Consider the following 72,089-nt stretch of genomic DNA (forward strand, 5'->3'; position numbering starts at 1 on the left):
GAATGTCAATGATGCTGAAAGATGCAATGGATCACTGATATCAAAGACTGATCCCAAAAGGTACCAAATGAACATGATGGAGTAAGATCGTACTACACTCCAAACTCAGGTGCCAACATATAGAATGTCGCCATGAATGACTGCAACATATAAGGTGGAGTGGTATCAACTAGCAGCAACAGGAGCAACTGTCACGTGAACCAATGAATGCTGATGCAACCTGAGGTCTTCACCGACCGCCATGGTACATTTCTACACCATGGGAATAAATGATTTGAAGTTGACCATGTGAGAAATCATTTGATTACCGGTCATTGATGTATACCGTTAACAAATGCAAGACTACTCACCGATAATGATAATGAGCATCAAGGTACCCAGTACAATCTAACAAGTGTGAATAAATGAGCTGGAGTCAAACACCTGTAAGAATCTATCAATCAGGAGATGATGATGGTTTTCCACTGTTGATAGTGAAGGATCTGCCCCTAATGACTGCAAACCCCAAGGTACTACCAAATGGACTCTAGGCCTTTGCCCGAGAGCAATGAGTCGTTGTTGACGGGGACAGATCCGCTAGAAGGAAGGCATTAAGGCATCCTTCATCAATCTAGCGCGAGTGTAACCCGTAGGCCAATAATGTGGAAGGAATCAGACGAAAAAGATGTAGTAACCCGACCAAAGCACGTTTCCGGTGTACACAAGATGTGGCTAGCGCACGACAGAAACCCTCTAAACCAACCAATAATGAAAGCTGACACAGAGGTGAGGTATCCACCAATAGGGTCAAATGGAAACCAAGGTATTGCATGAATCCCAATGTGTGATAATGTAAGATGATGTCAACACAAGGGAAGCCACTCAGTCAAAGACCCATGATACTGATCGATGATGAGTGCAAGGTGACCTATCAATAATGTAAATAGGGCCAGGGTGTGGCTCTAGGTCTGCCCTCAGAGCAAGATGTCGTCATCGATAAGGACAAGACCCGCCAGCAAGAAGTCAATGGGGACCTTCTCAAACTGGCACGAGTAAAGGACCAATATAACTGATGTGATGATAGAAAAGACACTGACAACCAGTGATGGCCGACTGAAAAATGAGTCAAGAGACACCGCAGAGAGGCCAACTCAGGCTAACTTCCCTTGAACAAAAGCATGACTCAATGTGACTATGTGGCAGCATATGATGGCTTTGTATAAGCTTGTTGTGCAGGAGGCACAAACGAACCCTCCATATGATTGGAAGATATAACCAATCGGGGGAGAACTGACTCAATAACAAGGCTAAGGCGTACCTAAGCCAAACTAAATCCCACCCAAATGGAGGAGACTTTGTTTTGAGTGCTTTGTTCAAGGGCGACACAACTCACTCTAGCTACCAACAATAAATAGAAATCTTGTCCCGTTCCCGCTCTTTTTAGAATATATAATTTTTTTGTCTTTTTCTTTAAGCTGGAAAAAGAATAAAAGAATGCTATAATACAATGGAAAGAACGAATGTTGGTGAAACAAATGATCTAGTTCCCGGGATTGGAACATTCCTATGTTCAATGCAGGGAGGCGAAACTAGTCAAAGACACTCAAAAGTGTGTTCCTTCCATGGATCAAGGTGTGTCAAGTTGCAGAAGGCAAGGGCATGCAAGTTTGATTTCACAGTAGTCATGGTCAAAAGTTGGCTTAAACACGAGTCCAAGTGAAGCGGGCTCAAGGCCAAAAGCTGCAAATGGTCAAAATGCAATGCACTAGTACAACTTAACACAAAGGAGCCTCTAGGGTATAGGGCCAGAACAAAGCGAAGAAGCAAAGAGGAATGAGTCTTCATCACATAAGTCATGGCAAGACTACAGAGAACTCCTGAGCCTGCTCAAATCAGAGCAACATGGGCAACAAATGTCAGTGAGGTGCTAACTACAATGCCCATGAAAAGGATGGCTCTACCATCATGTCATGATTAAAAAATCGGCGAGTGAAGATGGTTTATTGACCATAACACAATGGGATCGACCCTATGGTAGATGTATCGACAAATGGAGGCTAGTATGCATAATGTAGCGGAAAAATGGCTTTCCTAACCTATATGCCAGTGAGAAAATGATACCTTCCATGACGGGTCAGCAGTCATGGAACCGTCTCGAAACTATCGAAAAAGAATCCAAAATGACCTGAAAATCAAACCATTCTCGACATTCGGAGCTCCCAAGTTAAGAGTTACATGAGACCAAATAAAATCAAGTTTTGAAAAAAAAAATCATTTTCAATGCCTATAAAATAGTTTTTGGACTCACCATTTCCACCATTTCAGTTTGAGAGCAAAAGATTGGAGCAAAAGAATAAAACTTTTCATACGCCAGATTCAACTGTTCAGATCCTTCGAAAATCACCAGGTAACCTCTATACTTGACTTGCATTCAATTGTGACTAGTTTTAGAATTTTTAATTTAAGTTTTACCATTGGATTTTTTGCCAAAATTTCTCTGCGGCGTATACGCGGGTTGAGTATATGAAACCCGCGTACACACGGGCCCTACACACGACTGTGTGTAAAGGGACTCGCGTATACACCGCGAACATTTCAAACAAAAAAACTAACGGCTCAAAATCATTTTTTCTTCAGGATGCCATTTACTTGGCGAGAAAGAGAGCATACCTTAGTGGATGATGAGGTCATGAATGATCCCAATGCTTTGGATGCCTTGTGGGGATGTGGTTTGCTAAAATTCTTTAAATTGCCAAATATGAAAGCAAACACACGGTTGCTTGAGATGCTCCTTCACTATTGGAGTATCGAGGATGATGCATTTATGATTGACCATATAACACTCAGGATGGAAGTGGAAGACATTTATTTCATCACAGGTCTTTCCCGGAGGGGAGAGATAGTACATTCCAAGGGCAGGACATGAAGCAGTCTCTCGATCGAGGACTACGTACATATATACAGCCCGGGACATCCAAAAAAGGTTGGAAGTCAGATTCCAATCAAACATGTGGCAAGTTTATCGCTGAGGATAATCATGTTCACTATAGCTAGAGTGAATGAATCAACATCTCTGCACCAGGCATCACGCCCAGCCATGAGCTTGGCGGTAGGTTGTCTCACTACCATACTTGATTGGTGTACTCCTCTTCTGACTAGCCTGAAAATCCATCTTACTTCCATCAAGAGAGCGCAGACAAAATAATTTGGATACGGGCCCATCTTTTGCTCTTTCTTCTTTGAGAGAGTCCCAGCACTTCATCCTAGAGTGCCAGTTTCAATCAACACCCCATGAGATCCACAGATGGGTGGGCTGACTTGATGAAACGTCTAGGAGGTGGGGACATCCCATGTACTGCATTTCATGATGACTTCTTCTCCTAGTGGGAGCAGCAGATCATTGCCATAGATGACTACCCTTATGCTGGGTTGGATTTCCGAGGAGATCCGGATCTAGAATTACCACCGACCGCAGCATGGGGTGACATAGGTAAGTGATTTTTGATTTTATGATTTTTTTTGTTTTTGTTTTTTTTTTTTATTTTCAAATATAATAATGAATTTTGAAAAATATTTTTGATAGGATTAAAATGATTAATATGATGATCATGTTCCAGATACTGGGCCGATATGACCAGATGGGTTCCCGCAGCATGGACGGTGCGGCCGAAGCGCCGAAGAGGCGGCAACTGATACAGAGTGGCTTCTCACACAGTTCAGCGACACTTGGTGAGACTAACTCACTGAGTACCGAGGGCAGCCGTAGAGGACCTCCCTGAGGATATACAATGTCATGTGGTTGGCATGCCACGTGACTAGGTCCGCACTTTTAGGCATGTAGCCAATGCGATACCTACCTACTTAGCCGCTCATCCCGAGCCAGGGCATTAGATATACCGGACATGATTATGGGAATTTGAGTCCCAATTTCTGTATATTATTTTTGGACAGACTTATATACACTCGAGATGTTTTACGATATATATATACAGTTCAACTTTTTGATATTTGATTTTATTGTGATGAATGATTGATGTGCCAGTCTAATGCTTGATTAGCGATAGAATCAGCTAACCAATTATGAGATCTTGGAATGTGAAGATAATTAATATAAGTAAATGATCTTTGCAACAACCTCACCCTTAAATACTAGCGATATAAATATGGATCCCTTAGCTGATAAATGTTATTTAAAAGTGACACTATCAATTGTGAATCAAGATAAACTACCAACGAGTTGATTCCATGAGAAATTGCCTCGGATAGTAAATTAATGACGACAGTATACTCAGCCATATTGTTTGAAGCGGGACTAATGCATACTCCCCTTGACACCATCAATTGACCAGTTGGATAGTAGAGTACCCAAGCTACGGAAGCGAGGTTCCGAGTGTGCCGACTAGCACCATCGGCGAATCCAAAATAGACCAAGTCATCCATCAACACCTGCCATAGCAGACCAAAAGTGTCGATATCAACAAACTCTCGATGAGATATGTACAAATATACAAAATGTACAAAGAAGCCATTGCCTAGTTGCTAAGAAAAACACTTCTTAAGGTAGAGCCCGTCAGGGTGCTCCACCCACTTGCTTCTAGGGATGTTTGTCAGTACAATTATCGAACCAATCGATATACTTCCTTTGGTGAATAACTCTGTTGGAGCCAAGGGAACCGTAAAAACATCGCTAGTGAAATTGGAGAACCTATATTCGACTTCATGCAAGGAAGGATGAAAACGTGAATGAAGATGTAGATCTTCCAAAGGTCGATCTGCAACCATCATTGCTTCGAATATCGCTTCGTTAGTTGGAAAAACAATATCTAAGCAATCCCACGCAGAAGTGGAATCAAGGGTCTGAATATGAGCCACATCACCATCTAACTCTTTCTCTGAGGAAGGAGTAGGATGATCATCTGCAGGGTCATTAATAGATTCACATCTAAGCTCTACTATAGACGTAGAAGATTCTATTTCACCCACCTTGCCGTCATCCGATGTGGTCACAGATGAAGATAAGGGTCTAGGATCCGAAAAATAACGAGCTTGAACAAACTCTTTTCGTAAAGGGTCCCTAGAGGATGAAATTGTATCTATTCTTGCCGTAGGAGGAAGATCAAACGTACCCATCAGTGAAGAGTATATCCCGACTCCTAGATTCTTAGTAGGTGGACGGGGGTTATCCACTAATGGAACAGTAGAGTCTGAAGTTGCTCGAGGATCAACTAAAGGATAATCCAATTGATCAACCTTAACAATTTACCCTTCATGAGGAAAGCAAATGACACGAAACAGAGTCGAAACAATGGCGTCCATTTCGTATACCCAGTTCCTTCCTAAGAGGAGATTGTAATCTAGGTTAGCATCAATGACTTCTACTTCGATATCAATGACCTTCCCTCCAACACATATAGGGAAGGTCAGGATAATCTCATATGGCTTATGAGAATGACCATCAAACGCTGTCAAGAGGGTAGGTAAAGGAACAATCGACGGTGATCTAACGGCCTTCTAGCATGACATAGACATGACACATGTGGAAGCTCCCTCATCTATAAGATTTGAGCTCGCGCCAGCAAGCATTTGCTGCCCCTGGGGAAAAGGGTTGGTTAACACAGCTTGAGAACTAGAAGTCCCTTGCTACCCTAACAAGCACTGAGCATATTGAATCTTTGCGCAGAGATGAGTTAAATGGTCTCCACTGCATAACTTGCACGGAAACTTGACTTTCTTTTTAGACTCATTTCCACCACCACCAGCATTACTGCCAGGATTTTTTGCGTCAGCCTTCCCATCTTGACTCTTTTCCTACCTCGTCCTTTCTTCTTCCCATTAGAATTTTGATTTCCTTTGGGGTTGGTAGATTGGACGACATTAACTGAAGAAGGTTGGGAAGACGAAGTGTTAGACGATGTGACCTGGTTGTTAGAAGCAGTTTGCAAAGACAATTGTTGCAGTTGACTCAACAGGTTCACCGCATTTGTGTCTATCGATCCAACGATACCATCGATATGGGGACCTAGCTTCGGCTTGGCTATATCAACCTTAGTCCTGGAAGCATTATGCAAGATTTTTTGTAGAATCCCAGATTGAGAATAAATCAACTCTAATTGTTGGGCCCTAAAAATAGCTTGCTCCTCAGAATAGACCCCGAACAGGGAGACATCCTTAGAGATTTCCGGTTGTAAAGATTTCAAAAACCATTCAAGATGGTATTTAGGGGGAATTTCAGCTTTAATGAGCCTCTTTCTCCGTCTCCATTCCTGAATGTGGTCAGAAATGTGAGTTTTCGTTTCCTGACGGTAATTGGCCAGAAGTTCAGTTCCAGCATCATAACGGACGGGCAACTAGAAATGATTTAAGAAAATATTAGCTAAGTCGGCAAAATATGTAAAGCTGACCCCAAGATCTGACAAGTAGGAAAGGGGGTATCTCTCTTCCTTATCTTCACGAACCCTCGTGCTTAACTCCTAGATCTGGAGCTTTCCTGGTCTTCCTAACGCTATTGGATTGTCACTCACTATTCAGACTCCTATGTTTGACAGTTTAAATGGCCTTGGAGAGTTTTCTCTCCACTCACCTAATCCAAGGCCCTAAAATCCTAAAACTTGTTGGTGTATCTAACTTGATAATAAAAAAGTTTTAGTGTATTTTAATTAGCGCTTGATTTTAGAATAGGCTGTTCTTTAAGTCAAGGGATTTGCAGAAATAAAACTTGTGGTGTTTTGACGCAAAAGAAATTAATAAAAACAAAACTACATGCATATGCACTTGTTTTTGTTTTTCAATGAAAGAAATTTCTATTGGGTTCAGAGGAACTTCAAAGAAAACAACAAATTTTTCTTTTCTTTTCTTTAACTCAAACTTCACACTCACAAAAATTAACAAATCTACGAATGCTTAAAAATATGTGCAAATTTATCCTAATGAAACAAGTACATGCTGATGCAAAACTCAAAACTACTCCTAAATGAAGAAATGAAAGTTACTTGTTTATCAATTTTTAATTTTCCACTTAAAATGTTTAGATGGAATATGAGTTGTTAATGCTCATTTTCCTCTCTACACTAAAAACAATTTTCAAGACAAACAAAACAATGCACTTTCATTCACTAAAAGAAACTAAATCAAAAACAAAGTTCAAGAAAGAAAAACCAAGTTTTTCAAGAAGTTTTCTTCAAAAGAAAAAAAGAAACAAAAACGTCTTTTCAAAAGTGCTCTCAACAAAACTGAAACTTTATGATTGAAGAATAGGCAACAAACACTTTTGCAAGTTGACAACACAAAAGGGATGAAAACTCAACAAAAAAAAAATGTGTTTAAAGATGCTCTTAACAATCAAAAGCAGCAATGAAAGCTTTGGCAACAAAGACCAAAAGATCAAAAAGACAATTTTCAAGAAAGTGTCAATCAACAACTTTCATGAAACAAGAAAAGTAGATGGTAACAAAAAAGTAGTTTTGTCAAGCAAACAAAAAGGTCACCAAAACAAGATTTGACACAAATATTGAGATCAATCTTCCTGCCCTGATGAATCAGAGCAGCCAAGATTCCCAATAAGAAATCTTGCGTGTTTAAACCAAAAAAGATGATGCTTGCAAAAAAAAAAAACAAGACCAACACTTCTCGCAATCAGAGAGAATTTGAAATCAGATACTTGCTATAAAAATAAAGACTGACACTGAAAAGTAACTGTTCAGGATTGAATCAGACCAGCAGATAGACCTTTAGAAACAAAAGGATTTGAAAAATATTGAAAATTTTAAGATATACGCGACTGTACTGATGTACAGCTACGTGTATAGATGACTGTGCCTAAGGAAACATGCGTATACGCGGGTTCACTTAAGGAAACATGCATATATACGCCTCTGTAAACAGGAAAAATAGCGTATATAATAGACTTCAAGAAAAACAAAAAAAAATAGACTGAAGAAACTGATCAAACTTTCAATGGAGGTTCCTACAGGAATAGACTACTTAGTGACAGCAAGCAAACAGACAGCTGAGCCCTGATTGGCTTGAACAAACCCAAACTAGGAACAACAATAGTGTTGTCCCCAGTGGAGTCGCCAATTTTGTTAAGGGAAATGTTCCCCTAGGGTCTTGGGTTGGTACCCTAGCAAATCGGGGGTTATTTACACAAAGAAATACACATTCCACACAGCCATGATGCTAATATAAACAAACGATAGGAAGAATGGGTGCAGCTTAGGTCCTTCGTTTGAGAAGATCCAATTAGGGTTCAGACCCTCTTTGAGTTCCTTTGAGTCCTTCAACCTGCAAAACCACCAATTCCAGAAAGTACAGTAGTATATGGACCAAGCATCATAAAGAAATCATCTTCATTGCATATTGAAAGGTAGTTAGTTATATAATTAAAAACAACCATTCACATGTGAATCATAACATTGATATCATAAACATGAAGAAATTTTATATCAGGAACAAGACAAGTGTTTCTTTTATTATAAATAACTAAAGTAGAGAAAGGAATAATTGCACCTGATTCCTCCTTTCGTAGGCTCCAAGTGGAACCGTCCTCCGGATTCGTCCAGTCTCAAGCCTTTAACAAACTCCTTCCATGACTTACTCCATGACATCTCAAATGGTAGATAGACATCAACACACAAGGAAACAAGGGTTTCCTGCAAATGGGGGAAGTGCAGGAAGCAATATGGACTTCAGACCTGGTACAGGGATTATCTTAGCAGAGTGATCTTTCTCTCTATTCTCTCCTCCTTTAGGCCTTCCCATGGAAGGATTTTATACTTCTCCCAAGGTAGTTGTTTAGTTGGGAATTCGTTGGGAACAGTTGGGCCACGGGCACTAATAGGTAATCAGTAAGTAAAACCCACGATCTCCACCTAAAATTAAGGAGTTTAATTTTTTTAAGTGTTTTAATACATATACGTAGGTTGGGTATACACAGACCCGCATATACACGTGTTTAGCTCAGGGCAATGTCACGTATAGGGAATAAAACATTGTTTTTTTTTTAATTTTGGACCAGGTCTGGAAGGATGGGTTGCCCTAGGCCATGAGTGTAGCATCACAAACATCAAAAGTGATATTTGGAGCTATAACACGTAGGCTTTACTCTAGCATTCCATACCCTCTTTTCTTCGCAAGAGGAAGCAAGTCGTGGGCTAACATTGTTATCGGGAAATCTAGTGTCTATACAGAGCTGCTAGTCCCACTAAGGTTGGTAGCTACCTTAGAAATAAACAAACTAAAACCACTTTTGTTTTCCTTTATGAGAAGTAGATAAGAGGGGAAAGAAGGAGACCAACCTCTGTCTTGTGCTTGGTTCCTTGCTTGATTCCTCTCCCTTCTGATAGATATTCGCCACTCGCTTCCTCGTCTACCCAGCTTCAAAGAGCACCTGTAGAATCAAAGCAGCATAACACTATCCAAGTAGATCTACTATCATAAACAATATAGGACCAGATATATATTGACCACACAAATGCATATATCATCAATCATACAAGAATGTGGAGGAAAACTTGAATAGCTTTATTAATAATCAAGAATAGCAAAGAGGATTACAACCAATTGTTCTGACCCAGCATCATCCTCTCAGAAAGAAAGCCCTTTTTCACCTCATGAAAAGCTTAGATCACCCAACACTATGATGTTACACCAAGAAACCAACAGCACTTCCTTACAAGATACAAAATTCCAACCTCTGGATCTCTGGGATGAGGGATCCATATATAGATGTTTGCAAGGGGGGTGAGTCAGATTTTTAGATTTGATTAGTGTCCTCTCTCTGATAGTTCTTGATTCCACTTGGAGATTGATGATCTCTTACTCATCCCTGGGCGAATGCAGAGAGGCAAGTGTCATAGCAGAAGTTTCTGGAAGATTCCATGATCCTCCACCTTGCAGATTGACCCTGTCATTTGTCCACTCTCGCCCATCGCACCCCATAGAAGGGCTTTTCAGTATGCATCGCACCTCCCGTGTGCATTTAGGTGGGATGCAGCGCACTTTGACCATGGAGCAGGTGAGATGGTCCAGTTTTCACCAGTTCTGAGTAGTTTTTCATGGAGAACTTCTGGGAGATGATGTAATCAACTGACCTTGTTCTTTAGGGGTTGGAACAACACTTTTAGGGACTTAGGAGCCCTTGGTTTATGGACATTTATGATTGGGGTTGCAGTGCCCAAAAATATCTATAACAGTTGCCCCCTAAAGCATGAGGTTGTTTCGATGTCGGGTGAAATGCTTTATCATGGTGATTCGAAGTTTTATCGAGCTGAAAGGCGACCTGTAATAAGATACAATACAATACATTATCTTCATAATATTTTCATGATCTAGCTGAGTCGGGCATTCCCATGCTCAACTTTATAAATTCATTTTCATGTACATAATACAGACAATCGTCTGAGTGCAGACTGATGATTCTGGTAGAGCATCATCCCTTGGATTGGATGATTATCTGTGCAGTAATGATGTGCATTTGATGTCTTTATTCTCCTGAATATATATCGCAGCCCGGATGGATGAAACTAGATTTGGGGTCTTCAATCTTGTTTGATCTTCACTCAAAGTACAAGTCAATCCATGTGAGAGATGTTCTGGAGTCGAACATGGAAAGACATCGCCTGATTACCAGCCAATGATGTAAGCTGTTAACAGGCGCGAGAGGAATCACGGATAATGATGATGACCCTCAAGGTTATAGTACAATTCACGTGGTGTGAATAAAGGGACTTGGTGTCGAACACCACGCAAAATCTTTCGGTCGAAGGCCATTGATGTAAACCTATCGCCAGAAGTGAGAAACTTGCCATTGAGGCATGCAAGCTTCAAAGTACTGAAAGGGTTGTTCCTAGATCAACTTCCTAGATAATGAGCTGATGTCGACAAGAAGCGATCCATCATAAGAGGACCTTAGTGAATCCCCCATCAATGACACGGAATAGAGCAAATGATTTTAATGGAGGTGAAAACGATCCGATGATATAAGGTTCAGGGTGGCGGTCATGAAAGGATGGAGCGTAAATGTATTGCAGTGGATGAGACACACGTGAATTCTCTGAGCGACTTCTCTTGAACATATCGGCGACACTAACATGATGGATTGGTAGCGTTACCCCAAATATGGATGGTGTGATGGACCCATGGTGATATGACCAGTGAACGGAACAACCCAACCCGACTTGGATGCGGAGTGAAAGTGTCATGTTCAAGAGTGACTTGCTACCAATAAAGTTTCTTCAAGTTTTCTTCCCAAATTTTCCCCAGTCATTGCTGACCAGTACCTCTTTATTTTTGTCAAGCTTGAGTAGGATAACATATGCTTGTTCTATAATTTTCCCTTCGGGCAAACCCATCGCTATGTTTTAACGAGCCTAGCGATAGTGAAACTCGTTCTTGTCTGTATGGACAAGTTTGTCGCTATTCGGTTTTAACGAGTTTAACGACAAAGATAACTCGGTCCTTTTCAATTTTAGAGAGTCTAAAAAGGGACGTAAAGAAAACTCCAATACTCCTTTTTCATCATATAATCCCTTGAGTCCGAAAAATTATAAAACAATACAAAAGGGATGAATTTTCGGTACTTTTAACGAGCCGAACAAAACAAGCGCTCGATCTTTTTGTGTAATAATCCCTCAAGTCCAGAAAGATTAAAATCTAGAGGGATAGCACTTCCGATCACTTTACCAAGCTGGAGAGGTCAATTTCTTGGCAATCTTTTCATATTTTACGAGTCAGTTGAAAAGAGCTTAAAGGAGACTCATTTTTTGAGGAACGAGTGATAAATTCGGGTAGCAGCTGATTCCAGGTAAGGTTTGGAATTTTCCAATCATGGCAGTGTCATAAGGATGGCTAATAGGATCACTCTTCACAGTTGTTCCTAAAAAAGGGTAAACAATCAAATGGAGGTTAATGATCAGCCAATACAGAGTGGAGGTGATGATGAGAACACGACCAAGGTTTCAAAGGCTAATGATAATACATTCACGATGGTTATTTACCGAAAATTGGTTCATTTTTTAATGAGCTCAAAACTCTGGGGGAACGTTTGCTCATTGCTTATGTTAATTTTTTAACGAGCTTGAATTCCGCGTTAAAACTGCTCGAGGAACAACCTTTGAAGGAAGAAAGTTGTCAACACTACTCATGATAAGTTTGCATGCCCCCAGCATAATAATGCAAATCGAGGTGCATGCCCCCCAAGCTTCATTGCATTCATCTCGGTGGTTGGAATGAAGGTTTACCTTTGAGATCTTCGAAACACTCGAATTTGATTTTATCAGATCATAATCAAAGACTTGATTTGGAAAGGGAGTCGTTTCATTTTTTAATGAGGTTGACACAGTAAAAGAACTATCCTCATGACTCCTTGTTTCATTTTTTAACGAGGTCGACATGAGATAAGAACTGTCCTCAGAATCCACCGTATTTACAGTATTTGATAGAAAGTCAAAAACTGAAGGATGATTAAGGTTGCTGGAATAATCTTCGTGGTAATCCAAAAGATGGGAGTGATGGTGGCAATCTTCCCATGGTGCCTCTCCTTTCATCATTGATTGAATGATTCCTTCGTCTGTAGAATGTACATGCGACCAAGGATCTGAAGAGGTGCCATATTCCTTACACCTATCTATCCAAACACTCGATGAGCGTTGATTTGGGTTTGTCCCCCAGGCCAAGAAAATTGATTGCTACAATATTTCTAAAATGGTGATGATCCATGCTGACAAAATGTTTAGGAATCTTCCGAATCCATTAGATATAGAAGATTTCATATTGCAGGTTTCCACTGTGGCCACTTCTGCTAGATTACTCGGAGGCGGTAGGGAAAAAGTACCCATTAAGGCAGGGTCTTTTAGGAGGCCTACTCCAATATTTTGAAGCGAATGATTGCTTCCATGGATCATTGGAATGCTTCCCGTAACTTGTGAACTATTGGTGAGAAACGTTTGTTGGTCGATGATTGTAATTCCTCCTTGGAAGGGAAATGCAATCTTCCTGAAGTAGGTCGACACAACTGCAGCCATGGCATATATCGAGGGCCTTCCTAGTAGGATGTTGTAATCGAGGTTTCCGTCGATTAATTCAACATCAATTTCTATTGTTTTGCCCCCCAGTTCAACTTGCAAGTTACTTAAAATCCCATATGGAGTGTATGATCGTCCATCAAATGCTTTTAACATCGTTGACGATCGCGACAAGGGTGGTGAGCCTAAATTTTTCCAGCAACTCATCGACATAATACATGTAGATGCCCCCTCATCAATAATTGTTCGATGAACAGTTTTGTTGAGGGCTTTCACCTGAATAAGGAAAGCTAGTTGAGCTGGTAACTGAGGGTCATATCCTTTATGATCAAAGGCCACAAGATTGGAATCCATTGGGTCAATCCCACCTATTGCTGATAATAAAGCTTGATTTTTGGAGGGGCAATTTTTTGGTACCTCAAGTGTCGACATAGCGGATGGCGATTGGGCCAAGTCCCCTACTATATTATAATGCTGTGCTACTCTGGCACAAGGATTAAATGTCGATTTTTGTACTACTCCCTTTGGCGGCTTTATCGTTAGCTCAAGAATGATGGGCGGCACAACTTTTGTCGAAGTTGTTGTCGAACTACTAGGTTGATCTTTATCCTTGTTGTTCGACCGCTGTGGATTCTCGTAATATTTATTCCTTGTCGATATCAAAGCATCATTTTGGTGCTTCGAAACGGACAACATAAGTACTTGGGATTGGGAAGCATTGTCACTAGCAACCATATTTGTTCCTGGATTCGGAAACGGATCAGTTAATACTGCCAAGGTTTTTGTATTCTTGAAGAATTTTCTAAGCTCAGCTTTATATGGACAATCTAATGTCCAATGATCCTCATCGCATATAAAACATGGATGATTTGGTTTCCTATTTCCAGAAGGGTTTACAAAAGACTTTTCAGGAGATGACTCCTCCTGTTTCTTCTTCTTCCCTTTCTTTCTCTTCTTGCCCCTTGCTTGCTTTAGTTGTTTACCCTTGTTAGTCGACACCTCCGAGGCGAGAAGTTTTTCATTTGCATTTTGATAAGAAATATTACGGGCTTTCTTAGATGTAGCCTTTGTAGATTTCATGCTTGTCGTACCTATCATGCCATCGCCAGCATGAGAGTCTTTGTTTGATTTAGGAGGAGGAGGAACGGAGAATTCCGGTCTAGGAGCATCAGGGATTTTATCGTAGAGCATGCCATACTGAGTATATATCAAGTTTAAATATTGCGCACGAGCAATAACTTGCTCTTCAGTGACGACTCCTCCTTTTGCCACATCTTCCGTAATAGAAGGTAATAAAGACTTAATAAACCATTCAGCTAAAAGCTGATTAGGAACATACGTTTTTACCATTCTACGACGACGTCACCACTCATGAATATGATCGGATATGTGAGTGGCCGTCGTTTGTTTGAAATTGGTAAGGAGTTCTGTTCCCGTTTCGTACCTTATGGGTAACTGAAAATGGGTTAAAAAGGTTGTGGCTAGGGTACTGAAGTTAACAAACGAAGCTCTAGGTAGTTCGATATACCATTTTTCTGTCGGACCAGTTAATGTTCTCTGAAAAAGGTGAAGCCTAATCGAATCATCGTTTAGGCTGTTTGATGAACACCACAGATGAAAGGTCATCACATGATTTGACGGGTCTTCACCCGGATTTCCATTAAATTTAGGAATATCTGACGGAAGTTTATGCGGAATCTCTGGCCAGCAAGGGGTGTAAGCAATTGGATTGTTCGTTAGCCGATTTAGATCTAGTAACTCTAAAGTTGCCACGAAGGGTAACTGTTGATTCAGGTTTGGCGAAGCATACCCAGGATAAGATGGAATTGCCTGAGCAGTTGGTCTTTGCATACCATCATAATGCATTTGATGCTGGTAACTTTGGTAAGGTTGATGGGCATAACCATTGTAGAATGGTTGATTTTGACCGTTTTGAATATATGGCTGCCCATTATTTGCAAAGATTTGTTGCTCGGATCCTTGGTAAACTTGTTGGAATTGTGGTTGTTGATATTGCACCAGCCATGGTTGTGAAGCCATGTGTTGTTGTCCAATACTGGCTGTTTGACCAAGATGAGGGGTAATTGTACCCGTTTGGGCCTGTGTCATTCCACTAGTTGGCGATTGTGGTTGAGTCGTAGGGACAAGAGGCTGTTGCATTAAAACGTGAGAAACCTGAGGTTGGCATACAATAGGCAATGCTTGTACCAGTGACACTGTCACAATAGCTGGTGTAGTTGGTATATTTGACATAGGTAAACATTGTTGCATCGAGTATACAACTCTTGGTTGTTGAGGCAGTGTTGGCACCCAACTGCTAGATGTAATTCCAGCATAACCTGAATTTTGTTGTGAACTCTCACATGGTTGTCCTCCTGGAGGAGACAATGAAAGGGTATATTGCCCCCCATACGGCGGTAATCCAGTATTTAAATGAATGGTTTGCCCTTGAGGACCGGACTGCCCAAATTGACACCGTGAAGGATCAATTTGCTGAGACTCAACATAAGAGTTCCTGGATATTATTCTGGATGAACAAACGGGAACGGACCATACTGTCGAAATAGCCCCTGAGTGGGCCCCATCTAGTGATTGAGAGATATTTGGGACAGATGGTATACCGGCGAACATTGTTGGAGTGACAGTAGGAAGTTTTGTCGTTGCTGTGTCAGATGACACAGTCCTAGATGTCGACAGTTGTTCAGACATTTCTAGTCTATCCAAAAGATTTCCTAGCGATTCTACAGGAGGTTCCGATAACGGTAGACTAATTTCTGATGAAGAAGGATATAGGGTAATCCCAACTCCAAATTGCGATGGAGTACTAGATGGAGGATCCTCCACAATCTCTTCTATAGCAATCAGACCAGGTGGAAGAGGTAGACCATCAGGTCCATAAAATATTTCTAGTGCCAAAGAAGGTATAGAATCTGTAGCGACAGATGTTTGGGGAATAACACCTTTCGAATCAGCTGTAGATGGAGCTAGTTCAATAATACAAGTGTTTACCTTCACACTAGGATCGGTTTTACTATCCTTTGGTGGCTGCAGAACTTCTTCTATAAAGGCAGGGATACCAGAAATGTTTGGAGTAACCGGAGTCTCCGATGGTGTTGGAACACTTGTTCTAACTTTACCAGGGGATTTGGAACCGGTTAAATGAGTTTTCTTTGTCCGTAACAATTTTGATTTTGGAGACAAAGACGGTTGACTCGTAAGTCTCCGCAAACGACGGGGTTTCAATTGACTTTCTTCCACGATTGTGGATTACTTGATTAACTAAAAATCAAGGGGAAATATGTTTCCGAATTAAATGAATTTTAAATGCTTTGACACAACTTGTTTTTTCAATTTTTAAGAGTCGAGAAAAAACAAAAGATGACTCTAGTCGCCTTCGATTTTTAATGAGCTTGAAGTGATGAGTGCTCATATGGACCTTTTCCTTTAAGGAGTCTGAAAAGGAACGAAAGAGACTACTCTGGAAACCTAGATAGAGGGATTACCAAACCAATCGCAAAACTGCAGAATACTTTTTACGGTATGGCAGCGAATCTTCGCGAATGCTGTGTTCAGTGCATTGTGATCGATAGGGCAGCATACATGGCTTCCTATGGATAAAGGATAAAGCCTATTGTGGTCTCCCAATATATACTCGATGGTACGTGGGAGCACAAGTCCGTACTGGCACTTGTCGTCTCAAAGTGGAGGAATCACCCAACCAGCAATGAAAACAACAGTTACCAGGCTTTATGACGCCGGAATTCGTCTCTAGCCTAGACTTATAAATGTTGTGCATTAGGTTCCAAAGCATTTTTAGATTCATTAAATTTATTTTACAGTTGATCTTGCTTAAGAAATTTTCCTTTCAGGTTCACCACGTGATGTAGATATACAATTTCCTAAAATGCAATCTAAGATGATAAACAATCGTTTAATCTTCTTTTTGCAATGAAAATCCTAGCTACTAAGGAAAGAGAGACGATATTCTTTCAACATAGAGCAGAGAGCACACACTATATGCACTGTCCCAAATCAAACCAACAAATATTCTAAATGCAAATGCACATGCATGTATTTGTTTTCAGCCTTCTTAATGTGTGAATGATAAAAAGAAAGCTAAGCACAAATCTGAATTATTTTTCAAAGCGACATTACTAACAAGTTTCTTTTCAAGACAAAATGAAGACAATGACGACACTTTGCGATTTGGAATTGAAAACTTGCTTTCGACACTTGAAAAACTACTAATTAAAATCAAATACAAGAGTAACAGTGTAATCGACTATCAAGAACAATCGAATTCTCTTCTATGACTGAAAACGACACTTGCGACACTTTCAAATCAAGAAAAGACAGTTCAATTACGCTACTTCTTTGTAAAAGAGAACTGAAAATGGCTCAAAATGCATAAAAACATTTACATTTCTTTGCACAATGGAGGTGTAATAATAGTAAGGAAGGGGGTTCCAATAGAGGTATACTGACTACAAACATCAAAACTCCTGAATAGAGCTAAAAAGAGTGAACACATAAACCAAAATCTAATAGCAGAAGAGGTCTTGTCTGATCAGCGCACCTGTAACACAGGGAAAGTGAGATTCAGCGCACCTACTACACATGGGAAATGCAATGCATCCAGCTTCCAAAGAAGAGACAGTGCAATGTTCCAGAGACGAGACTTCAATTGGGTTCCGGGTCACAGTTTGTAGCTCAGTTTAGGGATTTAGGCTGAGCAAGTGGTAATTAGTAAATAAATCACAGGGGTAGATCTAAGGAGGTTACTAGAGCCACCACAAGAGCAATTAGAGAGCTTGTAAATCGATTGTTCAATTCATAAACAAAACCCGGAGATAGACTGAAGCAACATTGATCTACTTTTCACTTGCATAGCAAATGCAGTTCGAAGGCTAGCTGGCTTGACTTCAGGCTCCGTCTGTAAGTTTATAAAGCAAACAAATATAGACAAACAAACAATCTATTTGCTCCCCAGCAGAGTCGCCATTTTATTATTGGGAAATCTAGTGTCTATGCAGACCTGCTAGTCCCACTAAGGCTGGTAGCTACCTTAGAAACAAAGAAACTAAAACCACTTTCGTTTTCCTTTATGAGAAGTAGATAAGAGGGGAAAGAAGGAGACCAACCTCTGTCTTGCACTTGGTTCCTTGCTTGATTCCTCTCCCTTCTGATAGATCTTTGCCACTCGCTTCCTCGTCTACCCAGCTTCAAAGAGAACTTGTAGAATCAAAGCAGCATAACACTATCCAAGAACATAGATCTACTATCATAAACAATATAGGACCAGATATATATTGACCACACAAATGCATATATCATCAATAATACAAGAATGTGGAGGAAAAATTGAATAGCTTTATTAATAATCAAGAATAGAAAAGAGGATTACAACCAATTTTTCTGACCTAGCATCATCCTCTCAGCAAGAAAGCCCTTATTCACCTCATGAAAATCTTAGATCACCCAACACTATGATGTTACACCAAGAAACCAGCAACACTTCCTTACAAGATACAAAATTCCAGCCTCTGGATCTCTGGGATGAGGGATCCATATAGAGATGTTTGCAAGGGGGTGAGTCATCTTTTGAGATTTTATTACTTTCCTCTCTCTGATAGTTCTTGATTCCACTTGGAGATTGATGATCTCTTACTCATCCTTGGGCGAATGCAGAGAGGCAAGTGTCATAGGAGAAGTTTCTGGAAGATTCCATGATCCTCCACCTTGTAGATTGACCCTACCATTTGTCCACTCTTGCCCATCGCACCCCATAGAAGGGATTTTTAGTATGCATCGCACCTCCTGTGTGCATTTAGGTGGGATGCAGTGCACTTTGACCATGGAGTAGGTGAGATGGTCCAGTTTTGACCAATTCTGAGTAGTTTTTCATGGAGAACTTCTGGGAGATGATGTAATCAGCTGACCTTGTTCTTTTAGGGGTTGGAAAAACACTTTTAGGGACTTAGGAGCCCTTGGTTTATGGACATTTATGATTGGGGTTGCAGTGCCCAAAAATGTCTATAATAAACATAGCCTCCAAAGCTGTTGAGAGTGGCTATTTAAATAATTTAGGCTCTATGAAGAACTTTGGTTCGAGCCACATCTCCTTGTTGACATATGATCCAAACCTCCTGTCAACAAATGAAACTAGAAGGAGGGTCAATCAAACTTTAAATGGGTAAGGTTAGTCATAAAAGGAAAACAATTCACTCCCCTATCATCAAAGAATTCATTCAAACCCTCGTACTATTGAAGCTACCTCTAGTTCATAGTTGGATCCTATTCCATCAAAACCTTTTCAAAACAAACAAGTTACCAACAAACATACAACTTCTACACATTGTCAATTTTGATATGAAATTTTTGAATGCCTCCAAAGGTCTTAGGAAGTATTATATAGAACTCAAGTTAGATTGGAGAGAGAAAGATCCATAGAAATATTTTTTTCTCAATGTCTTGTTACACCCATTAGCATTCATTTGGAAGATCCTATCATGTTGGATCCCCATGCAGGAAATTATTAGACTACCACTACCTTTAAAGACACATTACATGATATTCTAAGTATGAGAGTTGACCTCAAACAATCACTATATGAAACACCTTCCGGTGAATCTACAAATCCTACTCCCCTAGGAGTATATGGTTCACCTCCTTCCCACTTAGCTCACCTTCATCCTCTTCTTTAGAAGATTCCTTTGGCGAGGAAAGTTCCTCATTAAACAACTCACATAATTCTTAGGGTTCACCTCTTATGGCTAATAACTATGGAAACAATAAATATAACTAGGGGAACAATCCTGCCACTCCATGGCTAGACCATGATGTTGTAACTATACCAGGTGTGCAACATCCTCTTCCCAAATATCCTCACAAATTCCTTCATATGTTTGACCTTGACTCTAAACAATCAACAGATGAACACATAAATGCTTTCACGTTAGCCATTAGGCAAAATAATATGCACCATGAATATATATTTTGTAGGTTAATTCTATATACTTTTGAGCAAAAAGCTACACCTTGGTACTTTTCTCAACCCCTCAAAGTATCACGTCTTGGGGCCAATTTGAAACTGCCTTCTTGGAAAATTTTGGGGACAACAAACTCTAGAGGTATTAGTCATGAAGTTATTTAACATGAATATGGAAATTAAGGAAAGAATAAATGATTTCAATGTAAGGTTTCTAGCATTAAAAATCAAAATTCCTAATGATTTGATTCTTGCTAAACACCTTGTAATTTTTTATTGTATTAAATAATTTCCTACTAAAATTGTTGTGTGGGTTAAAAGACCCCAAAATATCACCCTTTAGGCAATGTTTGATGAAGCGTTATCTATAGAAAAGGAAATACTTAGCCTTAATCCTAATCCTGATAACTTGAAAGATTAAGCTGCATCCTCCCATAAGAAACTTGAAACAATGTCTAAACCACTTGCAAAGAATAAAAACCAATCACCCCTTGATCTTTAAATCATCGAAAAGGTCATAAATAAGCTTTCTAATGAAATCATTGACCTTAAAAAGAATTTAGTGGAAGGACCATCCAATAAGGTGACCTATAGACCATCTTTTAGGAAGCAAGTCCAAAACAATTCCACTTCCCCTAATGAAGGTCTTAGTGCTAAGGGTTTAGAGAACATTTTACAAGAATTGATTTCTGGAACATAATCAAATTTTGACTATAATGGCTTAGAGGAAGATGAATATAAAAATGAGACAGAAGATTAAAATCAAACACATCCTACTATTGGACATTTTTCAGACTTAACACATAATCTGTTTGAAGATGATTATGAGTCTATTTTTGCAAATCAACAACCATATAATACATTTAGCAAAACCTTAGATGATAACCAATATCTCTCTTCTTCAGGTAAGAAGAAAATTTCTAAAACAAAACTAGGAAACAAAAACAAAATATCATCCTTAGGTATATACTATGATATGATTGAAGACCTTAAGAAAGTAAAGGCCAACATTTCCCTTTTTGAGTTACTTAAAATTCCAATAATTCAGTAGAAAATTCAGTGACATATTGCTAAAGATTATAAATAAATAAGTCTACTCCTATTGGGAATATGTCAAGTTTTTATAAACCTTGATTTGATAGTGTTTATATTTTTAGGCACCCTTATAAGAGTTATCCTCCACAAAAGAAGAAACCATCTCCTTTCTTTCTCAATTTTGAAATTTTTAACCGGAATGTCCATAATTAGATGATTGACTCCGAAGCTTCCTCCAATGACATGTATCTTTTAGTGTGAAAGAAACTTAATGCTCATATTAAACCATGTAAAGTGAATATTGTGCAGCTTGGTATGAGAATTAAAAGAAGTTTTGATTAGATTATCTTCTAATCACAGAGTTCATCAAATAATTGATATAGTGATTGTAGACATACCAGGGACTTATGGCTTGTTCTCAAGCCAATATTGGATACAACACTTGAAAGGATACTTAGAAACATATTTGATTCATCTATGGTTACCATGGAAAGGTGAACCTAATAAGATTAAGGTTAATAGAGAACGTTATATGAAACATGTTGTTACTGATATTAATGGTTTCAATGAACCAATCATGCTTAATGATGCTTTCACTGTTGACTCATTTTTTGGGAATTTTTCTGCTAAAACTTCTTCATTCACAAATTTAAAGTAGTAACCAGAACTTATGTTAGCCAATAATTTGGTAACAATTGATAATAATTCACTTGATGTCAATACAATCAAAAGTAAATCAAAAAATGAACTTTTGTCATTATATTTTGATGGATCTAAGTCAAAAGAGGGTGTTGTTGCTGGTTGTTTTCCTCTTGACCAGAAAGGTAATAATTTATTTATTTATTTATTTATTTTTCTTGTAGATTGGAATTTGAATGTACTAATAATATTACAAAATACAAGGCTCTCATCCAAGGACTTAAAAATGTTATTTAATTTGGAATTGAATGTTTGAGGGTCTAAGGCAACTAAAAAAATATTGTTAAGAAGGTACATAATTCTATACATTGTGTTTCAACTCACTTAAGGAGTTATCAAACTAAGGTATGAGATCTGATTTCTAAATTTTCAGTTTTTAATATTACTGCTATTTCTATATCTCTCAACCAAGAAGTTGATTAATTAGCTAATATAACATCTATATTAATTCCTACTAAATTTTTTAAGCCATAATCATTTTTTGTTTAATTGATTTTTAAATTGTCCATTCAAAAAACATTACTAATTGGTGTGATTTTAATGATTATCAACAAATAATTAATTTCCTCCACTTAGAATATAGCTTTCAGGGTGTTTTGACTGATGAAATTTCTCATGAGGACAATATTCACAATTTCTCGTCAGTGAGGAAACAACGATTAGTGGATGAACTATTTGATCTAGTAAATTCTACCCCTAAACTTGTTGTAAGGTTAGAAAAATTCTATGACTTATATGATAAATTTATAAGATTTGTTAACTGTAAAAATAATAGCTCTTCTATGCAATATGAAGTCATTAATTTGGGGACTGAAACAAATCCGCTGAACATAAGCTTGGGAACAAGTTGTACTCCTAAAGACAAATTATATCTCATTTGTTTGTTCAAGGAAAAAAAATATGTATTCGCTTGGACATACAAATATCTGAAAACCTTTGACCCCAATACAGATGTTTTGTTGACTCACATGGAAAGGCAGATCTGGGTCTGGGGAATGAGGCTCAGTTTTACAGAGATCTCTATGGGGCAAGGTAGGCAACTGATTTGGCACTTCAAAATGAATGAAATTGAGAGATTTAGACAGGTGAGGAGTTTAAGAGGGCAAGAAAACCTTAGGGATCCTCTTCAAACAGCTGAAAACATCAATAACTAAACAAACCCTAGGTAGAGCACTGCAATTTCAATGGATTCTACCTTTATCCTTGTTTGTTTTAGTTAAGAAGAAAGCAAGAGAGATAATGGCATACATAAAACACATATAAACCTACAATTTATTGAAGGAAACACAATACCAAAGCAAGAGGCCACATGAATCCCATAAAGTGCTGCAAACCCTGGTCTATTCCTTAGCCAAAATTGCTGATATGAATATACAATGAAGCTCCAAGCTTTCTCAAAAGTCCAACCATGCTAATGACTGAAAAAACATAAGATATAGGCAAACAACAACTCATCCTAGCCTCTAAGGGTTGAGCTCATGAGTTTAGGATCCGTTCCAACAAATTATAAACTGAAAACTATAAAGTAGGTAGTGGAACAGCATGCCTCTAAAAACTAGGGAACTGATTCATTCAGTTGCAAACTACCTTTTCATAGATGAATCTACATATATGAGTGAAAATTAAACATAATTACATCAAGATCCATAAAATTAAGTTAAATTACATCATGAGTTTTAAATTAAGAAGGAGAAAAGTCAAACTGTCAAGAAACTAGGTGAAAAATACAGTATTCTTGGTCAAACTCGACAAAATTTCCCCAATGCGCCGCGCTGATTTCCCTATGCATAGCGCCTGTTTGCAGCCACTTTTGGAGGCCTTCCTAGTGTCAAAATCTGTTCCAAGTGTGCTTGTTAGAAAGGTCTACCTGTCTACTTTCCAGAACAAGTGGAATTTTTGAATTTGGCCTCCATTTGCCCCTCCAAAACTGAGTTCTCCCAACATTGCTTCCTGTGTGTCAAAATAGGGGCAGTAAGGTCATTTTTTGGATGTTTTTGACCTTTTTGGGGGTTCAAAACCTATCAAAATTTCCTGGCCATTGGTAGGAATGCATATTTTTCCAAGAAAAATCCAAAGATGCTGAGTTTTTGTCATTTGGAGGCCTCCATCAAAAGTGAGTGCCAGGTGGCGCGACGCATTGGGCAGAAAATTCTGTGTTTTAGCCCAAAAATTTCAAAAATGCAAAAAGTATCCCAAATTTTTTGAAATTTGGGATGAGTGCTCTCAATCAAGTGCTATGTTGGGCCAAGGAATCCTCAGCCAATATCTGAAGTCTATCTTGCTCCTTTCACCTCCTCGATGCCCTTTTCAATTTTTCCTTCAAGCATATGATTCTTGCCTTGTAACTTTTATTTCTCGCCATGTAATGATAGGCCATATGCCTCAACATTGTTTTCTCCCTGTTGGCCTTCTCTAAGAACTTTTCCAAGTGGATATTAGCTCTCTCAAGCCAATATTCTTGATCATCATTGATTTCTTGCTCAAGTGATGTGAGCTTCACCTTCCTCCTTTTGGCAGCTTGCTGGTTTTCTCGTATGTTTTGAAGCTCCATAATCATTTGTTGATCCTCTAGCTGCTTGTTCCTTTGCTCCAGGTACCTTATTATCCACTTAGCTCTTTCTAAGTTAAGGGACAAAGCATTGATGTCCGCCTGTTGCTCTTGGATGACCTCCTTGAGCTTTGTGCTTTGTGGGCCCAAATCTGTGTCATCATCCTGAATGAGAATGAAATCGGTCTCCTGCTCACCTGAGGGCCCCTCATCATTCAATGGCCTCTTGCCCTTGTCCTGAACCTGCTGTGCTGATGAAGGAAGCGAGACCCCTTCCACCCCGGGTGGAGATAATACTCGCTTTACTGCTGCAAACAACCTTCTAGTGCCCTTTTGATAGGTGACAAACACCAGCACACTAGCGGTCTATGTCTCATGTCTCTCCTGCTGATGTGAAGGTCCACCTCTCTCATGAAAAGCTTCTGGAGGTACCTGAGGAGACGTGAAGAACTCATGTGAAATGAAATCCTCCCATAAGATGCCCTGCAAACCAAGCTGATGTAAGACCACAATTTTGATTAGTGCAAAATGATATATATTGTTAAACTACTGCTGAGGAGTCTTCTGTTGTATTAGGGTGGTCATCTTCTCAATATTTCGACACATGAAGTAGGGGAGATTCATCATTCTCATCCTGGTAAAGTAAATCAACAATCTGATATGATAGGCATATAGGCGAGAAAACCGGCCATCACAGCTGAAATACTTCATTATGAGTTTCATCAAGGGAGCATATGAGTCTTTCAGGTACCGAAAAGGAAAAACTCTGCTGAGCTATCTCAAATAACCGGGCTTGATGTATGTCTCATAATGTTCCCTGTCAATTTGTTGCCTTTTATTCCACTACTCTCCGACATTTGGAATGTCGGTTGCTAGAGAGAGAGACACTGGTGTCAAGGTGAATGTCACACCAGCTAGAGTGGTTTGGCCATTATCTAGATGAAGCACAAATGACCGGGCTAACTCATGATGATATTGGACTCTAGCAACCATCTCATAGAATTGATAACAGGATTGGTGTTGGAAGCATGTGATAGCAAGAGGGCAGGCCTGTAGCTCGGCAAGTGAAGTAGGCTCCTCTCGTATATGTTTGCCACCCTTGTGAGGTCTCCTTGGTGCATGCATTTTTGTAGGAGAGTCATTGTGTGTCTCTTCATCTCGGTCATATGAAGGATCAGATTCCATGCTTGCTAATGTGTGAGTTTTCTTGATGAGTATGAAGAGATTTATGGTGATTTTAGTTTTCTGCCACCAAGGGTAAGAATGTATGAGGGACTGTGAAGGGAGAGAGTATGAGGGGTTTTGGGAATATTATGGCAAGTTTCTTAGGAAATAGGGGGTTTAGGGAATAGTGTGTACGCTTAGGGACAACAATTAGGGTTTAGGGATTTTGGAATTAGGATTTGAGAAAATGGGATTTGGGGATAGGGGTGAATGATTTTTTAGGAATATGGGAGTTAGGGAGTGAGTGGATGAACTGGAAAATAAATGGAGTCAAAGAGCAAGGGAGTGGTGGAGTGAACTCGGCATGAAAACCCTAGGAAATTGTTTTTGAGAAATTGCAAAGAGGTAGGGTTTGAGTTTTTTCACACTAAACCACCATAAATTTTAAGAAGAGCTCTTTCACTAGCAAGGAAAAGGGCTTGATTTACTTTCACAGTAGAATATTTGAGCAATTTTTGTAATTTGAGGGAGTTTATGATGAAATTGGGCTTGGCAGCTCTATGTGCCACGCCACAAACCCAACACGCCGCGCCAGTATAAATTTAACACTATGGAGGGCAGCCCAATGCACTGCGCCACTTATATGCGCCATGCCTCTCACCCAATGTGTCGCACCTCCAAAACTGGAACTCTTTGCTGCGATTTTGCTTCCTTTCTCCAACATGACCTTCACTTTGCTCAACCTTTCTTCGTTGAGTGCCAATGAGCTTTTTGAATTGTAAAGATGATTTATATACAAGAGCTTTTGATTTTTCCTTCATAAAACCCACTTTTATAATGTTTTCATTGTAACTTACTTTTTCAACTCTGTTTTTTGGGCAGTTTACTTTATTTGTGCCTTTGATGAACTGAATGACTTGGTTTTTTGTTTTTCTTGTAGGGGATGGAGCAGCTGAAGCTTGGAAAGGTGACCAAGGTTGCCACTGAAGTGATTTACATATAAGAGAACTGAAATTACATGAATTTATACAACAAAAACCTAAAATACTTTTTTTTCCTCAAAACAGGGTTTTGAGGAAAAATACATTGCTGAGCATGAGATTGTGAACTTTATTGGTACTGGAACTTTATTCAACCTCCTCATGCACCTGCTGACCATTAGTGAACATTTTTAAAACTTTTTTATGAAAGCTTAGACCTAATGAAACTAAAACCCTAGAACTGAGTCTTGCAAATTTAAAGACAAATGGTGACTGCAGATAATCTTGACGAATGGAAATGGGCTAGCAGGTAAAGGACATGAGGGAAAATGTACAACAAGCCACTACCTTCAGATGATCCATGCTCCTAATGGAATGTATGACTGAGCGAGACACCTAATATTCAATGCAACAAGAGAATTTGATCTCTGATGGAGGGATGAAGATACCGACCCTAACGTGCCCCTTACTCACATTCGTTCTTTTTTCAAAACATTTGCCATACTACCAACCTTGTTAAGTAAGCAAAATTACAATGCCCTCCAACACTTCTCTCTCATCTTTTTTATCATAGAAATAAAATATTAAAGACACTTTCATCATCATCATCACCACCATCACCATCACCATCACCATCACCACCACCACCACCACCATCACCATCACCATTGTGAGAATCCATCCTAGGGTCCTCTAAATACAAACTAAATTTATTTAATTTAAACTCAATAAGAACGGAAATAAATTATTTATAACTCAACATTTATTTGATGACAATATACAATTAAAATTTATTTACAAAATATTAAACAAGTAAATATTTCATTGCAACCATTTACATAAGTAATCAATAAACAGAAGAATACATATTCCAATAGCTTGGTTAAGATGCTCCTGACTCTATTGGGATGCTCCTCTCGACTACTCGGCTGAATTTACCTCCCAGCCAACTAGGAATGATTTCCTAGCCCAAGGAACCTCCACAGATTCCCTAGCCCTCCGAGCCCAAGTCCAACCAAGTGTAGTGTGTCCAAGTTAAACAAACACTCTCTAGATCCAAGTTTGTATTCTTTCATTTATCTCTCCATTCACTCCCTTCTCTTTCTCCACATCCCTCCCTTAAAGAAAAATCCTCCAAGCCAAAACCAAGACCAAGGATCTCCCCCCTCTCCTCTCATCAACCTTCCCCTTTTATGTCTCTTCCTCCCATCCACCTCAACCACCTATCATTAATGTCACGACAACCCCCTCATCCTTTCATTTAGTATCCTTGACTTTTCTTACCATATCTTATTCAAAGTAGATTTGAGAAGACATTTTGGGAATAAAATATGGATATTAAATTTAGAATTCAATTGGACAAGACCATATCTTCTCCCAAATAGATTTGAGAAGACACCTTGGGATATGGATATTTAATTTGGAATAAATTGGAGGAGACCATATTCTATCCAAAATTAAATTGGAGAAGACAAGTCGGGAATTGAATAATGACAATAATAAAATTTATATTAGTAAAATAAAATTATAGTTTCACAATGTAGGTATATACCAATATTTATTGATAATTATAAGTCAATATTTTCAAGTCAATCAAACACTAATAAAAATTAGCATGATCATATTAAGTAGGCCATTACATACACCACTCCTTCAAAAAACTTTGTCCCGAAGTTAGAGTGAAAAAGATACAAGGAGTTCGAAAGAAGTTTGACAATAATGCGTAACAAAATAGAGAGAGAGGTATAGTAGTAAAATTAAGTCAGACAGCGATACCACTTCCCATCAAGGGTCTCCAACTAATCTATATCCTCCTATCCTTCCTAACCTACTTCCGCTCCCACCCTATCCATCCTCTGCTGCTATATACTATGGCATTGGCTATACTAATCTAACCACTGATAAAACCAATATGGCAGAAGCGTCGACTATATCGACCTAACTTCCCCAGCAGGAAACTGGAAATCATCATCACACATCTAGGGGAGTGTGTCCATCACTGCCCTCCCATGATTCCAGGTTTGGAGGTTACACAGTGGGAAATACCTCCACCCGTCCTCACAAATAGGGTCAACACCCTAATATGGACCACACTACAGTGCTGGTTGGATACTTGTCATCGAATAATCCAGTCAGGTAGTCTTGTCACCTGCCATTTACATTTTACCTATGTCATAAGAGTGCATATCAAGTAGATACAAAATGTAATAGAACAATGTACATCATATATTTCCTCATTAGATGTCTCGACCTTCCCCAATGGAAGAGTATATCTTGGTTATCATATAGTTCTTTCCAATCTATCGGTTAGTTCTCATTCATACATATATATAACAAAAAAATATATATAGATAAGTGATCTTAAACATCATGTTATTAAGTCTAGTGTCCACGTGTCAATTTTGTAGTTCATATTGGAAATAAATCTTACATTAGATAAATCATAATTTCACTAAGTCATGCATTAGATAAATCATATCCACTTAAGCCATACATGAAAGAACAATAACTCTGATAAGTCATGCACTAGATAAATCATAATCAAGTAAGTCATACATCAAACATTTCAATAATCAATACCTAATCCATCTAATAATTTATATAAGTAGTTTCACATGTCCAAATAAATGCATCAATATTACATAGCGTTCATACATAAATAACATGGAACTGTAATAGATCCTTAGCATAGATAGCTATCTAAGTCAAAATGGGTATCAAAAATGCTCAAAAAGTGAGGGGTAGTCACGACGTATAGTCTCTGCATCCTCCCAGGTAGCAGATCCTGGGTTATACTTGTCCCACTGGACCTTAACCTGTTCCACCATGCGCCGTCTGAGCTGTCGAACCCTATAGTCAAATATGCGTAATGGTTCAACCATTATGGTTCGACCATTATGGTTCCCATGTCTGAGACCTGCAATTCCCTCCAATCCAGTTTGTGAGATTCATCAGCAACATAATGTCGTAAAATAGATACATGAAAAACATGAGTTTTATGCAAATGGGGTGGCAGTACAAGACGATAGGCAATTGGTCCAATCTTCTCCTTGATCTAAAAGGTCCTATAAACCAAGGTGACAACTTCGTCCCTTTCCCAAACTGAATGGTGCTTTTGTTGGGTTGGATATGAATAAAAACTTGGTCTCCTACTTCATAACTGTGATTAGTCCTATGTGAATCATCATAACTCTTATGTCTATCTTGTGCTTCCTTTAACCTTTGTCGAATCTGCCTTACCTATTCCTCCATTTCCTAAACTAATTCTGGCCCATTTATTATTCGGTCCTCCAACGTTTCCCAACTTAATGGCGTCCTACATGGCCTTCCATATAGAGCTTGATAAGGAGGCATCTTGATTGAACTGTGGTAACTATTATTATAGGAAAACTCTACCAATGGTAACTGTTAGGTATGTACATTCTCCCTTGAAATCTCAATAGTCCATCTGGTTCAAGGACATATCCCTCAAACTTTGGTTCTATCTGATTCCCACTCTGGAGTGATGATATAACCTTTAGATACCAACTATCTTCAAAGAGTTTCTCCAACACACGTTCCATCAAATTGACCCTCAAGGCTACTAGGGAGAAGGTTCGTGGTCTCTTGCTTAGTGCATCAACCACCGTATTCTCCTTTCCGTTAATGTATGAGATCTCAAAATCATACTCACTCATGAATTCGCTCCACTGCCTTTGTCTAGCATTCAAATCTCTTTGAGTGAAGAGGTGCTTCAGGCTTTGATGATCTGTTCTTAACTCAAATCTTCTCCCAATGAGGTAGTGTCTCCACATTTTCAAAGCTAACATCACTGCTACTAACTCTAAGTCATGGGTAGCATAAAACTCTTCATGTTTCTTCAATTTTCTAGATGTGTAAGCTATTACTCTGCCTTCTTGCATCAATATTGCTCCCAATCCTTTCTTCGAAGCATCGGTGTTCAACTTGTTAGTTATCAAGTGCTGCATAGATTCGATGGTGGCTACTTCATCTCCCCATTGGTAGTTTTCCTTCTCTATGGTTGTTACTAGTTCGTAATTAAGGACAACCATGCTGGTAATGAGGTCCCCCACATCCCCAACAAGTGATGTGTGGTAGAATTTGAATAGAATGTTGTTGATTTCTTTGGAAAGAGTTCCTTCCCTTGGGACCCTTGCCCCTACTTTCTTCTCCTCATGTGTGACCTTGATTTGCATGAATCCTTGAAGTTGCAGGTGAAGCTGCACTAGTAACCATTGAAATCCCCACTATCAGTGCTTTGGTTACAACTCTGTTTCCATATGGCGGTTGCCTCAAACTTCCCTCCCTGGGGAAGGTATAAGGGGCCTTCCCCATAAACCTTGGTTGTTGTGGAAAAATGGTTTTGTTTCCACCCTTTAATTCTGATTTCTCTTCAACATAATAAGCATGTTCCATAACATCTGTAGCTGAGGATGGTTTCCACATCTGCACCATTGCCCTAATCTTAGGGTTCAATCCATAAATGAAACGATCTTCTTGGCACTGATCAGTGTCCATGTAGGAGACATACTTGACCAACTCCATGAATCTAATCTCATATTCTTCTACTGTACGATTTCCCTGTACCAAAGCATGAAAGGCTCCTACCTGTTGTTCTTCATACTATGCCAGTAGGTACTTTTTTCCAGAATCTCTCCTCAAATAACTCCCAAGTAACTGTGTCCAGAGTGAGGTGTAGTTGACACTCTAAGTTACCCCACCAATTCAGAGCACTATAACCATCTTATTAAAATTTACTATTTAAATTTTAATTTTTTAAAATGGTTAACGAATAATTTGATAAATGAATTAAAAAATTAATCATATAAATATTTGCCATAGTTTATTTAAATAAAATAGTAAAAAATAAAATAAAAAAATTAATATTTTTACAATGTCATACTTTAAGATAAATAATCAAATTATATAAAATTTAGAATATTAGGAAATTATGATGAGACTAAGATAAAGAATCAAATTATACAAAACCTAGAATGCTAAAAGATTATGATGAGACTCCAAAATAAGCATAGAATGCTCTATAATACTAAGGTTCCAAAGTAAAAACATACTCATCCATAGTGAGTTTTTGGATGTGTTAGAAAAAGTCCATATCTTTTTTCACACACAGTGTGAAGTTGCACATGATGAATAATTAAATCTAAAACTTTAGGTTGAGACTCATATAGTATGATTAAGTTTATAGAGTATTAATAAATTAAAGAAAACGCTAATTTATGAAGATAGAGTAATAAATTAAATAGTTTTAAAAAAATTGTCCTTTATCCATAGTTTAACATTAGGAATTCTGTTTTTCTTATTTTTTACTATTATATAAATTTATATATTTGTAAGATGACTAGTTGAGGTATTATTGTGAGTTGTTTAGGAATTTTTTGTTTTAGTTTTATTTTTTTTTAATCTAATTTTTAATTCTTTAATTTTTTTCTACTTCTCCATTTTTCATCATTATAGTTTTTCTCTATATTTTCAATTTAAGATGAATTATTATTATATTAAAAATATATTTTAATAAACTTAATTATAAAAAAATTATATATATTAATAAAAATAATATATATCTATATATAAATGTGTATATGTTAATATAAACAATATTAGTTAATCATATTTTTGTGATAAAATCTGTCTTTATTATTTTTTAGTTTAATTAAGTTATATTACTAGTTATTTTGTTTAATTATTAAAATAAGTTTGACTTTTCTTATTTATTTATTTCAGCCAAATAACTATTTCCAAAATTTTGTTAAATATTTTTAGTTTTTTGAAAATTAAAATTAATTGTTTCTTTTCCTAAGTTTGGTAGGACCTTCTCATTTTCGAAGTATTCACTCCATTTCCGAGGAGGGTAGCACAAGAATCAAACCCAAGATCTCTGATTCGGTGAGACTTCCAGCCATCGCCACTGGAGCTACCCCTTGCCGACAAAATTAATTGTTGCTTTTCAAAATACACTATAATAAAATTTAAATTGGATGATTGGATGAGTTTATTAGAACATATAAATTTTTATTAAAAAAGAACCATTTTTAAATATTACTTTTAGCAAAAAAGTTTTAGGTAACGCATGTAAATGGTAACATATATACAAAGAATGGTAGCTGGAGTAGAGGGTGCAGTCTTTATAAATGGTAGATGGTGCAGTCTTTATAAAACGGCGTAGTGAAAGAAATTGCAGTGTTAGAGTTTCAAGATGGAAGTGGCCGCCCTGCGATCCATTGTTGCAAGAGGCATCGCCTCGAGTGCAAACGCGATATACGAAGTGTTAAGGAGATGGTTTATCTGGGTGATATGCGCTGGCCCCATTCCTAAACACGTAGCGATCATCATGGACGGCAATCGAAGATACGCAGCCCATCGTCAGATGGAGAAGACGAGCGGCCATGAATTCGGATACGACACCCTCATGCATACCTTGAGGGATTGCTATGATTTAGGCATCAAATGCGTGAGCGTGTACGCATTCAGCATCGAGAATTTCAAGCGCTCGAAAGAGGAGGTCGCGACGCTGATGAATCTGATGCAGGAGAAGCTGGAAGCGCTGATAGAGAAGGAAAGCATGGTCACACAATATGGAATTCGCCTGCAGATACTGGGAGAGCTGAGCCTTCTTCCCGAGCGCGTCAGGAGAGGTGCAGAAAGAGCCAAGGCAATGAGAAGGTCATTCTTAATATTTTCGCTCCTTACACTTCCACTCACGAAATCGTCAAAGCAGTAGAAAACGTCTGCCATGAAGCTGTGAGCAGGAGGATTGAAGTTCATGAAAAATACGAATTCGCTGACAATGGTTTTCACAGCCAAAGCAACGAAGATGGTGCAGCATCCGAAGAAATTGATGGGCTTCAATCATCAGTCACGGCAGAGGAAATTGAGCGTCATCTGTACACCGCGAACTGTGGAGAGCCGCAGCTATTGATCCGAACATCTGGGGAGATAAGGCTCAGTAACTTTCTGTTATGGCAGTCTTCTTTCACGTTCCTCTGTGTGACACCCGTTCTGTGGCCAGAGTTCTCGTTCAGGCATTTGTTGAAGGCAATTCTGGACTATCAGAAAGCGTATCCTTTGATCCAGCAGAAGAGAAGACAGCTAGAAAGACTGATCTCGCGCAATGCATCAGTATAATGCGGGAGCATCGAACAGTACTGGTGCCGCCATAGTCGTTCTGTGTTTGCAGGTTTACCTGTCACGGCCTTGTTTAACTATTCTATGGGTTTTCTTAGTTGTTTATTCCTAAAAATAAATTAGTCTCTTCTCTGGGTTTTCTTAGCCTGTCACGGCCTTGTTTAACTATTTTATGGGTCTTCTTAGTAGTTTTTTCCTAAAATTAAATTAGTCTCTTCTATGGGTTTTCTTAACCTGCCACTGCTTTGTTAAACTATTCCATGTGTTTTCTTAGTTGTTTTTTCCTAAAAATAAATTAGTCTCTTCTGTGGGTTTTCTTAGCCTGTCACTGCTTTGTTAAAATATTCTGTGGGTTTTCTTAGTTGTTTTTTTATAAAATCAATTTACAAATTTTAAGTTAATAAAATATTACAATACTCTTTATGAAACGCATTATTGCTAGTCAATAAAACAAAACATAGAATAATGTTTATGAAATACATTTAGTTTATAGTGTCTCCTTAAAATAAATTATTCTCTTGTTTAGTGAGAGATTGCTAGTACCAAATTTTAAGTCAATAAAATATTACAATACTATTTATGAAATGCATTATTACTAGCCAATTAAACATACAATAATATTTATCAAATGTATTTAGTTCATGGCGTCTCCAACCTAGATGGAATATATAATAATCATTCTAATAATATATTTTTACTGTTTTATATTTTGAGTCTAGAATAACCATTCGACATAATCACTAATACAACACTAATCACTAATACAACACCAACAACTACTAGATATTCTTAGGGAGAGATTCATATATATATATTTAAAGTAACTCGTAAACATGTATGGCATGTATTTGGGATAGTTGAAGTAAGTATTTGGAGAAGAGCATTTTTAATTTGAGTTTTCATGATAGATAAATCAAAGGCAACCCAATATTTAAGGAAATCTTTCCTCCTGACAACTTCTTTGACATCCAATGAACTATAAAGGTTGTTCATTTGGGATGTCCCTTGCTTCTATCTACTATAACTTGGGAATAACCAAGACATCTATTGGGACATTATGTTCCTATATTAGTTCATTGTTATGATAGGCCTTCCTAATTGAAATAACATGGTAATGACCTCTAATATAACCAACAAGATGCAATAACTAAGTGGGAGTTGACTTAATCTTTGCGTGTAAGGGTAAACATCAATATATGCATTAAAGCGCATGGTGAGGCCCTCTTGATTTAATTTCGTTTGCATACCTAGAGAACCCATGAGATAGGATAGACTAGAATCACGTGTGCTAGACTTTGGTCACAACTTCACAGCTAGTATAGCTCTAAAGTGATTATAGAAATCATTAGTAAGGTCCATAGTCATATCCCTCAAATCATTGTGAACAAATTGCATTGATGTGATGCCTAGTCTTAAACAAGTCCTTGTGGCACAACACATATTCACTCCTTTGAAGCAATGGGCATTAAATTGTGAATGTATTGTTTATCCAATCCTTACACATGCCAACTGAACATTATAATGTTGAGGTTGATGTTTAATTGTATGAGTGCGACATGAAATTATGTCTTGTGACTATAATGATTTTGGAGCACTTCTATTATCTTAATGTATTTCAAGCATATAAATAATTTCTAAAAAATTAAAAATAATCTCTTGATTTAGAGCCATTTTCAATCTTAGTAGAAATTAATTATCATCATCACCATCACATCATAATCATATAAAAATATCACGTGTGCCAAAATTTAAGCACAAAATTACACCTACCCTAACTCTAGACAGACTATATAAATCACCAGTGAGGTCCGAATCATATCCGCCAAATCATTATGAACAAAATGCATTGATATGATTCTTAATCTTGAAGAAGTCCTCCTAGCACAATGGGAGTTATATTTTACCGTCCATCCAATCATCTTTTTGACATTTAAACTTTAACATCACATAATACAAAGCTGTCATTGAAAGAACTTTAACGTGGCATAACTATGTGAACAGGCTTTCACTAACCAAACTTTAACGTGACATTCCAACCATCTTTTTGACATTTCCAGATCCCTTTGCCTCCTATTAAAATCAAATAGAACATTCATAAAACGTCACACGATGAGCTGAAGATATTTTGGAGACGGCTTAGATTTGATAGATATTTATGTGTATCAATCATTATAAAATTATCCCGATTAAATTTGATGAATATTTATTTATAACCATCCTTATAAAATTTACTATTAAGTGTTTATTTAAATTTTAAATTTTGAAAATGGTGAACGAATAATTTGATAAATGAATTAAAAAATTAATTATAATTTAGATATAAATATTTGCCATACTTTATTTAAATAAAATAGTAAAAAGTAAAATAAAAAAATTAATATTCTTACAACGTGATACTCTAAGATAAATAATCAAATTATATAAGATTTACAATATGGGGAAATTCTTTGTTGTTTTTTTTATAAAAATCAATTTACAAATTTTAAGTTAATAAAATATTACAATACTATTTATGGGTTTTCTTAGCCTATCACTGCTTTGTTAAAATATTCTATGGGTTTTCTTAGTTAAAAAAAGAGGTTTTCATTTCAAAAATTTAATTAATTAGATGAGTTAAAACAAATTAATTAATTTAATTTAAATTTAATTAATTATATTAATTAAATTAAATTAAATTAATTTTATTTAGTTCTAAATAAAAAAGAAATTAAACAAAATTACTCAAATAATTAATAATAACCAAGAAAAATAACTTTGATTATTAAATTAAATTAATTTTAATTAATAGAAATAGGAATTAAATAAGATCACTCAAATAAATATTAATCAAATAAAAAATTTTAAAATTAAATAAAATAAAAGCATTAGAAAGAATTATGAATTAATTTCTTAATGGATTTTAATTAAATTTAATTAAGATTATTTAAATCAAAATTAATTAATTAAAATGAATTAATTTAATTTAAGTTAAAAAATTAATTATATTAGAAGAAAGAGAAAAATAAAAATTAAATATTAATCAAATAATTTTTTTTAAATTAAATAAAGATTAAAGCATGAGAGAATTATAAATTAATCTCTTAATTGATTTTAATTAGATTTTAATTAAATTTAATGGAGATTAATTAATTAATTATAAACAAATTAATTTAATTATTTAATTATATTAGTTTTAATTAATTCTAAATAAAAAAATAGAAATTAAATAAAATTAGTCAATTTATTAAACAAATAATAAATAACAAAAAACTAACATTTAATTTATAAATAAATAAAGATTAGAAATTAATTAATTAGATAAATTAATTAATAAATTAGTTAGTTAATTAATTAATTGATTGATTAATTGAAAATTGATTAATTAAAAGTAAGGTTTAAATAATTAAGATTAAACTAATTAATCAAATAAAAAATTAAATTTAAATTAATTAATTAAATAAAAATAAAAAGAATTAATCAATTAAAACTAAAATAATTAATAAAAGAAGCACAAAATAAATAAATTAAACTTATTTGTTCAGGGTTAAAGCAATGGTAATAATTAAACCTGAATTAATAATAATTAAATAATTAATTTAAAAAATAATAAAAATAATATATATATATATATATATATATAACTTTTATAAATAAATTTTTTTATAAAACTATCATAAAAATAAAATAAAAATAATAATAATTAATAAAAAAAAAATAATAATTAATAAAGATAAGAAATCATGTGCGGTTTCTTTATAAAATTAGGGTTCTTGGTTTATTTATATCCAGGTCTCAGGGCTCTCTTCTCTCAATAAACTTTCATTCATATTCTATCTGATTTAGTCCTGATGATGGAGCCCCTTTGGGGTTTGAAATGTGGGCGAAATGGTAGTATGATGTTAATTTGGTTGTTGAGGTTCTTTTGAGATTGTCTTGAAATAACAAAACCCAATTATATTGCAAATTGGGTTAGGGTTGTGCTTGAGTGCTCAAGTTACCACATTTATATTTGTTGTTTCATTGCTTAATGACATATACATAAGTTAATGCCTATGGTTAAAAGGACTAGGTAAATCTTTAAAAACATCTAATCTAAATTTTGACATCAAAATTTTATTTTTAGATTTTTCGTGGAAAATTAATTCCATAAATTCCATTTTAAAGGAAAGATTCTACTAACATTCAAGGGTTTCTATAAAAATCACTCTCATGTTATTATTGGGTGGAAAGTTGTTAATTTTAGTTTTATTTCTAGAAATTGCAATAGTTAATATGTTGTAATGTTAATGGAGAGAAAATTTAAAGGGCATAATTTTCTATGTGCATATGGATGAGATTGGTCTATTTTGCTTTCACCATTTTTTATTTTAGATTTATTTTACTTGTTAAAATACTAGAAGTGCTTTTATTCAATGACTTTGTAGTTAATAAATTTAGATCAATGAATTTACTAGGCAATAAATTGTCAGTAGCCGAGGTTAGTAAATTTAACATGGTTTTAGAACTTGCACTCTCGAAGGGAGGCCAATTTCAAGGTTTTGCACATATTAGCCAACAGTGAATTGGTGGTCATTCTTCAAAGGGAAAGAGGGAGGACATACCAATCAAGGGTTTGGGATAAATTATTTTTTTGTGAGTGTTTTAAAGGGCCAAAACATATATCCACAGTGAATTACAACATAGGAGGTCCATATGTGTTAGAATGTATGTGAATAATTGAGCAAATGTTGTTTCACCAATAATGTACAAAATAATTTTTTTATCATTGTCAGGTGCAAAAATTGGTGAATGTATGAAAAATTAACAAAAGTGCACATAACCATTGTTGTTGTAGGGTACACCTCATTTTTATTGTCTAACACATCCATGGATTGTATGAAAATTATGATAATAGACTCCACTTTATGATGTGCAAGCACATATGGTGATATTTGTCATAATTATACCCAAGAGATTCTAAAGTCACCAACATCAAGGTCACTCGATTTTTTACTCGAGGGTTGTGCATAATCACTAATACAACACCAACAAGTACTAGATATTCTTAGGGAAAGATTTCAATCATATATATATTTAAAATTAATTAATTAATTAATTCAAATTAATTATTAATTAAATGAAAATAAAAACAATAAGTAAGAATTAAATAAAATAAAATTAAATTAAATTAAAATGTGTTAATTAAATTAATAAAAGCAATTGGAAGAAATGAAAAATTAAACTTATTCATGAATCAGATATATCAATATTTTAGGTTCTAAGTAAATTAATAGGAATAATTAAAGCTAAATAAATAAATAATTAAAACTTTTATAAAAAAAAAATTGAAAATAATAATAATAATAATATAAATAAATATAAATAAATGAAAAATTATTTATATAAGTGTCGGCTTCTTAAAAATTAGGGATCTAGGTTTATTTATACCCAGGTCGTTATAGCTCTTTTCTCAATAAGTTTTCATTCATATTCTTTCTGATTTAGTCCTGATGATGGACCCCCTTTGGGGTTCGAAACGTCGACAGAATGAACATGAAACTGTGGATAATCTGGATCATACCATTGCAAAAAACTACCATAGAAGCTTAAAATCTAACATATTTAAAGTAACTGGTAAACATGTATGGCGTGTATTTGGGATAGTTGAAGTAAGTATTTGGAGAAGAGCATTTTTAATTTGAGTTTTCATGATAGATAAATCAAAGGCAACCCAATATTTAAGGAAATCTTTCCTCTTGACAACTTCTTTGACATCCAATGAACTATAAAGGTTGTTCATTTGGGATTTCCCTTGCTTCTATCTACTATAACCTGGGAATAACCAAGACATCTATTGGGACATTATGTTCCTATATTAGTTCATTGTTATGATAGGCCTTCCTAATTGAAATAACACGGTAATGACCTCTAATATAACCAACAAGACGCAATAACTAAGTGGGAGTTGACTTAATCTTTGCGTGTAAGGGTAAACATCAATATATGCATTAAAGTGCATGGTGAGGCCCTCTTGATTTAGTTTCATTTGCATACCTAGAGAACCCATGAGATAGGATAGACTAGAATCATGCGTGCCAGACTTTGGTCATAACTTCACACCTAGTATAGCTCTAGAGTGATTATAGAAATCACTAGTAAGGTCCATAGTCATATCCCTCAAATCATAATGAACAAATTGCATTGATGTGATGCCTACTCTTAAACAAGTCCTTGTGGCACAACACATATTGACTCCTTTGGAGCAATGGGCATTAAATTGTGAAAGTATTTTTTATCCAATCCCTACACATGCCAACTGAACATTATAATGTTGATGTTGATGTTTACTTGTATGCATGCGACATGGAATTATGTCTTGTGACTATAATGATTTTGGAGCACTTCTCTTATCTTAATGTATTTCAAGCATATAAATAATTTCTAAAAAATTAAAAATCATCTCTTAACTTCTTAAGGTCCAGCAAGGCCATTTTCAATCTTAGTAGAAATTAATTATCATCATCATCACCATCACATCATAATCATATAAAGTTATCACATGTGCCAAAATTTGGGCACAAAATTACACCTACCATAACTCTAGAGTGACTATATAAATCACCAGTAAGGTCACCAATCATATCCCTCAAATAATCATGAACAAAATGCATTGATATGATTCTTAATCTTGAAGAAGTCCTCCTAGCACAACACATATGTACTCTTTTGAAGCAATGGGAATTAGATCATGAAAGTGCTTTATTGGATGATCCATATATATGCCAATCAAACATTCTAATTTTGATGTTGATGTTTACTTATATGCATGGGACATGGAATTATGGCTTGTGTCTATAATGATTTTGGAGCACTTCTCTTATCTTAATTTCTTTTAAGCATAGAAGCAAATTCTAAAAAATCCAAAATAATCCCTTAACTTGATAAGGTCTGACAAGGCCATATTCAATCTTATTAGACGTTAATCACTAGGATAATCATTGTAATCATATGAATATATATCGTTCTTTGTATTTTAGGATTCATTATGACCAATGGGAGAATATTTTAAACAAATGAATATTACCTCACTCCATTTCAACATTCCATGTAGTCTTGAATAGTTATGAACATTTGTGGCTAACTTATTTATTAAGTCCTAAAGATGTCAATCAAACAAAGAATACTAAATCAATAACAACATAGGTTGAACATCACTTGATGAGTTCACATTGAGCACACACGATATTGTGTGATTTGTATCAACAATAAGCATTGTATCTATAAATTAGGGTGAGTTTCCAATAACACTGGATTTATTTCGTTTAAAGTAGAAGCAACCTTGACAAGTTGAGGCGCATGTATATGCGTTGGAAATGATAGGAATACTCAAATGGAGAGATAAGAATGCACACCTCCTCGATGAGGTGGGATGCTTAGAGAATCTAGTAACATGAAAGTTGATTGTATTGGCTCATTAGAAGAAACATTGATAATTTCATATCACTTGTCCAAAGACATCAAGGGATGATAAATTGAAAATAAAAAAGCCTTAGTTGGTGCAAGAGAAGGCATGGATAGGGAAATATAGGACAATGAATCCAATAATTTTTTCCACTAATCATGAGGTATAATGACTAAATCATCTTTGGTAGAGTGAATTGGTGATATGGAGGAGTGAAATATAAAACCAAAATGGCCTAGAAATCTATTGACTGGAATATAAGTAATATCTCTCTTCTTCCACCAATATGGTAGTTAACAATGATGTGTATACAACCAGACTACATAACCATTTGTGGCAGTTGAAGCGGGGTGATATATGGGAGGGAGACAGAGCTGGTTTGTATACAATATCAAGAGAGATGTATGAAGGCCATGGGAGACATGGATAAACATGGTGGAATTCAAGTGGGCTAAGGTGGCCTATAAGTAGCAAGTTTAGGGTATATGGAAACTGGGGTGAACAATAGGAAAATGATAGTAGATAGGTAGAGGAGTGGGGGGTTGTAGGGAGGAACGATTATAAGTAGATGGTTTAGAGTTTGTGGAAGGTGTGGTGAACAATAGGAAAAGCATATGTTCACATAGCTAGAGGAGAAGGTGATTGTAGGGAGGAAGTTGAGGGAATGTAGTTGTGAAAAACAAGGTTTTAAAATATTTAAACTAATACGTAAATATGAACCAAATATGCAAGAAGGGTTGAAAGAAGATGTGTAGCGTTGTAGGACATTGTAAATTTAGTTATGTATGAGACAATCCTCTAGGAGATCTACAAAATAAATTTGTAAGTATCGCTGAACTTCTAGATCTGTATTATGGAGAGTTAAGAGTGCACTAGATCATGTGATACATGAATTAGGATTTATTGATGTAAATTCAATCTAGCGAGGGATATGTATGTTAAGAGTGAAATGTTATATGTTAGTAATTCATACAAGTAATGGATGCAAAGAGACAAAAAAATAGATTTGAATATTTGTCCCAATAAACACACATCTTTTATGTTTAGAACATTTGTATAGTTATAAGAGTAAAATAGAAAACGGGGGTAGATAATAGTTGATTGAATCAACAAATATGCTAATTATCTTGATAAATAATAATATAGCTTGTTAATAACCTACTAATAAGTAGAAACCAAGCATATATCCCCCACCTGGATCAATCCTAATGAGATTTAGGAGCCATATCAATATGCTTTTCAAAGTCATTTATTTTAGGTTCTTCTAGCCATTAGAAAAAAAAGGTCATTGTGAAAATAAGAGTGATTACATTCTTTGCCTTTGAAAATAAGGGATAAAAATATACTAATAGCCTAATAACTTGGTCGATATCACCTAAATGGCTCAATCCTAGCAAAATTTAGGAGCCATATCAACATGCTTTTCAAAGTCCTATTTTCTTCTCTTTTAGCCATTCATAAAATGGGTCATTATGAAAACAAGAGTGATTGTATGCTTTTATTTTTCCAAAATATTCACTCTTTTGTATTTCTGAAATGTCAAAAGTGCCTATTTTTGAAGGTAATTACTTATTATGTTAAAAACAATATTTAAACTCCATTTGTAATTGTGTTCTTGTATTGGGAATTTCTTATCCATTTTACTGTCAAGCTATGATTTATGAAGTCATGGTGTTATTTTTCAAGACATTTTTTACTATATAAAAATGCTAAGGCACTCTCCAAAGGAAAATAACCTCCCTAATTTAGGTTTCAAGGTGGCTCTTCTTGCAGCAATTTTAACCCTCAAATATATTCAATGTTGACTACCTACTATAATTTTAGCTTCCTTCTATAAGCTTAAACATTTCAAGGATAATGATTGATGATTAATGGAAAAAATATAATAAAGTAATATTACAAAATTTAGGTACAATGATTGATGATTGATGGACAAAATATAATAAACGAATATTACAACCAAGGACGTAAGAAATCACATTTAAGTCTTCGAAGTAGGAATTTATCCATTAGCAATCATTAACCATGTTATAAAAACAAAAAGATGATTGAGTAAGAGATACATAATAAGTTTAAGGATAACATATGCACAAAAAACCACAAATATTATAAATGTTGATGAGAGTGAGGGTCCTTAACATTTACTGGTAAGACATCAAACATACCGTTCATTAGGAATTGAGTCCAAGAATTTAACTTAGTTCATAAGAACTATAGGCTAACTTCGATCATTTAAGACATGTAAAATATTTCATCTCACAATACATATTGAAAATAAAGAATAGATATGAGAAGTAATTCCATCACAATAGATATCATAAGATTTGTATATTCATGATTAGAACTCTTTAGACATCCTTAAAAACCTCTATAACCATATATTGCAAAGTACGAAAGGATAGTAAATATCTTGAACTGCATTTACTTTTTCAAAAAATTTGCAAAAGTTTACGACCCTAATAAGGAAATTGTAACATAAATTTCTTCTCAATTTTTGTGAATACAAGTCTAGCCAACTAGATGCAAAAATGAACTAGGAGAAGAAAACAGGTGCAAAACAGAAAGATATACAAGAACATAGAAAAATAAATTCTACAATAACCATGGTGAGTTCTTTGGTAGACTCATGGATTTGCTAGAATATATAATGGGCTATTGGACTTTGGTAAAGCTTAATGTCTAGGCTACAAAATTTGTCCCTCTCCTCCTAGTCTTCAACATTCCCTTTATCTTGCCTTCAATATTGGTTTCCAACCTCCTTTAATGTAATTACTTTCCAAGAATGGAATGACCATACAGTCACCTTCACTGACATGGGCATTGGTAATTTGTAATATCAACAAAGTTTTTTATTTAAGTTCCTTTACTGGTCTAGGTTGAGAATTCCTGGGAATTCACTGACCTAGGAATTGGTGATTGTTCATAGCATTTGTTATTCAAGTCACCACAGTCATCATATCATTCAAGGTGTTCAAAATAAGCAATCTCTTTACAAACTTGAATGATATGATCATTGGTCATGTCATTCACCTTCCTAGGCTAAGAATTATTATGTCGAGATCCCAATAAACTAGCTCATATAATGTTGAAAATGATTCCATATTTCCTTGTTATCAAATTTTTTCTGTTGATTCTGACCATTTGCACCAAAATTGAATCCACTCCTTCCCTGAAGAGAACTTTGCTCCCAAATGTTATAAGGGTTCAATTGTTGCTACTATTGGGTTTTGTGAAGAAAGTATATATCATGAAGATTCAACTGGTTGGATTCTACCCAAAGAAGAATAGGAACCAAGTACAATGTCTAATAGTTGTAAGATTAACATTGTCAGACATAGATTCGGAGTGAGCCGACTCAAATTCTCCATGCCAAATAATCATTTGCATTTCATCTGATCCATTAACAATGTAAACACCAACCTCAACCCCTAACTTGTTTTATGCAAGTTGTTTGAGAGATTAAATGAATATCTATAACTTGAGTTTGAATTTTTAGGGTGGGAGGGGGAGAAACCAATGGAAACATGCATTGATTTCATCTCTAGCTACCCACAAGTTTTTGATTTTGAAAATTTCATGGGCATGAAAGTGTGGGATGATCGTAGATGGAGATGGAAACAGAGACAAAGGGGAGTAGCGTTGGCCACCCAATAACCTCCCTTCACATTCTTCGAATGCAATGGGTCCCTCCTTTTACATTTATTGTATATTTAAGATTTGTTGCTTTGCCTTAGTGACCTAGAATGATAACTCATTTCTCTACAAGTAGGGACTTTACTTTTTGTACGATGATTGTGCTTATTCATTTTGAACATTGAGATAATATTCTTTTTCATTGGATATATGCTTCTAATCGTAATATTAATTTCAATTTGTTGATGTATGTCATTCAATTTTTGGATAATTCAATATCATCTTCATACAAGTGTAGAAATCATAGTCCTTTTGTGTCTTTATGAGAAGACTTGATAACATTATAAAACTATTTGGTCAAGTCCACATATAAACCTGGAGATTTCATTTTTTCTTTTACACAATCCCTTTCCAGTGGTTAAGGATTGAAATTATGCTTTTGACATGGTACTTTATATGTTGTAACAACCTTGGTGAAAATCCCATCTAAAAAAAGCTAATAAAGGAAAACTAATAACCACGGTTGATGGGACACTTATTTCAAGGTAAATGTTGGGCAAAATCCTAATGATGGGGATCACTTGTGATTGTTTAATGGCTAAGGAAATTGGCAAAGGCAATGGCTAAGGATTTGAAAAAGCAAAATGATATTTTTGGCACATTTATTTATGAAGATAATGGAAATTAGGAGAAAAGGGAGGTGAAAGGTCACAGGTTTCATGTGAGGAGGAAAATGAAGGAAAATAATGGAAAATGAAGAAAATAGAGGCCTCATTGATAAAAAGGCTTCTGAGGATCAATTGGTAACCTTTTGTCAGTTCATTATTGGATCACTCTCATTATTCTCTCTCCCTCTCATATTCTTGGAGACTTAGAGTTTTCTTGGAGCACTCTAGGAGAGTGTGGCATACTTGGATTTTTGGGACAAGAAGGAAAAGGAGGAGCAGGAAAGCACAAGAGGGCATCGAGATCAACAACTACAATGGATTTTATTACAGGTACCGAGTTGCATCTATGCTTTCCTCACTAGTTTTGTCATGCAATGCAGATGCATGTGCGTTTTTGGTCATGATTTGTCACTAACATGGAGGATTGCCTCAATTGACAGTGGATTTCCTAGCCTTCCCATTTCCTGGATACCCATGGTGATTGTGGATTGTTTTCCTTGTTTTGTTTTGGTTGGTTCTCATGTTTCCTTAGCATGGGTTGAGTTATTAGTCCTGGAAGCCCTGGTTGGACAAACGCTCTGGAAGCCCTGTAACAACTTGGGTTGAGTTACTAGTCCTAGAAGCCTTGGTCGGAAAAATGCTTTGGAATCCATTGGTGGCTTGATTTACTAGTCCTGGAAGCCCTGGTTAGACAAAATCTCTAGAAGCCCAGTAAAAGATGTGGGTTGAGTCACTAGTCCTAGAAGCCTTGGTTGGACAAATGCTTGGGAAGCCCTCGAAGGATTGGATGGACTAATCTGATGATGGTTTTGTGATGTCCGATAGTGAGGTGGAATCACTGTTTGATGGGTTGAGGTGGATGGGATTTGGAAGCCCTGGATGAGTTTTGATTGATGTGTTCTATGAGATCCCACATTCATGCTTAGAATATGGGATGACGGTGAATGGATGAAAAGAGATTTGGCTCAGCCATTCTATAGTTGGGTGGAATGTGGAAGTCCCATCTCGAGTTTGGATTTTGAATCATCAATATGAGGTTACTTATCCTTATAAATATTTGAGTATTTTACTGGATTATATGTGGTTTATATGGTTGTGACTTCATGAGTATTTCTACTACTATTATTTTGTTATTTATATGTTTTATGATAGTAGCTATGTATGCCTCTCATCATGTTTTTACTTGGAAATGTGATCCAAATCGGATCCATAACCGATTGTTAAAGAACCATGACTAAATCAGGTTGAACAAATCTCTAATGAAATCCAAAACAGCAATTGAAAACACCCTGAACCAGTGGCCATGGCAGCCGGCATGGAATGACGAGGACGTTGGTCAAAGAGCACTGACCGAGGCCCGTGGAGATTGCGCAGGAGGTCGATGTAGCCCTTGGGAGCCCTGAAACAGGAAAAGGAGTTGATTTTCGATGCGCGATTAGTGCGTAGCGCTAATCGTGCATTGCTAGGAAAACAGGGCTGAAATGGAGGGGCCTTAAGCCCTTGGTCGCATTGGGAGCCGGAGAATTGCGGGCAGAGAAACAAAAAGTGCTAAAGGACAAAGGCGGGACCCGTGATCTAGAAAACCAGCAGTATTGATCGGGGTGCCCTTGAATGGTAAGAGGTTCTGGAGGAAGCAGAGCGATCACACTCAGCGATCGACGCGTGGCAGCGGAGGTGAGAGGAAAACCGCCATGATCGCACGTTATCAGTCGAGCAAGTCAACCGCGCTCGATGTGCATATGATGTTGGATCTAGAGGAGCCCAGATCGGATGGCTGAAATTGCGCCCAATGGAAAGAAGCAGAATCGACGGGAAATTAAGCCACGTTCTAAAGGGATTTGGAATCCGTTTGACCGCCACGGTGGAGAAAGAATGCATACACAATTTAACGGAAGAAGTGAATCGATGAGTAGGCTGGCGCTGTTCCAACAGGGACACGTGGCTACTTCCCAAGCATTCATGCTGACGCCGAGCAGGGAACTCCCAGCACACAGGCGAAAGGAGAATCGATGCAGGCGGGAGAGGAATCGAACAGGCATGAGGATCGAATGGCTAAAGTCATGAACAGAGACAGTCGAATAAACAAATGAAGGAATAGAAAGGAGTCCAAGGAAAAAGAGAGACAATGAACAGTGAACCCAAAGAGGAGGACTGAACATAGAGAGCAGTAAAGCTAGGCAGAGGAGACAAAGGGCCGAGCTGACCATAGGCAGTATCGAGCACCAGACAGCTTTAAGATTCAAGCCTTCCCATGGAGGAATCTGTCCGGATTGAGCATCACAGTTGGCTCTTTCCACTGTAGACCAAGGGTCACAAATCTGGTAGGAAGAATAAGAATCGGTGTACTCTGACTGGCTTGGGGAATCCAAGAATCACCCTGCCAAGCAAAATCTGCTTCAGGAGAACTCATATTGAGTCCCTGTATTGTAATTTCTCTGCTGAAAGACACAATAAAACAAGGCCACCAATGAATCTGGACCGGAGACGTAGCCCTGGAGAATAGGGTGAAATCCTTATTAAAAAAATTCCTGTGTCTTTGTGTTGCTTACTGAGTTTCTCTGCTTTCTTTCCATTTATTTTCTGTGTATTGGCAATCTGATCGATCCGTTATTTCAATAACACAGAACACACACACCATCACATGAGTCTGTAATACCTTTTGTTTTAATAAATCTTTAACTGATGGCACTCATAGAGTGATTATCAGATCAAGTGGTATCAAAGCTCTAGGCTGTAAGGTTAGACAAGCTTGTGTTGGTTCAGTTGTGAATGCTCACTATATCAAAGCTCAAATTAGGAGAAGGAGATTTGGTGGAAACTAATCCTGAAATTGGGAGAGTCTATTCTCGGAAGACAATGTCAGAGGAAGGGTCTATAGGGCCAGACCCTCAATTCATAGAAAGTTTCCTAGCTATAAAGTCTATGGTAGAAGAAATGTATAGGGACTTTAGAAAGAATAAGGATGAAAATTCTTCAGGTTCTAAACAGGATGAAGAAGAAGATGAATCTCATTCCCATGACCACTCCAAAGGAAAGGGGAAAGAAGAAAGCTTTCTCACACCTCCTAATAGCCCTGTGCATAATAAGAAAGCATCTTTGATTAAACTAGATGTTAAATTTGATTTGCCTATATATGATGGAGAGCTAAATGCTGAAAAGTTGGACAATTGGATTAGACAAATTGATGTGTATTGCAGAGTACAGAACATAGACTCAGAAAAGAGTAAGATTCAGCTGGCAAGCCTATGCCTAGGAGGCACTGCCTTGGTTTGGTGGGAAGGCAAAACCCAAGCTGATATGAAAAGACATGGTAAGACCATCTCTGTCTGGAGTGAATTTGTTGTTGTAATCAAAAAGTAGTTCTATCCATTGGCCTACATGCAACAAGCCATGATGAGTTGGCAAACTCTTCGGCAGTTGAAAGGGCAAAGTGTACAAGGGTATACTCAAGAGTTTAGAAAGAGAGCATTGATGTTGGGTATCTCATTAGACTCACCAAAGACTCTTTTGAAGTACATTGGTGGTCTACACAGCTACATGAGGCATACCATCCTCATGTTTAATCCCACTGGTATAGATGAGGTATCTGTACAAGCTACTCATCTAGAAGCTAGAGGAAATAGTGGAAATCCAGAAGTTGGGGGACCATCCCAACCACTGTAAGCAAGAGAAAGGAGAAAAGAAACCAGCAGTGGAAAGAAAAGAAGGCTAACACTGCACAAAAAGGCAAAGCTTCATGCACTCACTATAAAAAGGAGGGGCATGATGATGAGCACTGTTGGATTCTGCATCCAGAGCTGAGACTTAAGAAGTCTGAGGGCAAGAAGAAGAAAGTTGTTGTAGCTATTCAAAAAGATTTGGGGTCAGACTCGGGAGATGAAACAATCATCGTAGCCACAGGTATAAAAGGTAAGAATTCTGAAGCATCTACTAGTATTTCTGCTCAATCTGTTATTGACGAAGAACATGAGAGAAAAAGACATGAGCTTTTCCATATTCGAGTTGTTTCCAAAAATTAAAAGATTGATACTTTGTTTGATAGTGGCTCACAAGTAAATCTGATTTCTGAAGAAATTGTAAATAAATTGGGATTAGCAACTACACCTCATAAGAAGCCATACCCGTTAGGATGGTTGAATGATAAAGCACAACTACAAGTGACTAGACAGTGCAAACTCAAGTTTTCTTTTGGGTCAGCATTTGTAGATGAGGTTGAGTTAGATGTAATTCCTTTAGATATATGTGGAATTGTTTTAGGAAGTCGCTACTTGTATGATAGAAAAGTTATTTTCTATAGAGCTGAGAACAAGTATCTACTTGTTAAATATGGAATCAAATACTTTGTAAGGGCTCATAAGCTCAAGAATAATTACACTCTCATAAACTCAGGACAGATGAAAATAATGATAAATTCATGCAAACAGTTCTTACTAATGGTTGTAAAGGAAAAGAAATCTGATAAAACCAATGTATTTGGGGGCTGTAATGCTGATCAACAAGCTGATATAGAAAATATTGTTTCATAGTATGATGTCTTATTTCAAGAACCACAAGGCCTGCCACCCAAAAAGGGAATAGTACATGATATTATTTTGTAGCAAGATGTTCCTTTGCGTAACATTGGGATCTACAGGTTGTCTACTTTAGAGAATGCTGAAATCAAGAGGCAGGTGCAGGAGTTGCTCGAGAAAGGGTTCATCAGGCCTAGCACATCACCATGTGGGTCACCCATCGTCTTGGTGAGAAAGAAAGATGGCTCGTGGAGAATGTGCATTGATTATCGAGCACTGAATAAGATAACAATAAAAAATCATTATCCCCTTCCTCGCATAAATGATCTTTTAGATCAATTAAAGGAAGTTGTTTATTTCACCAAGCTGGATTTGCATAGTGGATACCATCAGGTCAGAGTTGCAGAGAAAGATGCATGGAAGATTGCTTTCAAAACAAAGCAGGGATTGTATGAATGGCTGATTATGCCTTTTGGCTTAACTAATGCCCCTGCTAATTTCATGAGATTAATGAATGATGTACTCAGACCTTTTCTCGATGATTTTGTTATTGTGTATTTGGATGACATTCTGATTTTTAATAAAACGTGGGAAGAACATTTAAAGCATGTTAAGCAGACATTAGATGTTTTGAAAAGAGAAAAACTTTATGTTAAACTCTCCAAATGTGAATTTGGCAAAACCTATCTAAATCATTTGGCTCATATAGTAGGGGGAGGTGAATTGAAAATAGATCCCTCTAAAGTGGCAGTCATTGTAAACTGGCCTAAACCCAAGTCTGCTTCAGAAGTGAGAAGCTTCTTAGGAGCAGCACAATATTGGAGGAAGTTCATTTCAAATTTTTCCTCAATTGCAGCTCCCTTACATGCTTTGACAGGATTGAACAAGGTGTTTCAGTGGGGAGGCAAAGAGCAGAAAGCCTTTGACACCTTGAAAGAAAAGATTAGTATAGCACCTGCACTAGCACTGCCAGATCTACAAAGACCATTTGAGATCCAAACTGATGCTAGTGACTATGCCATGCGAGAAGTGTTGACACAGCACGGTAAACCCATATGTTATCATTCTGAGACTTTTTATCGTGCAGTAGTTAACTATCCTACATATGATAAAGAATTGTATGCATTAGTTCAGAGTGTGAAAAAATGGAAACATTACTTAATGGGAAAAGAAACAGTAATACATACTGATCATCAGCCACTTCAATATCTACACTCCCAAACTAAGTTGCAACAATCAAGACATTACAGATGGATGGGTTTTCTACAACAGTTTCATTTAGTCATCAGATACAAAAAGGGCATACATAACAAGGTTGCAGACATGTTATCTAGACCCATTATAAATGCATCTACCATACTTAAGCATAATACTGTGCTGCATGAAAGCTACATAGAACAGTATGCTCAGGACATGGACTTTAAGGATGTATATGCAACTTTGAGTAAAGGCAAAAGAGTAGAAGAATTGGACTATCATGTGAAAGACCGACTCTTATATCATTGTGGGAAACTCTGCATTCAACAAATTGAGAGAGTAAAGATAATTAGGGAAGCATACACTTCTCTGATATCAGTTCACTTTGGGGTAAGTAAAATGGTTGCATAGCTGCAAAGGTTCTGCTATTGGCCGAAAAGGAGTGAGACAGTTTCTAGATATGTAAAGGGATGTGCTATGTGTGCTAAAAGCAAGCCCAGCAATAGAAAACTAGGCTTGTACACTCCATTACTAGTTTCTTCTCACCCTTGGGAAAGCATTTCCATGGATTTTGTTGGAGGACTGCCTAAATCTAGGAAAGGTCATGATTATCTATATGTTGTTGTGGATAGGTTCAGCAAAATGTGTATTTTAATACCCTGTAGTAAACAGATTACAGCTGAACAAACTGCAAAATTGTTCTTTGAACATGTATGGGTTCATTTTGGATTACCCACTTCTATTGTATATGATAGAGACACTTGATTTGTGGGGAAGTTTTGGTCCAATTTGTGGGAACTAATGGACACCAAATTGAAGAAAAACACAGCTTTTCATCCACAAACAGATGGCTAGATAGAAGTAGTTAACAGGATGGTGATCTAGTTACTGAGAGGATATTGCAACAAACATCCTAAGCTTTGGGATGAGCACTTGTGCTATGTGCAACATGCTTACAATAGAGTCAAACACTCTTATACACAGAGATCTCCTTTTGAGATCTGTTTTGGTTTCATACCAAGGTCTCCTTTGGATTTTGTCTTTGGTAAAGATACCATGGTTGATAGACACAGTGATGTGGACAAGGCAACTAGGTTCATTGAACAGATCCAGGAGATCCACCAAGCAGTACAGGAACCGCTGGAAAGGAGCCAGGCCAAGTACAAGGCTAGGCATGATAAGCATCGGATGGAGCATAGCTTTCAAGTTGGAGACCAAGTCTAGCTGTATATCAGCAAGGATAGGATGCAAGTTGAAGGTAAAAAGCTAAAACCTATTAGGTATGGACCCTTCAGGATACTTGAGAAGATTGGTGAAAATGCTTTTCACCTTGATCTACCAGCTTACATGCACATCTACTCAGTCGTGAACGCAGATTGCTTAAGGTTGTTTGAACCTTCAATGATTGAGGACCCTGAAGAGCAGAGTCAATTACCTTCTGTTGACGACCTGCTACCTGAATATCTTAATGAGTTACAGGAAGATACAGTGCTGGACAGGAAGGTAAGGACGACGCGCAGTGGACAAGTGGAATACCTCAGGATTGGGCTTAAAGGTTCAAAGCTGAGCAGTGCGAAGTGGATTGAGATTGGACAAGTGAGACAACAGTTTCCTCACTTAGTCGATGCTTGAAGAAAACCAACTTTTGGTGGTCCAAAAGCTTTTCAGTAGGGAGGCTGTGATCCGAATCGGATCCATAACCGACTGTCAAAGAACCATGACTAAATCAGGTCGAACAAATCTCTAATGAAATCCAAAACAACAATCGAAAACACCCTAAACCAGTGGCCATTACATCTGGCATAGAATGACGAGGACCTCGGTCAAAGCGCGCTGATCGAGGCCCATGGAGAATGCGCAGGAGGTCGATGTAGCCCCTGGGAGCCCCAAAACGGGAAAAGGAGCTAATTTTCAATGTTTGATTAGCACCTAGCGCTAATCGCGCATCACTGGGCAAACAGGGCCGAAATGGACGGGCCTTAAGCCCTTGGTCGCGTTGGGAGCCGGAGAATTGCGGGCGGAGAAACAAAAAACACTAAAGGACAAAGGCGGGAACCGTGCTCTGGAAAGCCGACAGTATCGATCGGGGTGCCCTTGAACGATAAGAGGTTTTGGAGGAAGCAGAGCGGTCACACTCAACGATTGACGCGTGGCAGCAGAGGTGAGAGGAAAACCACTGTGATCGCGCGTTATCAGTTGAGCAAGTCAATCGCGATTGACGTGTGTATGATGTTGGATCTCGAGGAGTCCAGATCGGATGGCTGAGATTGTGCCCGATGGAAAGAAGCGAAATCGATGGGAAATTAAGCCACGTTCTAAAGGGATTTGGAATCCGTTTGACTGCCACGGTGGAGAAAGAACGCATACACGACGTAACGGAAGAAATGAATCGACGAGTAGGCTGGTGCTGTTCCAATGGGGACACGTGGCTACTTCCCAAGCGTTCATGCTGACGCCGAGCAGGGAACTCCCAGCACGCAGGGGGAAGGAGAATCAATGTAGGTGGGAGAGGAACCGAACAGGCATGAGGATCGAATGGCTAAAGCCATGAACAGAGACAGTCGAATAAAAAAAAGAAGGAATAGAAAGGAGTCCAAGGAAAAAGAGAGACAGTGAAAAGTGAGCCCAGAGAGGAGGACTGAAAACAGAGAGCAGTAAAGCCAAGTAGAGGAGACAGAGGGCCGAGCTGACCACAGGCAGCATCGAGCACCAGAGAGCTTGAAGATTCAAGCCTTCCCATATAGGAATCTATCCGGATTGAGCATCACAGTTGGCTCATTCCACTGTAGACCAAGGGTCACAGAGCGGGTAGGAAGAACAAGAGTCAGTGTACTCCGAGTGGCTTGGGGAATCCAAGAACCACCCTGCCAAGCAAAATCTGCTTCAGGAGAACTCATATTGAGTCCCTGTATTGTAATTTCTCTACTGAAAGACAGAATAAAACAAGGCCACCACTGAAGTTGGACTGGAGACGTAGCCCTGGAGAATAGGGTGAACTCCTTATTAAAAAAATTCTTGTGTCTTTGTGTTGCTTACTGAGTTTCTCTGTTGTCTTTCCATTTATTTTCTGTGTATTGAGAATCTAATCGATTCGTTGTTTCAATAAAACAGAAAACACAGACCATCACATGAGTCTGTAATACCTTTTGTTTTAATAAATCTTTAATTGATGGCACTCATAGAGTGATTATCAAATCAAAATGAATGATCAATGTATATATGACCTAATAGATGAAATGGAACTTAATATGTTGAGGCATCAATGTTTCTTGGCGATTCTCCGCTATGTATGAGACCCCTATCCTCAGATCTGTTATTTACACTTGTAGATTACATATTTGCGATATGTTTGATGAAATGCATGTGATGGCTAGTAGGGGTGTAGTCAGGGTATCATTTAAGTGATTTATTTTTCACTATCATTTCCTTGTTAATTTACTGTTCGTAAGGTATCATGCCATTTTGGGTAGTGACCTGGGTTCTCGGCCTAAAAATGTGTCTTAATTCCTGGAGACGTTGGCACAAAACTGACAAAAAGAGTCCCTAGACACTGGCAAGAAGGCTTGTGAGAGCATCCAGAGGTCTGTGGATGCTGGCATTCCCATAGCATGAGAGCATACAAAGGTCTAGTTATCCAAAAGTTTAGTGGGACCCAAGGGCAAGCTACCCAAAGTATTGGATTGGTTCTTGAGGGTCCTAAGGCTGATGTTGAAGGTCTGTATGGTGTGTTCTGTCAGTTTCACTTCCTTAACGTGACTTAGGAGGTTGAATCCTATCATTGTGGCCTCACGTTACATGTTTACCCTGGCTGACCAGTCACTTCGATAGATGTGGGAGGAGGGTGTTACAAAGTGGTATCAGAGCATGGTTCACCCATCGGACTGGATGTGTGTTGGTCATGCATGAATGTCGATTCCATGTGTGTCTCTTACCTTTGCATTCTTGTGGTTATTTCATTTTCATAATGTTGATCATGGTTGTAGTAATGTTGCCATGTGGATGTTTATGTTGTTATTGTGGGATGCATCGTCGTGAGTGTATGACTGGTTGCATATTGTTATATGTCACTTACATGTATCATTATTGTATGCTTGGTTACATTCTTGTATCTTTGGTTGCATTCGTGTATGCTTGGTTGCATGTATCATTCTTGTAGGTTTGGTTTCAAGAATTGTTCTTTCGTGCTTGATCATATGTGTTTATGCATGTGTATGGTTGGTTGCACATTTCTTATGTATGTTAATGTTTTCATGTGGTCAAGTGTACAATGATGTAGTGGTTGTTGTCATGCATGAGGTCGTGATGTGTGTTGTTTCTAAGGTCATGCATTGATGACTGGACCCTAGCTAGAATGATGGTTGCATCGTTATATTTTTATGTGTTATTCTTCCATATGCTGTCATGATTATGTTATATATGTATCACACTGATTTGATGATCTTTCAGACAAGGTATCCTCCCCAAGCTATACTAAGGTACATTGGTTTATTGTGATTTGGTTTAGCTAACGTAATATACCTTGCAGGAAGAAATATTAAATGGCTAGCAAGATGGTTGACTACAAAGACTCTCACTATGGATCATAAGAGAGATATGGTGTTGGGAACTCTTCCAATTTGTTTTATACATTGAGAAGCTTAAAGGAAGAAATAAGGAGTTGTAAGGAAGGTAATGACAAAATCATGTAGGCGCAGGAGAAGCTGGCCAAGGTAAATGCAATGATACCTCAGAGCTTGTCAGATTTGCAGTGACAAGGGTCACTTCAGATCAGCCATGAGAAAGTGGATAAAACTAATGGGGCATATGGTAATAGATCACATGGTGGTCACAGATCGTATAATGATGAAATGGTCAGAGATGGAAGATTGTTGGACACTTCAGATAGGAGAAGGGATAGACACATATATCATTCTAATTCTGGTTCTGACAGGTATGATGATTGATATCATTATCATCCTTACAGGAGGAGTGATAGGGGATACTTTCCAGATGATTTTAAGAAAGCAAAGCCACCTACCTTTGATGGAGAGATGGAGAGGCATGTTTTCTTGTCATGAGGAAGTTATTCGGTTGCATGATTATTATGAGAACATGAAATCCAGAGTAGCTACATTCAACCTCAAAGTTAAAGCAGGAATTTGGTGGGAAGATGTGAAGAATGTCAGAGGTATACAAGAGGAATATTTGACTTGGAGCCAGTTTGAGCGGCTATTCCAGAAGAATTATTTGTCAGAGAGATACTTTGATGACATGGCAAAAGAATTATATGAGCTAAAGGTGGGGTCTATGATAGATGATGAGTAGACTAGCAAGTTCATGGAGCTACTGAGGTATGTGCCTTACCTCAAGGAGGAGAAGGCTAAGATTCAGAGATTCACCAGTGGGTTACCAATGTAATTCAAAGATAGGATTGATTTAGATGAGCCTATATCATTGGAGGAGGCCATCCGGAAGTCTATGAACAATCGAAGTGCAGATCTGAGATGAACCCAGACTCGAAAAAAAATACCAAGAACAAAGGAAAATGGGACAAGAAGTAGGTAAAAACAAAGATTCAGGTAATAAAGAGAATGTTTCACCAACTAAGAGGTTTAATGCATCTGAAATAGGGTACAGAGAATTATCTGAGGAGAAGAACAAGGATGTAAGATGGAAGCCTATAGAGTGTTGGACTTGTGGCAAGGATCATTGTAAGAGTGATTGTCTACAGAATCAAGGTGGTAGGGCTCAGATATACAATGCACATGACGCACAAAATGTTGGGGATGTTGGCCAGAGAATTCCTCATATTTATGCAGCATTGGATAACAAACAGGAATATCATTAGACATTTATCATTGAGATGGATGGTAATATGTGTGATCAAGTTATTTCTATTTTGATTGACCCTAGATCTAATTATAGCTATGTCAGTCCTGACTTGGTGGATAAGTGTGGTTTGAGTAAGGAATTGCATGAAGAGTCTTGGTTAGTGAAGTTGGATACAAGTACAAAGAAACGATTTTATCATTGGGTAAGAGCTTGTGCATTTTATTTGAATAGTATGCCTACCGCAACACATTTGAATGTATTACCATTGGGATCATAAAGTATATTGTTGGGCATGGATTGGTTGTATCTTCATAGAACCAAGGTAGACTGTTATGACAAATCCATTGGGTGTGTTGATGACAATGGGGAATCAAGAGTCTTGCGGGGAAAGAAGAAAGCCACATCAGTTAGGATGGTGACAACTATGCAAGAAAAATGTAGTCGCAGGAGAGGGTGTATGTTATTTGCAGTGCACATTTCTAGTGATAAGGGTAAGGAAGTTGAGGATGTAGATATGTTGAGCAGGTACCCATTTTTACAGTATTTCAAGGATGTATTTCCTTAGGACATTTTAGAGTTGCCATCTCATAGGGAGGTAGACTTTTCTATTGAGTCTTTTCCAGTGGCAGCTCCAACATCAAAAGCACCTTATAGGATGAGCATACCTGAGTTGGTAGAGTTAAAGATGCAGTTGAAAGAAATGTTCGACAAGGGATACATTAGGCCAAGTGTATCACCACGAGGCACACAGATATTTTTTTGAAAAAGAAAGATGGTACCCTCAGATTATGCATTGACTACAGGCAGTTGAAAAAACTGATCATTAAGAGCAAGTATCCATTACTAAGGATTGATGACGTTTGATTAGTTGAAGGGAGCAACAACATTCTCAGAGATTGATTGGAGATCCTGATATCATCAGGTATGCATCAAAGAGGAGGACAATTACAAGATAGCTTGCCAGAACAAGTATGGGCATTATGAGTTTGTTATAGTTCCATTTGGCTTAACTAATGCTCCAGCTACATTTATGTGTTTGATGAATAGTGTGTAGCGCTTGTACTTGGATAAGTTTGTTATTGTGTTCATTGATGACATATTGGTATATTCTAAAAATGAGGAAGAGCATGCTGAGCATTTAGGAGCGGTGTTGAGGTTGTTGAGAGAGAATCAATAATGTGCTAAAATCAACAAGTGTAGTTTATTTGAGATTGAGGTTCCTCACTTGGGGCATGTTATCTCCAAGGAGGGAATTGCAGTAGGTCCACAAAAGATAAGGTCTATCATGGAGTGGGTAGCTCCTAAGAATATAGATGAGGTGATATCTTTTATGGGGGTGGCAAGCTATTATAGGAGGTTCATCAGGAACTTCTCACACATTGCTTATCCTATCACAACATTGTTGAGGAAAGGTAAGAAGTTTGAATGGACAGAGGAGTATGAGGCTAGTTTTGAGCATCTTAAGCAGTTGTTGACACATGCACCATTGTTAAAGATTGCATATTCAGATAAAGAGTTTGTAATATGCATAGATGCTTGAAAGAAAGGACTTGGTGGAGTCCTTATGCAGGATGGAAAAGTGGTATGTTATGAGTCATGGAAATTGAATGAGCATGAGCAAAACTATCTCACACATGATCTTGAGTTGGCAGCAATTACACATGCGTTGAAGATGTGGAGACACTATCTTTTTGGAGGAGGTTTACATTGATGAGTGATCACAATGGTTTTCGGTACGTATTTGACCAACCAAATATGAATGGTATGAAAGCTCAGTGGTTGGCTACGATCAGTGAGTTCGATTTCGAGATCATATATATCAAAGGTAAAGAGAACATAGTGGAAGATGCTATTAGCAGGTTGATTCAGGTAAATCACTTAGTAGTTATGAGCTCCTATGGGATAGACTTATGGGATAGGATCTTGGAGGAAGTCCAACAGGATGTCAGATATATGGAGATAATGCACAAGTTATAGTAGAGTACAGGCACATGTATCAGTGATAGTACAGGTATAGGTACAAGTGACAGTACAAGTATAGGTATAGGTACAAGTGACAGTATAGGTACAGTAGTGGTACAGGTATAGGTAGTGATATAGGTACAGGTATAGGTGCAGGTGCATAGGATGTGGACTATTTCCTTACAACATATGGATTGTTTAGATTCAAAGACATGATATATGTTCCAGATAGCAGTGAGCTCAAGAAGGTGAACTTGAGGGAGTTTCATATGAAACCATATTAAGATCACCCAGGTTATCAAATGACATTCACAATAGTGAAGATATTTTATTATTAGTTGAACCTAACGAGGGATGTAGCAGAGTTTACGGCTAGGTGTTTTGATTGTCAGCGTGTGAGGGTAGAGTGTAAGCACCTAGGTGGACTGCTACAACTGATTGCGATTCCAGAATGGAAATGGGAGGTCATTTTTATTGACATCATCATAGGGTTGTCAAGGATATTGAGACAGCATGATTCCATCATGGTTTTTGTGGACAAGTTGACAAAGGTTGAACATTTCATTCTAGTGAAATCTACATTCTCAGCTAGCCATGAAGCATAGATATTCATCAGAGATCTGGTTAGATTGCATGCTGTTCCAAAGAAGATTTTGTCGGACAAAGATGTGAAGTTCACTTCCAAGTTTTGGAAGGAGTTGTTTGTAGGTTTGGGCATAGAGTTGGCCTTCAATACAACTTATCATCCGCAGACATATGGACAGGTAGAGAGGGTCAATAGGATGTTGAAGGACATGTTGAGGATGTATATGATGCATCAACAATGAAAGTGGGAAGAGTATCTTCCACTGGTAGAGTTCGCTTACAACAATGGGTATCATGAATCTTTGAATATGAGTCCGTTTGAGGCATTTCATGGGCGAACTTGCAGTAATCATGTTAATTGGAGTGATCCAATTAACAGGGTGTTGATTGGACCAGACATGTTTGCGGATATGGAACAAGAAATGTACGTTATAAAGAAGAATCTAAAGGTAGCACATGATAGGCAGAAAAGCTATGCAGATTGAAATAGGTTATTCAAGGAGTTCTAGGTTTGTGAACAGGTGTACTTGTGCATCAAATTGAAGAAGAGATCCTTACAGTTTCGATCATGTGCCAAGCTGGCACCATGGTTTTATGGACCCTTAAGTATTATTTAGAGGATTGGGTCAATAGCCAATCGAATTGCACTGCCTCCGACAGTGGAATTCTATGATGTGTTCCATGTTTCATTTCTTAATAAGTATGTTAAAGATGTTGATCATGTGATTGATTGGTTGGTATTGCAGGTGGAACCAGATGGATAATTCTAGTTGGAGCCTCAGTGTATATTGTAGAAAAAGGTGGTGATGCTCCAGAACCGAGAAATCGAGCAAGTTAAGGTGCAATGGAAGCATTTTGGGCCCGATGAATCTACATGGGAGATGACGGATCAGATGTGGGCTATGTATCGTTCCTTGTTTGTGGGTTGAGGCAAAGAGGTTTTGATATGGTGTTTTGGTATATGTCTTGGTATATGCTTTGGTATATGTGTTGGTGATGTTTCTATATGTACATATGTATATGGATGTAAATACCATCATGAGCTATGTTATAACGCTCTAGTAAGCGGTATGGGTGTCATGTAATTATGATGTTATGTTTATTATGTTTTCATGTTGGTTTCCTTCTCAGTAGGTCGATCATTGTAAATAATGCAATGAGTTAAGTAATAAAGCTCCATCGACAATATGTTTTTCTTACAATATTTTATGGTTATAGGTGTTGTTGAACATGGAGGATGGTGTTCCCTCAAGGGGGAGGGTTCTGTAATAGCCCTGGTGAAAATTCCATGTAATAAAAGTTAATAAAGGAAAAATAATAACCATAGTTAATGGGACACTTATTCTAAGCTGAATGTTGGGAAAAATCCTAGTGATGGGGATCACTTGTGATTGTTTAATAGCTAAGGAAATTGGGAAAGGAAATGGCTAAGGTTTTGGAAAGGAAAAATGGCAATTTTGGCACATTTATTTATGAAAATAATGGAAATTAGGAGAAAAGGGAGGTGAAAGGTCACAAGTTTCATGTGAGGAGAAAAATGGAAAATGAAGAAAATAGAGGTCTCATTCATAAAAAAGGCTTCTGAGGATCAGTTGGTAACCTTTTGTTAGATCGTTATTAGAGCTCTCTCATTATTCTCTCTCCCCCTCATATTGTTGGAGACTTAGAGTTTTCTTGGAGCAATCATGGAGAATGTGGCATACTTGGATTTTTGGAGAAAGAAGGCAAAGGAGGAGCAGGAAAGTACAAGAGGCCATCGGAAATAACAACTACAATGGGATTTGCTTGCAGGTACTGAGTTGCATGTATGGTTTCCTCACTAGTTTTGGCATGCATGGCATATGCATGTGGATTTTTGGTCATGATCTATCACGGGCATGGATGATTGCCTAGGTTGACAGTCAATTTCCTAGCCTTACCATTTATTGGATAACCATGGGGATTGTCGATTGATTTCATCTTTTTTTTGGTTGGTTCTCACGTTTCCTTAGCTTGGGTTGAGTTATTAGACCTGGAAGCCCTGGTTGGAAAAACGCTCTGGAAGCCCTGTAACAATTTGGGTTGAGTTATTATTCCTAGAAGCCTTGCTTGGAAAAATTCTCTGAAATCCCAACGAGGTAGTGTCTCTGGTAGTGTTTCCATATGGTGGTGGCCTCAAATTCCCCTCCCTGGGGAAGGTATAAGGGGCCTTCCCCATAAACCTTGGTTGTTGTGGAAAAATGGTTTTGTTTCCACCCTTTAAGTCTGAGTGCTCTTCAACATAACAAGCATGTTCCATAACTTCTGCAACTAAGGATGGTTTCCACATCTGCACCATTGCCCTAATTTTAGGGTTCAATCCATAAATGAAACGATATCCTTGGCACTGATCAGTATCCATGTAGGAGACATACTTGACCAATTCCATGAATCTAATCTCATATTCTTCTACCGTACGATTTCCCTGTACCAAAGCATGGAAGGCTCCTACCTGTTGTTCTTCATACTATGCTGGTAGGTACTTTTTCTAGAATCTCTCCTCAAATAACTCCCAAGTAACTGTGCCCAAAGTGAGGTGTATTTGACGCTCTAAGTTACCCCACCAATTCAGAGGACTATATCTGAGTCGGAATATCACTATTTTAGCCTTTGAATTGGAAGTATAATATCTTAGTGCGAAGCACCTTCTCATTCATTCTAACCAGGCTTCTGCACGTTCGCTGGCACGACCTCCAGCAAACTCTTGGAGCTTAATATTTTGGAGCTCCCTAGTAATGTCCTTGATTGGAGGTCATCTATCAGAGTCTCTTGATCCCTTGAGATTTCCCAACCCTGATGGAGGGTGCTTTACTTCCACTTCAATTGTTTGGTGCCCTCTTAAAGTCTCCTTAATTGCTTTTAGGGAACACGAGACGAGAGCCAACTCCGGGTTATGAAATGGGTTATTTGTAGGAGGTCCTTGTGATGACCCTTCTTGACCTTGATTTCTTCACATCCTCACCATTTTGAATTGTTCAAATATCTATATGATACCCAAGACTTATTAGCATGACTTAGGGCCTTGTCATTTCTTACTTGGCTCGCACATGTTTTGCATAATGATAGGTGTAAGTTTTCCTCTTGTTATTCTTGTAAACGAGTATTTCTAATATTGAGAAAACAACCGTGGATCTACCACCTACCCCATTGCTAAACAATCATCCTAAATCCATCTTATATATTTTGAGCATTCACATAAACATTAACTTACTATTTTTAATCAAATTATTATAACTAGGTGTCCTCCTGAAATTCCATCAATAATGCTAGATTGTCATCTATATACATATTATTCTTATGTTTTCAAAGTAGGTGTCTAATGACCTCAATCAACTCAACACTAACATTATTTTTAGGTATTTACTATCCCAATGATATATATATAGAATGGCTAGTGCTACATGTTTTGATATTTCAATATTATATATTGTCTTAAAGGAGGTTCTAATGTGCTAATCAATTGGTGTTCACCTTTGAAACTTTAATCTGAATATGTTGGATTTCTGTTTTGTAAACATATGCATATTAATACTATGACAATATCTAATATAACTCTATTGTGTCTCAAGAAAATTTCAAGAAGTTGCATCTAAAAAAAAAGTTTAGAAATATGCATGGCATCAAGCATAATGTGAGTAACTCGTAAAAAAATCACTTAAATTCATTTATATTATTGAATATTATTAATAAATAAAAAACTTGTTTTAATGCAACTTAAAAGGTCAACATTCTCACTAAATCTTGTCATTATAAGAAATAATATGGCTATAAGAAATCTTGTCATTATAAGAAATAATATGGCTATAAGAAAGTATATTTTTTGCAGAATAATATTTATTTGTATTAATGTTAATCTAAATATTTAAGAAATAATCTCAATTTTATTAGAGGGACTGCCACAAGTTGCATAAATTTTGGTGGGCACTAACCTAAACTCCTATGTAAATTTATGTAGTGAATTGCGTAATTTATGGTGGGCAGTAACTCTTGGTAAATATATTTAGCTATCTAAGTGTAATTTTGGTGGGCACTAACCTCAGTAAACTCCTATGTAAATTTATGTAGTGAATTGTGTAATTTATGGTGGGCAGTAACTCTTGGTAAACATATTTAGTTATCCAAGTGTAAAAATTGTCCCAAAGAAAAGTATTTCAACTATTTAATTCTTATTGATTCAACTATTTAATTCTCATTGGTGGGTCAATTTATCATTTTGAACATGATTAATTTGAAAGGAAATCTAATTTCCATATAGAAAATATCCTTTTACAAAAAAATGTGAGTAATTTTTATAATAACAATCTAGCTTCCGCATTTTTGTCCTAACATTATAGTTTTCACCTCTTATAAAATACAGTACACAGGGAGACATTTAATATAGGCTATATAATGTGGTTGGGTTTTAGAATGAATTAATCATGTTTTGATGGTTGAGGAATAATTGTTCTCACGAAATGAGATTTTGACATTACTCTTTATGCATGTCCAAAAGCTCCAACTCACCATACATATATAGAACACCAGGTGAGGAGATTAAACTTATCATACATACATGCACACCCTGGGAAACAATAAGCGAGGAGATTAAACTTATCATAAATACATATTATCATACATACATGCACACCCTGGGGAAACAATAAGCGAGGAGATTAAACTTATCATAAATACATATTGTTCCTGTTGTGTTGCAGACAAATGCAAGCTTCTTGAATGGTAAGGAACACTTGAAGTACACATCTCTCATTAAGTACGCATCTCTCATTCCAAGCTCTACTTCTACTTCCTTGGATAGAATTTATTTTGAAAAGAACAAAAAATAAAGCCATAAAAGCTTTTCATGCCATTTGTTAACGACAATTTTCTTCTCATACTTACTCATTTTAGTGTTTGTATCTTTTATCCCTTTTTTCCTTCTTTCCTCTTTTTTTCTGTTTTTAATATCAATTTCCATAAAACAATATATTTTCCTTATTTTAATCATGCGCTTTTTTTTTAATGAAAAAATATACTTATTTTAATGATATATATATATATATATATATATAAACTTTAAGTCTAATTTAAAAACAAACTTCAAAGAATAAGTATTAATCTAAATTTTCACTTTCCAAAATTATTTACTTCAAGACTCGTTAATTGTTTATGCTTGCATAGTGGGCAAATAAAATTAAATTTCACATTACTATGTTAATCACTATACAATGCGTCCATTAATTCTCGCTCTATTTTGAGTAATAGGTAGATATTTTCTTGGTCTGGAGGGGTCAAGCTAAACATTTCACCACCGTAGAAGGAGTACAGGAGATGAAATTCAATAGGGACTAGAACCTTGGAGTGCCACTTGTAAGGAGCCGCCTACAGCAGTGCAAGAGCAGGGACCTGGGGCAGGCAGATTTAAAATACTTCCACAGCTATGTTGATCACACTCATGGTCAGAATGCTATTGATGCTGTTGTTTCAGTGCTTAGAGCCACGGTGACCAACATTACTTTCTCTAGTTAACGCCATTGTTTTTTGATAATAATTTTTTATTTTTTTTCAATAGATTTTATTTTTTTTCAAAATGTTGATGGTTACAAATTGCAGGAAAAAATTAAACGTGACATTTTGCATATATATATATATATATATATATAAATAAATAAGTATGCTATATATTGATTTTGATATAACTATGGAAAATATTATTTTTCCATCATTTAAATTTATGGTCAGTGTCATTTAATAATTTAATAATTCAATTTATTTTGGTTTCTAATATAATTAAATTTGTTTGCAATGTTGTTTGTTTTGTTTTTTTTGCTAGTAGGTTGGTTTCAAGGTCCATATTTTGAACCTAGGCTCTGATACCATATGTGAGAATCCATCATAGGGTCCTCTAACTACAAACTAAATTTATCTAATTTAAACTCAATAAAAACAAAAATAACTTATTTATAACTCAAAATTTATTTGATGACAATATACAATTAAAATTTATTTACAACATATTAAACACGTAAAAATTTCATTGCAACCATTTACATAAGTAATCAATAGACGGAATAATATATGTTTCAATAGCTTAGATACTCCCAACTCTGTTGGGATGCTCCTCTTGACTACCCGACTAAATTTGCTTCCTAGCCAACTAGGGAACCTATGGAAGTTCTTAGCCCTCCGAGCCCAAGTCCAACCAGGTTTAGTGTGTCCAAGTTAAACAAACACTTTCCATATTCAAGTTTGTATTCTCTCATTTATCTCTCTATTCTCTCCCTTCTCTTTCTCTACATCCCTCCCCCAAAACAAAATCCTCCAAACCAAAACCAAGACCAAGGATCTCCCCCCTCCTCTCATCATCCTCCCCCTTTTATGTATCTTCCTTCCATCCACCTCAACCACCTATCATTAATGTCATGACTACCCCTTCATCGTTTAATTTAGTATTCTTGACTTTTCTTACCATATCTTATACAAAGTAGATTTGAGAAGACATTTTGGGAATAAAATATGAGTACTAAATTTAGAATTAAATTGGAGAAGGCCATATCTTCTCCCAAGTAGATTTGGAATAAATTGGAGAAAACCATATCTTCTCAAAACTAGATTTGAATAGACACCTTGGGATATGGATATTTAATTTGGAATAAATTGGAGGAGAACATATTCTATCCAAAATTAAATTTGAGAAAACAAGTTGGGAATTGAATAATAAAAATAATAAAATTTATATCAGTAAAATAAAATTACAGTTTCACAATATAAGTATATACCAATATTTCTTGATAATTATAAATCAATTAAGCACTAATAAAAATTAACATGATAAGATTAAGTAAAGCGTTACAACCATCACCATATTAATTTTTAATAAATAATTTTAATATTATCTTTCTTTGTGAGTAATTTTCCTAACATCTTTATATCAAACTTTGATTAAAAATTATATATATATATATATATAAATTAAATTAATTAATTATATTAAATTAAAAAAATAAAATAATTAAATAACTTAAAATATTTAAAAAAAATGAGTAGCAAAACACCTTTATGTTCTCACATGAAAAAAAAACTTTAACATCACATAATACAACGCTGTCATTGAAAGAACTTTAACGTGGCATAACTATGAGCTGAAGATATTTTGGAGACGACTTAAATTTGATGGATATTTATGTGTATCAATCATTATAAAATTATCCCGATTAAATTTGATGGATATTTATTTATAACCATCTTTATAAAATTTATCATTAAGTGTTTATTTAAATTTTAAATTTTTAAAATGGTGAACGAATAATTTGATAAATGAATTAAAAAATTAATTATATTTTAGATATAAATATTTGCCATAGTTTATTTAAATAAAATAGTAAAAATAAAATTAAAAAATTACTATTTTTACAATGTGATACTCTAAGATAAATAATCAAATTATATAAAATTTAGAATATTAGGAAATTATGATGAGACTAAGATAAAGAATCAAACTATACAAAACCTATAATGCTAAAAGATTATAATGAGACTCCAAAATAAGCATAGAATGCTCTATAATACTGAGGTTCCAAGATAAAAACACACTCACAGAATTTAGCTTCAAACCTAACCTAATTTTTCAATCATTCCTGACCTACCATCATCCCAAACCAAAATTTTGACCATCCTGACATGGTAACATACCCGCCGCACAAATAAACTGCTCCACTCCACTATTTTGTGTTACAATTTAGATTCAATTCTGACGACATGATTGCGAATAATGCTACAACAACTCAAACCAGAGTCATTATTGCCCACGGAATGGCGCACTTTTCGAAAAATACGCGGTGACAAAAGATTGGTCTAGATTTTCTAGGGTTTGGTTTTTTTAGGGAAATTTTTATTATTTTTTTTATAGATTGTAATTATAAGGTTAAATTTAACATGGTTTTAGAGCTTGCACTCTCGAAGGGAGGCTAATTTCAAGGTTTTGCACATATTAGCCAACAGTGAATTGGTGGTCATTCTTCAAAGGGAAAGAGGGAGGACATACCAATCAAGGGTTTGGGAGAAATTATTTTTTTGTGAGTGTTTTAAAGGGCCAAAACATATATCCACAGTGATTTACAACATAGGAGGTCCATATGTGTTAGAATGTATGTGAATAATTGAGCAAATGTTGTTTCACCAATAATGTACAAAATAATTTTTTTATCATTGTCAGGCGAAAAAATTGGTGAATGTATGCAAAATTAACAAAAGTTCACATAACCATTGTTGTTGTACGATACACCTCATTTTTATTGTCTAACACATCTATGGATTGTATGACAATTATGATAATAGACTCCACTTTATGATGTGCAAGCACATATGGTGATATTTGTCATAATTATACCCAAGAGATTCTAAAGTCACCAACATCAAGGTCACTCATTTTTTTACTCGAGGGTTGTGCATAATCACTAATACAACACCAACAAGTACTAGATATTCTTAGGGAGAGATTTCAATCATATATATATTTAAAGTAACTGGTAAACATGTATGGTGTGTATTTGGGATAGTTGAAGTAAGTATTTGGAGAAGAGCATTGTTAATTTGAGTTTTCATGATAGATAAATCAAAGGAAACCCAATATTTAAGGAAATATTTCCTCTTGACAACTTCTTTGACATCCAATGAACTATGAAGGTTGTTCATTTGGGATGTCCCTTGCTTCTATCTACTAAAACTTGGGAATAACCAATACATCTATTGGGACATTATGTTCCTATATTAGTTCATTGTTATGATAGGCCTTCCTAATTGAAATAACACGGTAATGACCTCTAATATAACCAACAAGATGCAATAACTAAGTGGGAGTTGACTTAATCTTTGCGTGTAAGGGTAAACGTCAATATACGCATTAAAGCGCATGGTGAGGCCCTCTTGATTTAATTTCATTTGCATACTTAGAGAACCCATGAGATAGGATAGACTAGAATCATGCGTGCCAGACTTTGGTCACAACTTCACACCTAGTATAGCTCTAGAGTGATTATAGAAATCACTAGTAAGGTCCACAGTCATATGCCTAAAATCATCATGAACAAATTGCATTCATGTGATGCCTACTCTTAAACAAGTCCTTGTGGCACAACACATATTCACTCCTTTGAAGCAATGGGCATTAAATTGTGAAAGTATTTTTTATCCAGTGCCTACACATGCCAACTGAACATTATAATGTTGATGTTGATGTTTACTTGTATGCATGCGACATGGAATTATGTCTTGTGACTATAATGATTTTGGAGCACTTCTCTTATCTTAATGTATTTCAAGCATATAAATAATTTCTAAAAATTTAAAAATAATCTCTTTACTTCTTAAGGTCCAGCAGGGCCATTTTCAATCTTAGTAGAAATTAATTATCATCATCATCACCATCACATCATAATCATATAAAGGTATCATGTGTGCCAAAATTTGGGCACAAAATTACACCTACCATAACTCTAGAGTGACTATATAAATCACCAGTAAGGTCACCAATCATATCCCTCAGATAATCATGAACAAAATGCATTGATATGATTCTTAATCTTGAAGAAGTCCTCCTAGCACAACACATATTTAGTCTTTTGAAGCAATGAGAATTAGATCATGAAAGTGCTTTATTGGATGATCCCTATATATGCCAATCAAACATTCTAATGTTGATGTTGATGTTTACTTATATGCATGGGACATGAATTATGGCTTGTGTCTATAATGATTTTGGAGCACTTCTCTTATCTTAATTTCTTTTAAGCATAGAAGCAAATTCTAAAAAATCCAAAATAATCCCTTAACTTGATAAGGTCTGACAGGGCCATAGTCAATCTTATTAGATGTTAATCACTAGGATCATCATTGTAATCATATGAATATATATCGTTATTTGTATTTTAGGATTCATTATGACCAATGGGAGAACATTTTAAACAAATGAATATTACCTCACTCCATTTCAACATTCCATGTAGTCTTGAATAGTTATGAATATTTGTGCTAACTTATTTATTAAGTCCTAAAGATGTCAATCAAACAAATAATATTAAATCAATAACAACATAGGTTGAAAATCATTTGATGAGTTCACATTGAGCACACACGCTATTGTGTGATTTATATCAACAATAAGCATTGTATCTATAAATTAGGGTGAGTTTCCAACAACACTGGATTTATTTCGTTTAAAGTAGAAGCAACCTTGACAAGTTGAGGCACTTTTATATGCGTTGGAAATGATAGGAATACTCAAGTGGAGTGATAATAATGCACACCTCCTCAATGAGGTGGGATGCTTAGAGAATCTAGTAACTTGAAAGTTGATAGTATTGGATCATTAGAAGAAACATTGACAATTTCATATCACTCGTCCAAAGACATCAAGGGATGATAAATTGAAAATAAAAAAGCCTTATTTGGTGCAAGAGAAGGCGTGGATAGGGAAATATAGGACAATGAATCCAATAATTTTTTCCACTAATCATGAGGTATAATGACTAAATCATCTTTAGTAGAGTGAATTGGTGAACAACAGGAAAAACGTAACACATAGCTAGAGTTATAAGAGTAAAATAGAAAATGGGGGTAGATAATAGTTGATTGAATCAACAAATATGCTAATTATCTTGATAAATAATAAGATAGCTTGTTAATAACCTACTAATAAGTAGAAATCGGGCATATATCCCCCACGTGGATCAATCCTAATGAGATTTAGGAGCCATATCAATATGCTTTTCAAAGTCATTTATTTTAGGTTCTTCTAGCCATTAGAAAAAAAAGGACATTGTGGAAAGAAGAGTGATTACATTCTTTGCCTTTGAAAATAACGGATAAAAATATACTAATAGCCTAATAACTTGGTCGATATCACCTAAATGGCTCAATCCTAGCAAAACTTAGGAGCCATATCAACATGCTTTTCAAAGTCCTATTTTCTTCTCTTTTAGCCATTCATAAAATGGGTCATTATGAAAACAAGAGTGATTGTATGCTTTTGTTTTTCCAAGATATTCACTCTTTTGTATTTTCGAAATGTCAAAAGTGCCTATTTTTAAGGTAATTACTTATTATGTTAAAAATAATATTTAAACTCCATTTGTAATTGTGTTCTTGTATTGGAAATTTCTTATCCATTTTACTGTCAAGCTATGATTTATGAAGTCATGGTGTTGTTTTTCAAGACATTTTTTACTATATAACAATGCTAAGGCACTCTCCAAAGGAAAATAACCTCCCTAATTTAGGTTTCAAGGTGGCTCTTCTTGCAGCAATTTTAACCCTCAAATATATTCAATGTTGACTACCTACTATAATTTTAGCTTGCTCCTATAAGCTTCAACATTTCAAGGATAATGATTGATGATTAATGGAAAAAATATAATAAAGTAATATTACAAAATTTAGCTACAATGATTGATGATTGATGGACAAAATATAATAAACGAATATTACAGCCAAGGATGTAAGAAATCACATTTAAGTCTTCGAAGTAGGAATTTATCCATTAACAATCATTATACCATATTGCAGAAACATAAAGATGATTGAGTAAGAGATACATAATAAGTTTAAGGATAACATATGCACAAAAAACCACAAATATTATAAATGTTGATGAGAGTGAGGGTCCTTAACATTTACTGGTAAGACATCAAACATACCGTGCATTAGGAATTGAGTCCAACAATTTAACTTAGTTCATAAGAACTATAGGCTAACTTCGATCATTTAAGACATGTAAAATATTTCATGTCATAATACAGATTGAAAATAAAGAATAGATATGAGAAGTAATTCCATCACAATAGATATCATAAGATTTTTATATTCATGATTAGAACTCTTTATACATCCTTAAAAACCACTATAACCATATATTGCAAAGTACGAAAGGATAGTAAATATCTTGAACTTCATTTACTTTTTCAAAAAATTTGCAAAAGTTTGCGACCCTAATAAGGAAATTGTAACATAAATTTCTTCTCAATTTTTGTGAATACAAGTCTAGCCAACTAGATGCAAAAATGAACTAGGAGAAGAAAATAGGTGCAAAACAGAAAGATATACAAGAACATAGAAAAATAAATTCTACAAAAACCATGGTGAGTTCTTTGGTAGACTCATGGATTTGCTAGAATATATAATGGGCTATTGGACTTTGGTAAATCTTAATGTCGAGGCTACAAAATTTCTCCGTCTCCTCCTAGCCTTCAACATTTCCCTTTATCTTGCCTTGAATATTGGTTTCCAATCTCCTTTAATGCAATTACTTTCCAAGAATGGAATGACCATACAATCACCTTCACTGACATGGGCATTGGTAATTGGTAATATCATTAAAGTTTTTTATTTAAGTTCCTTTACTGGTCTAGGTTGAGAATTCCTGGGAATTCACTGACCTAGGAATTGGTGATTGTTCATAGCATTTGTTATTCGTGTCACCACAGTCACCATATCATTCAAGATGTTCAAAATAAGCCATCTCTTTACAAACTTGTATGATATGATCATTGGTCATGTGATTCACCTTCCTAGGCTAAGAATTATTATGTCGAGATCCCAATAAACTAGCTCATATAATGTTGAAAATGATTCCATATTTCCTTGTTATCAAATTTTTTCTATTGATTCTGACTATTTGCACCAAAATTGAATCCACTCCTTCCCTGAAAAGAACTTTGCTCCCAAATGTTATAAGGGTTCAATTGTTGCTACTGTTGG

The 72,089-nt window shown here is 36.4% G+C and overlaps 1 pseudogene; it reads left to right on the top strand.

Moving 5' to 3' along the window:
- Positions 1–32,595: 32,595 nt before the first annotated feature.
- On the top strand, positions 32,596–33,699 carry LOC149241761 (dehydrodolichyl diphosphate synthase CPT3 pseudogene; annotated as a pseudogene).
- Positions 33,700–72,089: the final 38,390 nt, after the last annotated feature.

This window comes from Pinus tabuliformis, chromosome 8, assembly GCF_031772625.1.
Source record: "Pinus tabuliformis cultivar Carrire ecotype Pingquan chromosome 8, CPIR1, whole genome shotgun sequence".
In the NCBI taxonomy this organism is placed as follows: Eukaryota; Viridiplantae; Streptophyta; class Pinopsida; order Pinales; family Pinaceae; genus Pinus; species Pinus tabuliformis.